The sequence below is a fragment of the Phyllobates terribilis genome, unplaced genomic scaffold, assembly GCF_046119375.1.
Source record: "Phyllobates terribilis strain yellow unplaced genomic scaffold, ASM4611937v1 Scaffold_686__1_contigs__length_820107, whole genome shotgun sequence".
In the NCBI taxonomy this organism is placed as follows: domain Eukaryota; kingdom Metazoa; phylum Chordata; class Amphibia; order Anura; family Dendrobatidae; genus Phyllobates; species Phyllobates terribilis.
This window is the reverse complement of record NW_027363446.1, coordinates 336,241-393,125: the sequence shown is the minus strand read 5'-3', so window position 1 is coordinate 393,125 and position 56,885 is coordinate 336,241. Positions and strand designations below refer to the sequence as shown.

At 46.9% G+C, this 56,885-nt stretch overlaps 1 protein-coding gene across 1 annotated transcript; it reads left to right on the top strand.

Moving 5' to 3' along the window:
* The first annotated feature begins 6,997 nt into the window (after positions 1-6,997).
* Positions 6,998-40,917, top strand: LOC141235831 (dynein axonemal heavy chain 12-like). The gene is made up of 13 exons (XM_073668181.1): positions 6,998-7,223; positions 9,849-9,968; positions 17,896-18,005; positions 18,105-18,285; positions 18,831-18,971; positions 19,484-19,567; positions 21,031-21,219; positions 21,310-21,429; positions 22,418-22,607; positions 22,970-23,121; positions 23,573-23,714; positions 24,256-24,421; positions 40,056-40,917. The coding sequence occupies exons 1-9, from the start codon at positions 7,110-7,112 to the stop codon at positions 22,577-22,579; spliced, it is 1,221 nt and encodes a 406-aa protein (XP_073524282.1). The 5' UTR covers positions 6,998-7,109; the 3' UTR covers positions 22,580-22,607; positions 22,970-23,121; positions 23,573-23,714; positions 24,256-24,421; positions 40,056-40,917.
* Positions 40,918-56,885: the final 15,968 nt, after the last annotated feature.

Sequence of the window (56,885 nt, the reverse complement as noted above, 5' to 3'; positions counted from 1 at the left end):
GATATACCATTGGTGCAACAGAGGTAAGGGGACCCACATTCACATCCAAAGATGCAAGCAGCTTATTTCACAGTACGTTATTAGACTGCAAAGAGCCCATGTAGTGTTCTTGCCCAGGGGTCTTCTCCTGGGGGTTGCAGTTGTACAGCGGCTCAATATCTTGAAGGTACCCAAAAGGCTCCATAGTATTGTTGGGATTTTGCATTGATTCATGCATCTTGTCTAGAGATGCGCAACTAAATTTGCAGGACCTTGGTCTAAGAGAGCAGGTTAGTAGTCTGTGGCTGTTGGATGGGAGCCTTGCTAACCGCCTCTTACATGCCGGCATCCCTGGCTCCTCTTTTGATTAGCCGGCCAGGCGTGATGTCATTTGTGCCTCACACCACAACTATGACATCGACATCAAAAGAGGAGCCGGAGATGCCGGTTCACGGGGCTCCGGTCCTGCGGCCGTGGAATACTGACCGGACTGTTGGACCAGAGTCCTGCAAATCCATTCACTCATCTCTACTCTCGTCATATCTACCAATAAGGGAAGACATTGTATGGGATTTCCCATAATACCAGCATAAAATGAATCCATCTGCATTGAGTTTTCCATGCTGTTTGTAGCAGGGTTTTATAGAGGTACATCTGGGTATTTGGAGCAATTTGCGAGGAGGCAAATTGTCCCAGCAGACTCGCAGCACATTGGGGGCTCTCGTCACCATAGAGGGGCACGCTCGTGACGTGGTCAGGGAAATGATCGAAACAGGTTTGTGCAAACATCATGGCTGGCAGCAAACTTTCCAATACCATGTTCTATTTATTATACACTACATGGAGAAAGGTATTGTGCCCCCTCCACATTACACCTACAGGGGCTTTTATGGCCTCCTATTCTAATCCATATCCAGGATGTTAATATGGAGTCCGTCCCTCTACAGATATCACAGCTCAGTATGCCGAGCACCTTCATACATTTCACCATATTCCTATGTTCTTTCCATATCTATGTTATGTTCCCCCCTCTTTTCTTTGAGTTTTCATAGGACACAATTGATCTTGTCACAGTAAAGCAATCTTGGGGTGTACTTACAATGACGTCTATGGGGCAGTAGTCATTTCTGCATATTGAGATGGTGGTCCCTATATAGGAATGTTTTGGCATCTGTAGGTGTCGGCATCCCCTGTATATGACTCATTGCCACAATTGATCTTCTTTATAGTCAGTGGTTTGGATGGCCTAGGTGCGGTTTGTAATATTTTCTATCAATGGTGTGTGCGCCCTCCTCTGTGCAGTGTCGTTCTATAACCATGGATGGACTAATAAAGGGGTTTTATGTCAATTCCTTTAATGACCTTTTGTTCGGTTTCTTTGTAGGTATTATGTCATTCTCCGAGTGGTCAGCCATTCTAAGCCTGAGCAGACATATGGCAATGTAATTGATGTGTGCCTGACATTGTTCTTCCCTATGTGGCGGTGACATATTTATGCTGCCATTCTCCAGTATTTGTTCTAATTAATCATCCTAAAGGTGTTTAGTGGGGTTGAGGTTGAGAACGTGTGGGAAACAGTTCTGCTCTTCTATTCCCTTAGGGTTGGAAGCTACAATTGTTTAAAATGTGTAACATACCTGGCGGCGTCCTTGCATAGTGGTCCATCTCCCACTGTGCAAGAGCGCGCACTTGATCTCCTGTCCAGAATGTCTCTCTGGCTTCCCTCCATGCTGTCTGTTTGTGTCTGTTTCTGCTGCTTAAGGGCGGCGCCCGATCACTTCCTGCTTTTTGTACCTGCTGTGGGTCACACCTCTTGTGCGTCCTCAGCCTATTGCTGTCTGTCACCTGGTATATAGCTCAGCTGCGCCCATCTATCCCTGCCTGAGCATAGTGTTTCTTTCAGTGTGTGCTTGCACTCTGAAGGTGCCAGGTCCCGTTCTGTGTTCTCTTGTCTGCCTATCCTGGAGGCTGTATTTCCAGGCCTGTCTGAACACGCTCCTAGCCTGTTCCTCCTGCCTTCTAGGGGCCGATTACCTAGACCTGTTCCTGTATCTTGTCTGACCTGTCTGAACACGCTCCTAGCCTGTTCCTCCTGCCTTCTAGGGGCCGATTACCTAGACCTGTTCCTGTATCTTGTCTGTCCTGTCTGAACACGCTCCTTGCCTGTTCGTCCTGCCTCTCTGGGGGCCGTATTCCCAGACCCGCTCCTGTATCCCGCTGCAGTGTCGGTCTCCTCCGTACACTCAGTTCCAGTCTGAACTCTCTCCTATCCTTTACTTGTTTTGCCTCTATGTCCGTTCCCTTCCTTTTTCTGCAGAGTCTGAACTCGTACCTAACTCCTGCTTGTTGTCTCTGTACTCCCGTTTGTGAGTTTGTGGTCCACTCGCTACTTCACTGCAAGTACCCTGTGGGTGTCTGGCTCTGCCTTTCCCTTCCTGTCTGTTCCGTGTGTACAGAGCCCTGTCCCCCCTACTCAGCCTAGCCTGCTCTGACTCCTTTGCTCACCGCTCTGGTGGTTCTAGCCTGCTCTGACTCCTTTGCTCACCGCTCCGGCGGTTCTAGCCTGCTCTGACTCCTTTGCTCACTGCTCCGGCGGTTCTAGCCTGCTCTGACTCCTTGCTCACCGCTCCGGCGGTTCTAGTCTGCTCTGACCCCTTTGCTTACCGCTCCGGCGGTTCTAGCCTGCTCTGCTTCTGCCCGCTGCTCCGGCAGTCCTGTCCTGCCCTGCTTCTGCCCGCTGCTCCGGCAGTCCTGTCCTGCCCTGCTTCTGCCCGCTGCTCCGGCAGTCCTGTCCTGCCCTGCTTCTGCCCGCTGCTCCGGCAGTCCTGTCCTGCCCTGCTTGTGCCCGCTGCTCCGGCAGTCCTGTCCTGCCCTGCTTGTGCTCGCTCCTCCTGCAGCCCTGTCCTGCTCTGTTCTTGCCCACCGCTTCGGGCGTTCCCTCTCTGCTGTGGTTGTCTACCGCATCTGCGGTTCTGTGACCCAGTCTGTACTGGGTCTTAACCTTTCTGTGCTCCAGCCCGTTCTTTCGGCCAGTACCTCCCTGCCTGCATACTCGCCTGTATCCACCCATCTGCATACCTGCCGTGTTTGCTTATATCCACCAGTCTGTGCCAGCCTAACCTGCCTGTTCCTGAGTCCCAGTGTGTACTGGGTCCTATCCCGCCTGTGTTCCTACCTGCTAGTGCCTCCCTGTCTGCACTCTAGCTGTGCTTGCCTGTACCCCTCTACCTGTATTGTTCCTGAGTCCCAGTGTGTACTGGGTCCTATCCCGCCTGTGTTCCTACCTGCTAGTGCCTCCCTGTCTGCACTCTAGCTGCACTTGCCTTTACCCGCCTGCCTGCATACCAGTCGTGCCTGCCTATACCCTCCAGTCTGTGCGCCAGCCTAACCAGCCTGATCCAGTAATCCCTGTGTGGGTCAACCCCCGTGTCCGGAGTTTGACCTGGAGTAGCACCTGGTCCCTCTGCCCGGTTTCTCCCTGGTGCACTGGCGTCGTATGCCGTCGTGCCATCTTGGTCGGATCGGCCAGATACTTAGTCACGCCCCTCCAGGCACTCTCCGGTTCATGGTCCAGTGGAATCACTACAATCACACGCACACGCCGCTCAGCCCGGGCGTGTGCATAACAAAATGTCTTGTGCTGAAGCATTAAGATATCTTTTCACTGGAACTAAGGGGCCTAGACCACCCCCTAAAAACAAGGCCATACCTCCACCACCAAACTGCCCAGCGGGCACAATGCAGTTAATAGGGTAACGTTCTCCTGGCATTCACCAAATCCAGACTCGTCCATCAGATGCCAGATAGAGAAGTGTGATCCGTCACTGCACAGAACAGGTCTCCTCCAGAGTCCTGTGGTGGCGGCTTCACACCACTCCATCCGACGCTCGGCATCGTGCTTGGTGATGTAAGGCTGCATGCAGCTGCTCGGCCATAAAGCTCCAGGCGGGGGCGCAGTGTTTGTGGTGATGTTGTTACCAAAGTAGATCTGGACTCTGCAGTTATGGAGTCAGGAGAGCGTTCTGCCCTCTGCTCCTCAGCACTCAGTGACCCCGCTCTGTAATGTTCTGGGGTCTCCTGAGTTGCTGCAGTTCCTTCCACTCCTTAATAATATCACTCACATGTGATGGGGGAAGATTTAGGAGGGAAGAAATGTAATATCCAGACTTGTTACCCCGGTGGCTCCTATTACAGGACCGCGCTGGTATCAGAGGGCTCTGCACCACCAGCCATTCTGTCATATGTTAGTAACAGCACACCGCATGGGAGGGCGGATGTTATACACCGGGGGGCGTGGGGATTGATGTTATACACTGGTGGGGGGCGAGAGTCTTAATGTTATACAAGGCCGAGGGGCCAGATGTTATACCCTAGGGGTACGAGGGGCTAGATGTTATACAAGTCCGAGGGCTGGATGTTATACACTGAGGAGCAAGGGGACGGATATTATATACCGGGGGGGCGAGAGGCCGGATGTTATACACCAGGGGGAGGGAGCGAGGCGACAGATGTTATACACCGGGGCTGGGGGCCGGATGTTATACCCTGGGGGCCAGATGTTATGCAATGGAGCGCTTGGGGTTGGATGTTATACAGTGGGGTTGAGGGGATGGATTTTATACACTGGCGGGGGGGCGAGGGGACGGATGTTATACTAAACTAGGGGCGAGGGGTGGATGTTATACACCGGGGGAGGCGAGAGGCCAGATTTTATAAACTGGGGGCTGAGAGTCCGGATGTTATACACCGTGGGCAATGGGACTAAATGAAAAAAGCAGAATTCGGTGACTAGGAGTTTTGTCCTATAATGTATGTGCATTTGCCTTCCCTTTAGAAACTCTCCCTTGTGATTCTGCAGTGTCTTAGAGGTTGACTATCTTTTCCTACATTCCTCAGGAGTTTCTCATGAACAGACTTCCGGTGGCTTGCCCAACTCCGCTATTACTGGGAGAATGAGAATGCGAGAGTGCGAATCATCAACTGCAATGTGAAGTCCGCCTATGAGTACCTGGGCAGCTCCCCACGCCTGGTCATCACTCCGCTCACTGACCGATGCTAGCGGACTCTGCTATGATGTGATGGGTTATGCTCAGAAATGTTTTTGACTTTTGTATGATGCATGAAACTTATTAGCAATTATTATTGATATTTCATACCAGTTCTTTCATGTTTCATTGGTAGATCGGTGCTTTTTATCTAAATCTTGGTGGAGCTCCAGAAGGTCCGGCCGGCACAGGAAAAACTGAGACCACCAAAGATTTGGCCAAGGCGCTGGCCGTGCAGTGTGTGGTCTTTAACTGCTCTGATGGTTTGGACTACATAGCAATGTCAAAGGTACATACAATGTTAAGCTGCTCCATTGCAGATAATAAACTGACTCCATCCGATGTTCTGCTGACATCTTTTGATTATATAGTACAGACCAAAAGTTTGGACACACATTCTCATTTAAAGATTTTCCTGTATTTTCATGACTATGAAAATTGTACATTCACACTGAAAGCATCAAAACTATGAATTAACACATGTGGAATTATATACTTAACAAAAACGTGTGAAATAACAGAAAATATGTCTTATATTCTAGGTTCTTCAAAGTAGCCACCTTTTGCTTTGATGACTGCTTTGCACACTCTTGGCATTCTCTTGATGAGCTTCAAGAGGTAGTCACCGGAAATGGTTTTCACTTCACAGGTGTGCCCTGTCAAGTTTAATAAGTGGGATTTCTTGCCTTATAAATGGTGTTGGGACCATCAGTTGCGTTGTGCAGAAGTATGGTGGATACACAGCTGATAGTCCTATTGAATAGACTGTTAGAATTTGTATTATGGCAAGAAATAAGCAGCTAAGTAAAGAAAAACGAGTGGCCATCATTACTTTAAGAAATGAAGGTCAGTCAGTGCGAAAAATTGGGAAAACTTTGAAAGTGTCCCCAAGTGCAGTTGCAAAAACCATCAAGCGCTACTAAGAAACTGGCTCACATGAGGACAGCCCCAAGAAAGGAAGACCAAGAGTCACCTCTGCTTCTGAGGATAAGTTTATCCGAGTCACCAGCCTCAGAAATCGCAGGTTAACAGCAGCTCAGATTAGAGACCAGGTCAATGCCACACAGAGTTCTAGCAGCAGACACATCTCTTAAACGACTGTTAAGAGGCGACTTTGTGCAGCAGGCCTTCATGGTAAAATAGCTGCTAGGAAACAAGCAGAAGAGAGTTGTTTGGGCTAAAGAACACAAGGAATGGACATTAGACCAGTGGAAAATTGTGCTTTGGTCTGATGAGTCCAAATTTGAGATCTTTGGTTCCAGCCACCGTGTCTTTGTGCGACGCAGAAAAAGTGAACGGATGGACTCTACATGCCTGGTTCCCACCGTGAAGCATGGAGGAGGAGGTGTGATGGTGTGGGGGTGCTTTGCTGGTGACACTGTTTGGGATTTATTCAAAATTGAAGGCATACTGAACCAGCATGGCTACCACAGCATCTTGCAGCAGCATGCTATTTATTTTTCAACGGGACAATGACCCCAAACACACCTCCAGGCTGTGTAAGGGCTATTTGACCAAGAGGGAGAGTGATGGGGGGCTACGCCAGATGACCTGCACTGCAGTCACCAGACCTGAACCCAATAGAGATGGTTTGGGTTGAGCTGAACCGCAGAGTGAAGGCAAAAGGGCCAACAAGTGCTAAGCATCTCTGGGAACTCCTTCAAGATTGTTGGAAGACCATTTCCGGTGACTACCTCTTGAAGCTCATCAAGAGAATGCCAAGAGTGTGCAAAGCAGTCATCAAAGCAAAAGGTGGCTACTTTGAAGAACCTAGAATATAAGACATATTTTCAGTTGTTTCACACTTTTTTGTTAAGTATATAATTCCACATGTGTTAATTAATAATTTGATGCCTTCAGTGTGAATGTACAATTTTCATAGTCATGTAAATGCAGAAAATCTTTAAATGAGAAGGTGTGTCCAAACTTTTGGTCTGTACTGTATATACTTTTTTTTAGTTTTTCAAAGGGCTGGCATCATCGGGAACATGGGTGTGTTTTGATGAGTTTAACCATATTGAGCTGGAGGTGTTGTCCGTGGTGGCCCAACAGATTCTCCGCATCCAGAGAGCCATCCAGACGAAGATGGACATGTTCAACTTCGAAGGAACAGAGCTGAAGCTTAACCCAAATTGCTTCTTAGCCATTACCATGAATCCTGGCTACGCGGGACGTTCTGAGCTGCCGGATAACCTCAAGGTAAAGAGTCCCAGTGCCTTGCATCGGGTCCTTCCACAACATTTCTATAGGATTCAGCTCAGGACTATGACTCGGCCATTCCAAAGCTTTATGTTTATTCAACCATTCTTTTGTAGAGCGACTTGTGTCTTTGGGCCATTGTCTTGCTGCATGACCCACGTTTTCTTGAGATTCAGTACATGAACTGATATCCTGATATTTTCCTTTAGCATTTGCTGATAGATTTTAGAATTCATTGTTCCATCAATGATGGCAGCCGTCCTTGGCCAAGTGCAGCAAAACAGGCCCAAAGCAGGTTACGATTACCATCTTTGTGTTTCATAGATGATAGGAGGTTCTTATGCTGTAATGCAGTATTTTCTTTCTGCAAACATATAGCTTCTCACTTAAAATCTCTATCTTGGCCTCATCCTTCCACAAAGCATTATTCCAGTTAGCTATTGATGTGCCCAGGTGAGTTTTAGCAGTGACATTTTAAATCGCATTGCCTTTCTCCTTGCAATCCTGCCATGCTCGCCATTGTTGTTCATTGTCTTTCTGATGGTGGACTCATGAACAATTACATTAGCTAATGTGAGGAGAGGCCTTTAGTTGCTTAGCGGTTACCTTGAGTTACTTTGTGACCTCACAGACTGATGTAGCTTTAAGTCAAATTTATGCAGTAATACAGAAATTTTTGAGGGGTTCACAAACTTTCAAGTAAATGCTAGGTTTACAAAAGAAACATAAGATTTCATCAAAGGGATTATTCTCCCCCAAACCTATATGAGATTGCACATTTCCTATGTATAATCACCACACCTGATGCCCTCATTTCTGCAAGCTCCTTAATATTGATGTCCCATTCTCCTATTTTCCAAAATGGACACAGTAGAGGTGTGGAGAGAGATTTGGAAAGTGTTAAAGGAGTATTCCCATCTCCAAGATTCTATCCCAATATGTAATAGGTGTAATAATAATATTAATAGCAAATACCTCCAATTGGAAATGTAGTATAGTTCTTCTGATTAGCTATGTCGCTTACCCCATGTGCAGGACATAGCAGTAGCTTAGGTATCCATGGTTACGACCACTAGCAAGTAACTAACTGTTACTATGAGTGGTCGTAACCATGGAAACCTAAGCTACTGCAATGTCCTGCACATGGGGGTAAGCAACATAGCTAATCAGAAGAACTATACTACATTTCTAATTGGAGATATTTGCAAACATTATTATTATTACCCCTATTACATATTGGGACTGGATCTTGGAGATGGGAATACCCCTTTAACCACACTTTGACTGACTTTCCTCTGATGTGGAATAGACACATCACTTTTAGGTCTGGGGTGGAGGATAGTGTAAATGGACATAATGGGTTCCCCGGCTCTCTGCCTAGTTTACAGTAATTTAGTTTCATTTGTTGACTGACCCATCTGGTTTGCGCATTTCTGGTTCTTTTCCGGACTGTAGCAATGATGGTCCCCAACTATGCTCTGATTGCGGAGATCGGCCTTTATTCTTACGCTTTTCTGCACGCTAAACCTCTTTCGGTGAAGATGGTAATGACTTCCCGGCTGTGCTCGGAGCCGCTCTCGTCCCAGTTCCATTATGATTATGGGATGCGTGCAGTAAAGGCTGTGCTGACCGCTGCTGGCAATCTGAAGCTGAAATTCCCCCATGAAAATGAAGATATTCTTGTAAGTTCTGAACTGTTGGTCGCTTTACATCTCGTATAGGATAGCATTACCATCTTACCGAGAAGCATTTGGATCACAAAAATTACAGCTGTCTGATTTTATAATAGCAGACAGAGACTTGCAAATAATGTCTGCACATTACTGTTCCTGGCTTGTTAGATCTCATCTGTGCAAAAGTGTCAAAACTATAGTTGTTAAACACGTAGCTTGTTCATCTTATGGGACAGTTTGATTTTTAACTTAAACGCATGTATTTTAGGCTAAAAATCATCTTAACAATTGTTTTTTATTAAAAATTTTGCATCGCTTGGCTTTCACCGGCTTTTTGATTCCCTGCACATTCAATTTTGATAAGGTCTGTGGTCATAAATAAACTGAGAGGAGCTCAGAAAAAGACAGATAAAACATTTACAAACTCCCCGTCAGCCAGCAAAAACGAGTTCACTGACAGTATCTCACTTAACTCATTCTGCAGCCGGCAATTAACAGTGCAACACAGAGGCCACATCTATTCCCTATGGAGAAACAATTCTGCAGCATAATTTACTGCAACTCAGCAGCGTTCCGTTCCTCTTTTATCATTCCTGGAAATGTAGGAATTAATTGAAATCTGTCAATAACGAGTCCCCTACACAGTCTGACAATGTCACCACTGTTTGGGCACAGTCAGATTGTATAGGGTTGTCCCCTATATAGATTATATATACATTATATGTCATTTACACATACATTTCCAGGAGGTATAACAGAGGGACGATACAATGTAGAGTTTTAGGAAAAGAGGTTTCATACTTATTTTTTGGAGAATACTATTCTTTACTAATACAGACATACCACAAGAGCTGACTGCTCCTTTGTAATGGGGTTCTTCACTTTTAATATTGTTTCATGTCATATTGTATATGAATTATTTTATCATTTAATCCTTTTTCATTCTATTTAGCTCTTGCCGTCAATTAAGGATGTAAACGAACCCAAATTTTTGTCTCATGATATTCCTCTGTTCAATGGGATTACCAGTGACCTGTTCCCTGGCATTCAACTTCCGGAAGCCGACTATAAGGTATTAAAATATAATAGTGTCTTAAAGGGGTTTTCCAAGACTTAAAGAGGACTTGTCCCTCGCCATAAATATGTAAATGCCGCTGTTCTCCTGACTCCGGCATTGTTTTTCTTTTCTTCCTGCTCCTCTCCGTTCCTGACATCTGTCACTCTCCTCTAGCCCTTTAAGCCAACTGGGCAAGGCCTTCCTGAAGACTCCCACAGAGAGGACTTGATGACCACGCCCACTTGGCTATTAAAAATTATGAACTAGATTTCTATAAAGAGGCTATATCTCAGGAATGGAGAGGCGCAGGAGCAAAAGAAAAACCGCACCGGATTCAGGAGAACAGCGGCATTTACACCAGGTAATAAAATTGCATATTAATGGCAAGTGATAGCTCCTATATAGCTGGCCAGCTATCATTTGGATGATAGTTATCTTTCAGCAGCAGAAGGGAAGGAAGGGAGACACAGATCCATTACTAGTGGGTTGGCGGAGCCCCACAGGGATAGATCACCTCAGATTTATAAAAAGTGACGACCGGCCCCTCCAACTTAAGCTCCTCCTACTCCCATGTTCTCCAGTCTGAAATTTGAGGTCGCAGAGGATAGTCGCTGCCTTTGCAGCTCCTCAGAAGATTTTTTATTTTTACCAAAGGAGACCTGGACCCCCCGTGGTCTAGAGGTCTCAGGGGGTCTCGGCGCTGCCGGGACCCCTGCCCTCCCCTGGCAGACCTGCGTACCCCTTAAGGAGGTCCCCGCAGTAACCTGCCGGCCCCGGGGTACATAGGGCGCTTCCTGGCAGAGACGCACACCGCCTGTGGGGTCACAGCACCACACATCCCTGGGGGTCCCTGTGGCGCACAGCGGGGTAAGTGCTCTGTGTATGAGTGCGGCCGCCGCCGTTATTTCATGTGGTGATTTTCTGCTTTTCTGTATTTGCAGACGGTGTATGAGGATCACCGCTGCATTCTCTGACCCTGGGGGCTGGGGAGCAGGGACGGAGGAGCACGGCTCCGTTGGAACAGGGGGCGTGGCTTTATTATCTTGGCTTCCTGCCGTCACTTTTAGGCAGGAAGCCTTCAGGAGAGCGCGCGCTTTCTCTCTGAGCGCGGGCTCTGTGAGTGAGCTCGGGGGGCCGGGCTTCGCGTCGTTCGGCTTCCTGTCATTGTAGTTCTGACAGGAAGCTCCTGGCTTAGCGCGCGCTGAGCTCTCCGCCCCTCTCCCTCCTTCCGGCTTCCCTCCACGTGCACCTCCGGCTCTCTGCTCCCCGTTCACCGCCCTCACAGCTCAGAAGGAGCAGTCACCACGGCACTGGTGAGTCGTTTCTGCCTGTAGGCAGAGGCTCCCTTTTTGTTCTTTCCATTGCAGAGCACCTTGGCTGACCTGCTAAGGCAGGCAAGGTGCTATTTGCCGCTACCGCTTTTCTGGACACTCTCACTTCTCTGACCTCTTAAGGCAGTGAGGTATTTAGCGTGTCAGCAGCATTAACCCCTTCTGAAGGGGTCTGCTCAACAGGGCTGTTAACTCTTTCTGGGGGTGCACACTTCTGTTTCAGAGGGCGCTTCTCCCCAGTTTGTTAGGTTAACTTTTGCTCTGCAGGGCTGGGGTAACTCTCTCTAGAGGAGAGTTTTAACCCTTCAGTGCCTTAAAAGTTAAAAAAAAAAAAAAAGGGGGGAATTTTTTTTTTGTGGAAGCAGGCTGTGTTAGCTATTTTCGCACACCCTAGGTTACCATACTCATTCTAACATGCTGGCATCTGATGTGGGAGGCATGACGGATCAGGGACCAGGGGGCGCGGACCTCTCTCCCGATCCGTTTCAGGATCGGTCTCGCATTTCTGATACACCCAGGTCTTCGACGGCGTCAAGTTCGACCCTTAGTGATGTTAAAGTGGAGGCTCTCACCCGCTCCATTGACAGTCTTTCTAACCTCCTGGGTCATTGGGTGTCAGCTAAGTCGCAACCGACACCACGAGGCAAGAAGCGCCAGAGGGTGGCGCTGTCTCCTCCGTGCGGTGCATCGGAGGCTCCAGATTCACCAACAAGCTCGGTTGGTGAAATCTCCGATTCTGAGGATGAGGATCGGCAGAGTCGTCCTGCTTCGCTTTCGGGCCGCGTGGATGCTCTTATTGGAGCCATGCGGGAAGCGTTACAGCTGTCTGAAGAGCTGACAAAGCCTGGCAAGTCGGCCCGGCTGTATCAGGAGTCGCGTCGGGCTCGTTCAACATTACCGGCGCATGATGAACTTAACGAGGCAGTGGAGAAAGAACGCCGGTGTCCGGATAAATGCTTCCAGGGGATGCGTTTTTTTTATGCCTTGTATCCCTGCGCCACGGAGACGATCGCTAATTGGGTTCCCTCCCCTGAAGTGGACCTTCCTCTGTCTCAGCTTAGCAAATCTTCCTTGCTTCCTGTTAAAGGGAAGGCCAGTCTTCAGGAGCCTCTGGACAGAAGAACGAAGTTAGCGGCGAAGTCCATCTACGAGGCCGCGGGTCATGGATTCCGTGTAGTCTTGGGGGCCATGTGGGCCGGTGAGGCTTCTCTGCGGTGGTTGGACCAGCTGCGGACGGCATGGCAGGATGGAACTCCGCTGTCGGAAGTGGAAAGGCTTTTCCAGCTGTTGGAAGAGGCGACACATTATGGCAGGGACGCAGTACTGGATACTACTTCCATTCTGTCCAGGTCTCAATCTTCGGCCGTCACAGTCAGGAGAGCACTGTGGCATAAACAGTGGACTGGAGACGCAGTATCCAAACAAGGTTTGCTTAGTCTAGCGTACAAAGGCGGTCATCTTTTTGGTTCGGACCTCACGGAGCTGATTGCTAAGGCCAAGGCTAAGGATGCTGCCTTGCCTCAGCGGAAGGCGGCGGCTTCCACGTCTGGCAGGTCAAGTGCCAGTGGTGGTCGTCGGTCCTTTCGGACCAGGGGGCGGTTCGGTCAGCCTTCTTGGGGATCGGGTCGTCCCTCGGCTTCCGGTAAGAAGTCCACCCAGAAATCCCGTATTTCCTGGAAGCAACATTTCCGTCAGGACAAACGGGAGGTTGACAAGAAGCCCGCTAAGGCGGACTGACGCCAGGATTCCGCTCGAGGGCTCTCGGGTGGTAGGTCGTCTGCTACAATTCGGGTCGATTTGGGCGTCCCACATTTCGGACGCCTGGGTGACGCGAGTTATGTTGGCAGGCTATTTCATAGAGTTTCACTCTCGTCCCCCGGACAGGTTTCGTCAGTCACGCACCCCGTCCGAGCCCAAGCTGGCTGCAGCACTGCTGCGGGAGGTAGACACTCTTCTGCAGCAGGGTGTGGTGGTCCCGGTTCCGCCAGAGGACCGGGGAAGGGGGTTTTACTCCAACCTTTTTGTGGTCACCAAAAAGGAGGACAAGTTTCGCCCCATTCTGGATCTCAAAGATTTGAATCTGCATGTCCGGACCCGGAAATTCCGCATGGAGTCTCTCCGCTCTGTCGTAGCGGCCCTGTCGCAGTACGATTTCTTGGTGTCGATCGACATCCGCGACACCTATTTGCATGTCCCTATCGGCAGAGCTCACCAGCGTTTCCTGCGTTTCGCCATAGGTCAGGCCCATTACCAGTTTGTGGCCCTACCATTCGGGTTGGCCTCGGCACCCAGGGTTTTTACAAAGATTCTGGCGCCACTCATGGCGCTTCTTCGAAAACAAGGAGTTATGATTCTACCCAACCTGGACGACCTGTTGATTGTGTCGCCCACAGCGGAGGAGGCGATGACTGCTCGCGATCTCTCCCTCCAGCACCTGGAGGACTTCGGGTGGCTGGTCAATTGGAAGAAGTCGTCATTAAAACCGACGCAGTCAATCCTGTTCTTGGGGATGCATTTCGACACAGTACGGGCAGTGGTGTCCCTGCCTCCGGACAAACAAACGAACCTTCGTCGCCATGTCCAGGCTATGAGGTCGGCGATGGCAATGTCCCTTCGGGAATGCATGCGCCTTCTGGGTCTGATGGTGGCGACAATGGAAGCCGTACCGTTTGCACAATTTCATTCCCGGGATCTCCAAAATCTTATTCTGACCAGTTGGGATCGATCGCCGACTTCACTGGATCGCTCGGTCTTTATCTCCCGCAGGGTGCGAGAGTCTCTTGGATGGTGGTTACGTCCGGAAACTCTATCCCTGGGGAAATCCTTTCTTCTCCCAAGGTGGTCGGTGATTTCCACCGATGCCAGCCTGACTGGCTGGGGGGGGGTTTGGAACGACCTCTGGGTTCAGGGGGTCTGGTCGTCAGAGGAGTCGTCTCTACCGATCAACATGAGTTGAGAGCAATTTTTCTCTGCCTCCGACATTGGACGGTCCTTTTGAGCGGTCTGCCGGTCCGGATTCAGTCGGACAATGCGACGGCTGTCGCGTATATCAACCATCAGGGCGGGACGAGGAGTTCCAGACTCATGATGGAGGTCTCTCGGATCCTGGTTTGGGCCGAGTCCAGGGTTCCAGCCATCTCCGCGATTCATATCCCAGGTGTGCTGAATATCTCGGCGGACTTCCTCAGTCGCAAGCAGGTGGATCCCGGAGAATGGAGTCTTCATCCGGAAGTGTTTGCACTGCTGTGCTCCCGGTGGGGGACTCCTCAGGTGGATTTGATGGCATCCAGGCTGAACGCCAGGGTTCCGACATTCATGTCCAGGTACAGGGACCCGGAGGCTGTGGCGGTAGATGCTCTAGTGGCCCCGTGGGACCAGTTCGAGCTGATCTATGTGTTTCCGCCAGTATCCTTACTTCCTTTGGTGATTTGGCGGATCAAACTGGAAAGAGTATCAGCAATTTTGGTAGCGCCGGATTGGCCACGGAGGACGTGGTGTTCGACGCTGGTGTCGCCTCCGTTTCCACTGCCTCTTCGCCCGGACCTGTTAATCCAAGAGCCCATTCGTCATCCGGACCTGAAGTCACTTTGTTTGACGGCGTGGCACTTGAGACCGAGATCTTGAACCGTCGTGGTTTTTCGTCCGAGGTTATTTCTGCCAGAGGTCCAGCCACGACTAGGATTTATCACAGAACTTGGGAGTCTTTTTATTCTTGGTGTTCTGGATCGTCAAGGAACCCGAGGGTTTTTTCCATCCCCAACTTCTTGGCTTTTCTGCAATATGGTTTGGCCAAGGGTCTAGCAGTTGGTACCTTACGAGGTCAGGTATCTGCACTATCCGCGCTTTTTCGAAGGGCTATTGCTTCACGTAGGGACGTGCGTTCTTTTTTTCATGGGGTTGCTCGTCAGTTTCCGCCTCGGGAGGCGGTTGTGGCTCCTTGGCGGCTTAATCTATTCCTGGAAGCTCTTCAGCATGAGCCTTTTGAGCGTATGGATTCAGCTACGCTTTACTTGCTTTCTTGGAAGGTGGCCTTCCTGGTAGCGGTCACCTCTTTGAGAAGGGTTTCGGAGTTGGCGGCACTGTCTTGCTCGCCACCTTTTCTGGAATTTCTTCCGGATCGTGTGGTGCTTCGTACCCGTGGAGATTTTTTACCTAAAGTGGTGTCGCATTTCCACGTCAATCAGGACATCGTGTTACCTTCTCTCTGTCTGAAGCCGAAGAGTCCAAAGGAGTGGGCCTTGCACTCGTTGGATTTGGTGCGGGCATTGAAGTTCTATCTTACAATCATGCAAGGTTTTCGGAAATTGGACTCTCTTTTTGTGATTCCTGCTGGTCGTCGACGTGGTCAGCGTGCTTCCAAGGACACTATAGCTCGGTGGATACGTTCGGCTATCCTGGAAGCGTACCGGCTCAAGGGCGAGCCTTGTCCGGTTAAAGTTCGAGCTCATTCCACGAGGGCTGTTGGTTCGTCATGGGCTTTTCGTCAGGGGACCTCGGCAGCGCAGCTCTGCCGGGCGGCTACCTGGCGCTCCGTTCACACCTTTACTAAATTTTATAAAGTGGACGTGAGTGCTTCCGCCGATGCGGCCTTGGGACGCAGGGTCCTGCAGGCGGCGGTGGTTTAAGTTACCTCTTTATTTTATTTTATTTTTTATTCGGCGCTGGTTGCGCACTTACCTAAGTTGTTGGGGTGTTGGAGATTCTGCCACTATTTCCCACCCTAGAATTTTGGACTGCTTTGGGACGTCCCACTAGTAATGGATCTGTGTCTCCCTTCCTTCCCTTCTGCTGCTGAAAGACGGATTTTGGTAAGAACTTACCTGTAAAATCCTTTTCAGCGAAGGAAGGAAGGGAGACACAGCACCCTCCCATGGCAGAAGTATTTTTTTGTTTCTAGATGCGGCGCGACCCTTTCCTGATGGCGGTCATCTGGTCTGGGGTTGGCGCACTAGGGCTCTTTTCCAGCATCGCCAGCTCATCGCAGTTGTCAGGTCCAGTGAGTTGTACCTAGGACTGTGTGTTTTTTTGCTGTTATTTGCATAACCTGTTTTCTCACATTTCTGAATTTTTCAGAATGGGTTGTACTGTTCTGCTGGTGTTGTCTGCTCTTCCTTAGCTTGTGTACGGACTGGAGAACATGGGAGTAGGAGGAGCTTAAGTTGGAGGGGCCGGTCGTCACTTTTTTATAAATCTGAGGTGAACTATCCCTGTGGGGCTCCGCCAACCCATTAGTAATGGATCTGTGTCTCCCTTCCTTCCTTCCTTCCGTCTTTCCCGGCTCCCCCATATTCAGGAATGCTCGCTCCTGTTTTCTCTATGACAGAGTCGCTGCCAGAATCTTATGGCAGCTGCTAATTTCACGGTCAGAAAGTAAGGATCGGGTGATTAAATTCCAACCGGCCGATTTTTATGTCCCCCAACATAATCTGTCATGAGGCCCCCATACACAGTAGATGGTAGACCAATCCCATTGAAATCACCCGATCCTGATCCACTGCTTTGGAATTGGGTTACATGACCTTGTCACTCATCGTCCGGTCCCATTAGTGCAACCTGGGCAGCTGCACAGGGGCACCAGCGGTAAGGGGGCTCACTTATACCTCCAATGCAAGATGATCTGATGTAGAAAAAAAATGGTTGAAACATCTGTGAGTGATTTATCGCTAGTTTAGTTGTAGATTATGGAGACATTTTTTTTTAGATGAATGAATCAATTTGCAGGAGACTGATCCAATGGCCAGGTGTCATGGGTGCGTCAGATGTGACAGTCGCCCTGCAGTTGGTTGCAGGAGATCCCTTCGTTTGGCATTACAGACATCTTCTTAGCGGTCTCACTGTAGGACCCAGCGGCTACCTCCCTCCTGCTCTAATTGACAATCAGGCCTGGGTGTTTAAATACTTCCTGGTTGCTACACAGAGGTGCCAGTGATATTCACATGACCCCTTGTGAAGGCTTGGAGCAAGTACAGTTCTTACTTCCTCTCTGGTGCTAAGAGGATGTGTGTGCCATCTCTCTGAAGTCGACTCAAGCTAAGCTACTTCCCCCGTGTCTGTCTCCCCTTGCTGTCTTTAGTTGTCAGTGGGGATCGACTAGTGCTCACCCCCCCCCCTTCCCTATCCAGGGCCAAACGCTAAGGAAATACAGGGATAGGTTCCTGTACGGCAATTGGTGAGGAACCAATATAGAGTCGGTAGGGGAGACAGGGTGATTGCAGATCAGCCTAGGAGGTCTCCATTTCCCCCTTTCCCTAGTGTCGGTGCTCCCTTCCCCTCATCCCTTTGTGTCGCACTTTGTCTTTCCTACACTGTGTGTGACATCAGGTCAGTAGTGGGCACTGAATGAGACCCCTGAGAGCCACCTTATTTCTTCCTGCCCCCCGGCTCTTCTTCAGATTAGCCGGCCTGGCATGAAGTTATGGTTGCAGCATGATGTACACCAGGCCATATAATCAGAAGAGGAGCCGGGGATGCCGGCAGCTAAGAGGCGGCTCTCAGGGGTCCCGTCCAGCGGCCACAGAATACTGATCTGGGTCCTGAAAATGTATTCTCCCACCTCTAATTGGATCCACTGTAAACAGACTGATGGAATATTTTACCTTCCTTTTGCTCAGGATTTCCTTGAATGCGCACAGGAGAGCTGTGCTGGACACAACATCCAGCCCGAGAAGGTCTTCCTGGAGGACATGATCCAGACGTATGAGATGATGATTGTCAGACACGGGTAAGCTGGAACTACAGAAGTCCATGGGACGGGGGATTTATTCTTCGCGGTTTCCATTTTATACAATGGACCATGCTGCGTTTTGTTTATCCCGTGCAGTTTTATGTTGGTTGGAGAGCCGTTCTCTGGAAAAACGAAGGTCCTCCACGTCCTCGCTGATACGCTGTCTCTTATGAATGAGCGAGGGTGCGAAGAAGAAAAAGTGATTTACCGGACAGTGAACCCTAAAGCCATCACCATGGGGCAGCTGTTCGGGCAGTTTGATCCAGTGTCACATGAGGTTCGTCTATGATTGGAATTATTGTTTATAATACTAATATCTTTGCTGAAAATGGGAAAATCTCCCCTTTTATGGCTTATGGACATGGTAGATGGGGTTCCTTCAGAGACATAGATCCCAGCCATACATTGCCGGGCAATCATTTTATTATTGCTTACCCCCTGTTTGCACAAAAATTGGAAACTGTTTTATTTTCCCCATCAGACATGGAAGCAACAAATTGTATTATTTATGCCAGAAATTAGCATAAATTTGCATACTTCCAGCCACATTCTGAATAGACTGTGTCTAGCCTCACTCAATACACTTGCTTTGAGTGAGGTCATGCACTTCTAGTTGGCATGTGACCGCGTATATGCAAATCACTTACTTGCGGTCTCTCCCGGTGCCGCCACGTTCACTTCAATAGGGGCCACGTGTAGTCAATACATGTGCATCATCAATATCATAATCCCAGGCATTCCCTTTAATAATCCTTTCAATTGTGGGATTGTATTGGATTTTATGGGAAGAGCAATTTTATTGATGCCTCTCTTCATTTGCAGTGGACCGATGGGATAGTCGCTAATACTTTCCGGGAGTTTGCGTTATCTGAGACCCCGGAAAGAAAATGGGTTATCTTTGATGGACCTATTGATACGCTAGGGATAGAAAGTATGAACACCGTCCTAGATGATAATAAAAAGGTAACTCTCTATTTTACTTTGTGAAAACTTTTTTTTTTTTATTTATATCCTTTTCTGTTTTCATCACCATGTAGCATAACAAAAAGTGATACAAAAAGTTATCCTCCATGTATATCTACAGCCATGATGGAGAATAGAAAACATTAGATTTTATGGCATCTTTATATATCTTTAATTAGCAGTAAATTGCAAAAACTGTTTGTATTTCCTAACACTATCCGACAATATCCATTCATGAAGATGGAAATAAGCCTTTAGTAGAGGACTTATGTATTGTATGTGGAGAGAGACGCTTTAAAAGATATTCATTGCAGGATCATCTTCCAATTATAAATCAGCTACTAGATTTTTGCACTTTTTTCAGATATTAATTTGTGCACATAATGATTGTACTTTCTCCACTAAAGCTTACAATGATCCTTTATGAGGTTACTGATCAGACTCCGTGGATTAAGTTATTATTCATTTGTTCAACATTTAATATTGTTTTAAATATGTCCTGTTATTTTTAGCGTTGCTTGATGAGTGGGGAGATCATTCAGATGTCACCTCAGATGAGTCTGATTTTTGAAACAATGGACCTTTCCCAGGCGTCGGTAGGTTTTCACTCATCCTATAAGAGAGGAGTTCCCATATACTTGTACATCGGGGGATCTAATGCTAACTAATCAGATTTAGTTATAGGGTTGACTTTTAGAGGTATTCTCATCTTTTAAAGCATATCCACAAAATGGCCATAATTGTCTGATAGATGAGGGTCTCTCCTCTGGCACCCACCCTAACTTTTCTCGAATATGAGGCCCCATCTTGTGCCGCTGTGAAAGGAGAGTTTGGCAGCACGAGCAACTCTTCCATTCACCGATTTGGAAGTCCTACATACACAGTCATCAGGGGTGTAATGATCGCGGTTGCAGAGGTCGCGACTGGGCCTGTGCAGGTGAGGGGCCCGCCGACATCAGCGCAAACTTCAACTGCATGTGCACCCCCGAACGCACATTCAGACGAAGTGTATTGAGGCGCAGAGACCTGTTGGGTCTGTGCACGACAATGCACGCTGCCGGCTAATCAGAAGCCAGCAGCTGATGTCGGCGTGCACGTGACTGAGGGTGCATGACAGTGACATCATATGCTCCCGAAGCTTGCACTCTGAAGTCAGATGCTGGCTTCAGAAGAGGATGGCGCACAGCGGGGGAGCGGAGGAAAAGAGAGCAGAATCATTTATTTTTTTCCTATGCATTAAAGTACAACGGCAGAATGGGGGACATATACCAGGATGGGGGATATATATACTAGGATGGGGATATATATATATACCAGGATGGGGAATATATATACTAGGATGGGGGATATATATACCAGGATGGGGGATATATATACTAGGATGGGGGATATATATACCAGAATGGGGGAAAAATATACCAGGATGGGGGATATATGTATCAAGGTGGGGCCCAGGATAAGGGACATATATACCAGGATGGGGGATATATATATCAAGGTGGGGCCCAGGATAAGGGACATGTACACTAGGATGGGGGATATATATACCAGGATGGGGCCAGAACAGGGGACATATATACCAGGAAGGAGCCCATTATGGGGGATATTACTACATAATGGGGTAGGAGGTGCAACACGTATGTCCTTATAGGATTTAGAACACTATAAGGGCCCATACATCTGACCAACATGCAGGGGGTCCAAATGTTGCAATGGGGGCCCATCGGACTCTAGTTACGCTACTGACAGTCATCTCTACATTCACTTTAGTCGCTATAATTAAAGGGATTGTCAGTCCCTTTCATTCTGGTGCTACTACAACAATCATCTAAATGGTGAGGATCCAGTTCCTGACACCAGCACTGAATGTAGGGAAAATGTAATGTTACATAGCTTCTACTCAAATAAATGGATGTCTATGTAATCTATGGATGATGGAAACGTCAGGACACTTGGAAACGACTTTGTAGACTGTTTTTCATCCACCCAGCGAGATAATTAGATAACTGGATGGGCTTGTGTCTTAGGGCAACCCTACTTAGTATATCTCTCTCTCCAGCCCGCCACTGTTAGCCGCTGCGGTATGATTTATCTGGAACCCCAACAACTGGGCTGGGCGCCCCTGGTGAGGTCCTGGCTCAGCACCCTTCCCGATGCACTGAAGACTAAGGACCACCTCGCTCTTCTAGAGGAACTCTTTAAGTGGCTCGTCCAACCTTCCCTTCGATTCCTCCGAAAGCAGTGCAAGGTGGGCGCCATGTGTCCTCTCAATTGTAGGAGCATTGCGCAAGTTTGTAGTCTAGATTTACCCTCAGTGTCCTAATGTCTTTCCTCATAGGATCTGGTGACAACCAGCAATGGCAATGTGGTAATATCACTCACACCATTATTGGAGATGCTGATTTTTGATGTGGTGAGAGAGGATCCGAATAATAAGAACATTCGTATCTGGATCCTGGTAAGTGGAAGATCTGCCGATCCCATACACAGTGTGGCTGATCCATCTGCAGGTATAGACAGTGCTTTCCTATGCTCCTGGAAAACGGGGAAATAATTCCAAGTGGAGAGAAATTGTGAAAATATCACAATTCTGACATTATTTTTTGGGAATTGTTTTTACGGTGTACATTGTGTGGTAAAATTACTTAGCAATATGATTCACTCCTCAGTACGATTACACCGATACCAAACATGTCCAGTTTTTTTATTAGATTGGTAGTGAAAAAAAAAAATTAGAGGTTTGGGAAAAAACATTTTTTTGGGTTGTGTCACCATTTTCCGAGACCCGTGACGTTTTCATTTTTTAGTCGATGGAGCTGTTTGAGAGCTTATTTTTTGTGGTACGAGACAATGTTTTTGTTGATACCATATTGCGATAGATATTACATTTTTATCGCTTCTTACAGCATTTTTTGTGATACTGCATCAACCAGAAAAACATAATTTTGTCGTTCTTGATTTTTTTTCTCGTTACGCCGTTTACTGATCGGGTTAATTATTTTTATATTTTGATAGATTGGACTTTTCTGAATGCGGCGATACCACATATGTGTATTTTTTGTAAAACGTATTTTCTCTGTTTTTACTGGGGGAAAAAACCCATTTCAAGTTTTATGGGTTTTTTTTTTGTTTTTTTTCATACTTTTTAAAACATTTTTTGTAACTTTTCTCTGTATTTATTAGCCCCCTTAGGGAACTTAAAGCTGCGATCGTCTGATCGCTTGTGCTATATACAGCAATGCTACACCATTGCTGCATATAGCAAAAATCACGGTCTCCTTTGAAGCTCGACCACGTCATCCGCGATTGTTAGAGGCAGGTTCCTGACGTCTGCTGAGAATTGCATGTCAATAGCACCTTTAGAAATATATTTACTTAGAAAATTGGTGACGTGTTCAATACTTATTTCGCCCGCTGTATATTGTATCCCTTTTCTTCTCTTTTAGGCCAGTTTTGCTTTCTCCCTGGTTTGGTCCATTGGCGGCTGTTGTGACACCGACAGCCGAGTGAAGTTTGATGTTTTTTTTCAAAGAAATTGTCACAGGAAAGATCGATCAGAGCCCTTTCCTGTCCTCCGTGGGGAAATGGGAATGTCCTTTGGACGATAAAGGCCTGGTCTATGACTACATGTACGAGGTAAAGGGATTTCTTCATGGAAATCAAGCCTAATGCTCAGCAACTTATAACTTTGGCCTTTGGGTTATTATCTTAGGTCTCTTAGGACATGTTCACACTGTGTTTATGCCGTATATCTATGACTCTGCCAGAGGTTCTGATTGAATCCCCGAAAAACTGAATTCAGAAGGAGACATGGAGTCCAATGACCTAAGTGGATTCCGTCAGATCCTCTGGCAAAGTAATAGACATGCTGCATAAACGCAGTGTGAACAGGACCTAAATGTCAAACTTATGTAATGTGTCAGTGCTCTCTTATCCTTACATCAAATGTGTCCGAATATGGTTTATCAAAGTTGTAACTACTTTTTTTTTATTTGAAGTTAAAAGGCCGAGGGCGCTGGGTTCACTGGAATGAGTTTATTAAAGGCACAGCCACGTGGGACAAAAGCACCAAAATCCAAGATATCATTGTGCCAACTATGGATACTGTCAGATACACCTTCCTCATGGATATGTGCATCAAAAACACCAAGTAAGAGTAACAAAATGACTCTTATTAGGAAACCTTGTTGACAATTATCCATTTTGCCATCACAATTACTTATTGTATGGGAAAACCATTCGGATAGTGGAGTCGAATTAGGAAACCCTATTGGTCTATACACAGAAAACTGGCCGCCATTCACACCTGTCTGTTTTATGTCTGTACTAAATACAGTTTGTATAAATGAAAATAGTTTGCTAGTTACTTAAGGACGGGAAACACATATCACGATGGACGGACGGGCCGCGGGACCCCTGACCTGAAATTGACAGCCTCATAGACATCCATGAGGCTGGCGAGTTTGGGTCCGGAGATCTTGGTCCGTACATGGATGGTGTTTATCGGACGTCTGAATTCGGGCCTAAATTAGTAGTTTTATTCTCAACACTGTAAAATGTTTGATTTTATGGTTGTCCTACAAACTACTTTCCTTTTTTAGCAGACCACTCTTATTTGTGGGACTGACGGGGACAGAGAAATCTATTTACGTCAAAGACAAACTGATGAACAATCTGGACAAAAAAAAATTCTTTCCCTTCTTCATCAACTTTTCTGCTCGCACCAGTGCCAATCAGATTCAGGTTTGTCTTCTTTTTATCACCCTGCCTTCTGACAAATGAAAGAGGTTGCTTCATTACGATATATAGATGTCATTGGGGGGGATACGCCACTTAGGACCCTCTGCTATTAGCCAGAGAGGAGACCCACAAACAACAGAGGTCTCTCTCGCAGACCCTGAAGATCTGTGTATTAGATGGTCAGACATACATTTAAATGGGTTGATGGACCCATGTGTGTCTTAAAACAAAAAAAATACCCTGTCGCTTCTCCACGCTGCCGCCTGTGTCCCCATCGGTCTCTTCACTTCCTTTTCGACCAGGAGATGTCAATGAAGCCAACCAGTGTCAGATGATCGCCTGCAGTGGTGACTTTCTTTCTGAGCCAGAAAAGAGAGCTAGAAGACTAGTTCTTCTAGGTCGAATGAAACATCAATTCTGAAGCCAATCAATAGCCGCTGATTTGGCTGCAGCGGTCATGTGATGTTTTCTACCTGAAAATGAGACACCGCAGTAGTGGTCAACCTATTGAATCTTCCGACACATAGTTTGCATCTTATTCTAGAATATCATCATGGACAGACTGGACAAAAGACGGAAAGGCGTGTACGACCTCAGATGGGGAAGAAATGCGTCATATTTGTGGATGATATGAACATGCCGGCATTAGAAAAATATGGAGCACAGCCACCTATCGAGCTCCTGCAGCAGTTATTAGACCACGGGAATTGGTAATATTCGCAAAAAAAATTAGTTTTTTATTTGTAAGTTTTCTTTTATCTTTTCCACTATACGTATATATGCAGCGTGTGTATGTATGTATATATATATACAGTACAGACCAAAAGTTTGGACACCCCTTCTCATTTAAAGATTTTTCTGTATTTTCATGACTATGAAAATTGTACATTCACACTGAAGGCATCAAAACTATGAATTAACACATGTGGAATTATATACTTATCAAAAAAGTGTGAAACAACTGAAAATATGTCTTATATTCTAGGTTCTTCAAAGTAGCCACCTTTTGCTTTGATGACTGCTTTGCACACTCTTGGCATTCTCTTGATGAGCTTCAAGAGGTAGTCACCGGAAATGGTTTTCACTTCACAGGTGTGCCCTGTCAGGTTTAATAAGTGGGATTTCTTGCCTTATAAAAGGGGTTGGGACCATCAGTTGTGTTGTGCAGAAGTCTGGTGGATACACAGCTGATAGTCCTACTGAATAGACTGTTAGAATTTGTATTATGGCAAGAAAAAAGCAGCTAAGTAAAGAAAAACGAGTGGCCATCATTACTTTAAGAAATGAAGGTCAGTCAGTGCGAAAGATTGGGCAAACTTTGAAAGTGTCCCCAAGTGCAGTTGCAAAAACCATCAAGCGCTACAAAGAAACTGGCTCACGAGGACTGCCCCAGGAAAGGAAGACCAAGAGTCAACTCTGCTTCTGAGGATAAGTTTATCCGAGTCACCAGCCTCAGAAATCGCAGGTTAACAGCAGCTCAGATTAGAGACCAGGTCAATGCCACACTGTCACGCTGTCAGAGCGTACAGGGGGGTCAGGGGCCTGAGCTGACCCTAGACGGGGGCCCTGACTAATCCCTCAACCTGGAGGTAGTGTTAATGGTACAGAGGTCCAGGCCGCCAGCGTAACCATAAACTTCTGAATATCCCTGAACCTAAGTAATCTAGTCCTGAGAAGGACCCCGATCACAACAATGGGAAACAGGATAGAAAATGCCCAAAACACAGTACTAGACAAACGAGACAGTACAAGGGGAAAACCAAAAACCACCTTGCATACAAAAACTAACACCACAATTACAGAGGGAACAACAACAGGTTAGGAGATAAATGATAAAGGGAGGAAGGGAACAAACCACACCGCATACTCCTCTGAACTCCACCAAACAACGATCCACTCTGAAGGTCTGCAAGAAATGCTTTCACCGACAACTTCCCTAACAGACCAGCAGGTATTTGAAGGAATCCCAATACTGCAGCATTAACTGCAGCTGGGCGAGGCTGAGCCTCGTCAAGCACAGAGAGAGAGAATTAACTCCCTCACAACAACAAAAAACAAAGCACCAAAAACTCAGCTGCGAGAAGTCAGGCTGTGTAGTCGCGACGATCTTCGTGGCGACACACCCATGACACACACAGAGTTCTAGCAGCAGACACATCTCTACAACAACTGTTAAGAGGAGACTTTGTGCAGCAGGCCTTCATGGTAAAATAGCTGCTAGGAAACCACTGCTAAGGACAGGCAATAAGCAGAAGAGACTTGTTTGGGCTAAAGAACACAAGGAATGGACATTAGACCAGTTGAAATCTGTGCTTTGGTCTGATGAGTCCAAATTTGAGATCTTTGGTTCCAACCACCGTGTCTTTGTGTGACCCAGAAAAGGTGAACGGATGGACTCTACATGCCTGGTTCCCACTGTGAAGCATGGAGGAGGAGGTGTGATGGTGTGGGGGTGCTTTGCTGGTGACACAGTTGGGGATTTATTCAAAATTGAAGGCATACTGATCCAGCATGGCTACCACAGCATCTTGCAGCGGCATGCTATTCCATCCGGTTTGCGTTTAGTTGGACCATCATTTATTTTTCAACAGGACAATGACCCCAAACACACCTCCAGGCTGTGTAAGGGCTATTGGACTAAGAGGAAGAGTCATGGGGTGCTATGCCAGATGACCTGGCCTCCACAGTCACCAGACCTGAACCCAATCGAGATGGTTTGGGGTGAGCTGGACCGCAGAGTGAAGGTAAAAGGGCCAACAAGTGCTAAGCATCTCTGGGAACTCCTTCAAGATTGTTGGAAGACCATTTCCGGTGACTACCTCTTGAAGCTCATCAAGAGAATGCCAAGAGTGTGCAAAGCAGTCATCAAACCAAAAGGTGGCTACTCTGAAGAACCTAGAATATAAGACATATTTTCAGTTGTTTCACACTTTTTTTGTTAAGTATATAATTCCACATGTGTTAATTCATAGTTTTGATGCTTTCAGTGTGAATGTACAATTTTCAAAGTCATGAAAATCCAGAAAAATCTTTAAATGAGAAGGTGTGTCCAAACTTTTTTCTGTACTGTATATACACACACATATATATACTGTATATATACACACACATATATATATATATATATATATATACACACACACATATATATATATATATATATATATTGTATATATACACAACACATATATATATTGTGTATATATACACACACACACATATATATATATACTGTATATAGACACACACACATATATACTGTATATAGACACACACACATATATACTGTATATACACACACACATATACAGTATATACTGTATATAGACACACACACATATATATATTGTATATAGACACACACATATATATATATATATATATATATATATATATATATATACTGTATATACACACACATATATATATACTGTATATATACACACACACAAATATATAGCAACAGGGCCCCGCTGCGTCCTCTGTGTCTCTGTACAGATATAAGTGTAACACGTACTGGATCCAGCACAGGTGACAGTCTGCCATAGAGCTGACGTGCAGTACATACACTGTGTTATGGGGGCGCTCACCTGTGCGGACCCCGCTCTCCGGCCGCTACTTCTTTGCTCATATAAGGTCTCATTCTGCCATTAAACAATTCGGTTGTCATGGCAGCGGGGGTGGGGCGTTGGTAGGGGGCGTGTCTGGTATAGGGCAGATTGGGGCGGGGCTGTCATGCAGTGCTTGTCTCATCCCTGTAATTTCCTGCTGATGCCACCTGGTGGACAGCATTGGTCAGTACACGCTGAGAATGCTACATTTGCATTGTACTGTGGGAGCTGCTGGTACTACTGGTGCTTCCTGACTGCTGTCCCTATGAGGTATGCAGTATGTCACATGGTGGGGGAGGAACATTTTATATATGTATATGCACTGCTCAAAAAATAAAGGGAACTGTGCGGCCCTCCAAACAAATGCCACCCCACACCATTACTGACCCACTACCAAACCGGTCATGCTGAGGGATGTTGCAGGCAGCAGATCGCTCTCCACGGCGTCTCCAGACTCTGTCACGTCTGTTACATGTGCTCAGTGTGAACCTGCTTTCATCTGTGAAGAGCACAGGGCGCCAGTGGCGACTTTGCCAATCCTGGTGTTCTGTGGCATTTCTTTGGATGGCCGCACAGCCCTCCTTGTGCTCGGCAGAGGTAGCCTGACTGCCATTAGGTACCGAGATGAGATCCTCAGACTGGCGACTTTGCCAATCCTGGTGTTCTGTGGCATTTCTTTGGATGGCCGCACAGCCCTCCTTGTGCTCGGCAGAGGTAGCCTGACTGCCATTAGGTACCGAGATGAGATCCTCAGACCCCTTGTGAGACCATATGCTGGTGCAGTTGGCCCTAGGTTCCTCCTAATGCCGGACAATGCCAGACCTCATGTGGCTGGAGTGTGTCAGCAGTTTCTGCAAGATGAAGGCATTGAAGCTATGGACTGGCCCGCCCGTTCCCCAGACCTGAATCCGGGACACATCTGGGACATCATGTCTCGCTCCATCCATAAAACGGACAAACAACACAAATATTGGTTCTATCTTTTACACATTTGGGGTAGCCCTTAAGAGGGCCATTGGGTCAAAGAGAGAGAGAGAAGAGAGAGGGGAGGGAGAGAAGAGAGAGGGAAGGGAGAGATACCGGGAGATACCAAGAGAGGGAAAAAAGAGAGACCCAACCAGTGCAAGGCTAAGCCGGGCAGGCGGCAGCGGCTATTTATACCCACTGCTGATCTCTGATTGGTGGAAAATCTGGGTATGGCTGCTCTGATTGGTGGAAAAACTGGGTGTGGCTGCTCTGTGATTGGTCAGCATTATGACCTCACAGTGGCGATGACTCATACCTCCTGGGTGGTTGTTTTTAATGTATTTTTTGTTGTAACATTTTGTATGGCTGTTTGGTGCAGGGGGTGGGGTCGGGAGTATTTTAACCCCTGCACACCCCCATGACCATATGCCTCGACCCGTAGAAGCGTGATAGACACGCGAAACGGCCGTCGTCCGCAAAAGGCGCCGCTTCCCTGTATTTTTAATGGAAATGGAATAAAAGAAGATTTTATTAAATCGGTGTGCCACCTCGCTTTCTTCATGTATGAGTAGTATAATAATGATGATTTATCCTGGGGATGGGTTATCAATATCAGATCGGTGGGGCTCCGACACGCGGCACCGGCTCTACCCATCAGCTGATTGCAGCGCTCAAGTGTAAATAGTGTGAAGATTGAACATCACAGCTCCATTCACTGTACTGTGGGTCCTGCAGATCAGCTAATATTCATGTAATAGGAGCTGATCTGCAGCACCAGGGAGCGGCCACTACAGAGTGAACAGATCAGTGATTTTTCAGCTCCTCAACACTGTTTACATCTGACCTCGGCCGAAGCTGCAAACAGCTGATTAGTGGAGGTGCCGTGTGCCGGACCACCACAAATCTGATATTAATGAGCTAACCAGGGGATAAGCCATCAAAATGTTTGTCCTGGAAAATCCCTTTAAGGCCCACCTGCACATAATAAATATATATATATATATATATATATATATATATATATATATATATATAGCAAAGAGTGGGAAGGGGTTAATCACAGGCTCATAAAACGGACAAACAACACAAATATTGGTTCTATCTTTTACACATTTGGGGTAGCCCTTAAGAGGGCCGTTGGGTCAAAGAGAGAGAGAGAGGGGAGGGATAGATACCGGGAGATACCAAGAGAGAGAAAAAGAGAGAGACCCAACCAGTGCAAGGCTAAGCCGGGCAGGCGGCAGCAGCTATTTATACCCACTGCTGATCTCTGATTGGTGGAAAATCTGGGTGTGGCTGCTATTTATACCCACTGCTTATCTCTGATTGGTGGAAAATCTGGGGGTGCCTGCTCTGTGATTGGTGGAAAATCTGGGCATGGCTGCTCTGTGATTGGTCAGCATTATGACCTCACAGTGGCGATGACTCATACCTCCTGGGTGGTTCTTCTGGGCAATTCTGTTTTCTGATTGGTGGAAATTCTAATCAGCATTATGACCTCACAGTGGCCGTGACTCATGTTTCATGGACTGTTCTATCTGGGTGACCTGAAACATGCTGATCTCTGATTGGTTGAAATTCAAGTCATCTTCATGACATCACAATCGAGAAGAATGAATATCCAATTTACTTAATATAAATGACCAGCAATGCTGTTCTCTTAATGGTGGAAATTCAAGTCATCTTCATGACATCACAATCAGCATGTTATTACTGCCGATATGTCCAATTTTTTTCCTAAATTTCCTACGTTTGTCCTAATTTATTAGCACATATATACCACTCATTCCTACAATCAAAGGATCAGGAAACCCCTCTGAAATCAATATCCTACAATTTACCCCAACAGCAAAAAAACAACTATACACAAAATACCAAAAGGTATATCAGATTATTAATGAGCAAATAAAAGACACATAAAAATAATTTTTAGAAATGTGTAGAAAAAATGCTGTAAAGTAAGAACGCTTCAAAAATAGAAATGTTAATGATCTATTTAATCAATTAACAAAATACAAGTGAATGAACAAACGAAAAATCTAGATCCAATCAATATTTGGTGTGACCAACTTTTCACTTTAAAACAGCGTCAATTCTTCTAGGTACACCTGCGCAAAGTCAGGGATTTTGTAATAATGCAGTCAGGTGTCTGGTCATACACCATGGCAAGACTGAGCAAGAATACACAAGGAAGTTATACTACATCAGCAAGGTCTCTAAGGCACAAATTTCAAAGCAGATTGAGGCTTCAAGATGTGTCATTCAAGCACTAGTGAAGAAGCACAAGAAAATGTGCAAGGTTGAGGTCAATAGATGCAGTGGTCGGCCAAGGAAACTTAGTGCAGCAGATGTATGACACATTATGGTTACTTTCCTTCAAAAGCGGAAGATGTCCAGCAGTGCCATCAGCTCAGAACTGGCAGCAACCAGTGGGACTCAGCTTCACTCATCTACTGTTCAGAGAAGACTGGCCAGAAGTGGTCTTCATAGCAGAATTATGGTGAAAAAGCCATATCTTCCACATCAAAACAAGGCCAAGTGACGCTGAGTCACTGCATTAAAACAGAGAAAACGGGGAAGGAGGGGGGGGGGATTGGCAAGTTGTGCGCGGTTGAGCCAAAATATGAAAAATGTGGTTGTTACTGTAGGGAGTTTGTTCACTGAAGGGCTGGAGAGCAGAACAATAATGAGTGTCTGTGGTCAATAGTGATGCATAACCACGGTGAAGGGTCCTGTAAGTTTGGGGCTGCATTTCAGCAAATGGAGTTGGGAATTGGGTCAGACCTCATGCTATAACATTTTCCCCCATCATGGGCTCCTCTCTGGCATATTGTCCCTATTCTGGCATAATTTCCCTCATTCTGGTTTAAGACATCGCTGTTTCCTCCGCTGCACCTCCTGCATTCTTCAATATCCAGATCCATATTCCAGTTTGTCTTCTCTTCTGCACTACGTGAGTCCACAATCAACTGAGGAATACCTACGTCTGCTTACTATCCTTATTTCTGTTTGCATATTACTGTACCTAAGTAAACTTGGACTATCGTTAACGTTTACATACCCTAATAGTAATGAAGGCCGTGCCTTACAGATTAGGTTCTAAGAAGTGTTGTTTGGAATGAACTTACCTTCATAAACTGTTTGCTGTGATCTTTTGCACTTGAGTTTAAAATAGACTTTCACACTACTCTTGTCTCAGTCTCTGCTTTTTTCGCCATTGGACTTCAGGGTATCTACTAACATCGTAACAGGCAGTTCCTTTGAGCTCATGATTCTCATTTGGTCTGACATGCACTGTGAGCTGTGAGGTCTTATATAGACAGGTGTGTGCCTTTCCAAATCAAGTCCTATCAGTTTAATTAAACACAGCTGGACTCCAATGAAAGAGTAGAACCATCTCAAGGAGGATCACAAGGAAATGGACAGCATGTGACTTAAATATGAGCAAAGGGTCTGAATATTTATGACCATGTGATATTTCAGTTTTCCTTTTTTAATAAATTTGCAAAAATTTCTACATTTCTGTTTTTTTTCAGTCAAGATGGGGTGCACAGTGTACTTTAGTGAGAAAAAAAAATGAACTTTTTAGAATTTACCAAATGGCTGCAATGAAACAAGGAGTGAAAAATGTAAAGGGGTCTGAATACTTTCCGTACCCACTGTATATAGTACTCAATGGGTGTGGCCTGCCTCTGATTGAGAAGTGCCTCTTCCGGCAGTCTGAATAAGGGTCTATCATTAGGGGTGTGACTAATTTGTTTTCACTTAGGGTGATATATGTCCCGCTTTTAATGAGATTTAATAACATTTGTATTTTAGGGTTTCTATTATAATTCTGGGATTTCCTAATTTGTTTATAGAATTTTTGAATTGCATAACACATAGGATGAGGATAATAGGTTTAGTATATGAGATAGGAAATAGTTATTGATAGAACTAGTGCAGTGGATGGGCACTAGTGTTAATAAAAAGAGGGGCATTTCCTGATAGTGTGCGCCATGTCCCATGATTTGGGAATCTTACAGACCATATTGCACTATCATTAAGTTGCTGTTTTGTTGCTATGCAGTTAGGTTTTCCTTTCTTATAAGTTTGTCCTTTGTCTCTCCCTGTCTCTCTCAGATGTAGCTGTGATGTCAGTAACCCCTCCCTTCTTCTCCATTCTTCTTCCTCATTCACCATTTTCAGCCATGTTAGAAGCTTATGTGCTTCCAGCCCGTTTCTAAAAAAGTCTTTTTACCTGCTGTACATTTGCACATCATCGAGTATTCTGCTAGAAAATAAATCTTCTTCTGAATCTTCAACAATGTGCTTCTTGCAGTCGAGTTAAACTATCTGAAGACATCACTATGTGTGAGTACGGTAAAGAGACAGCCTAGAAACGGTGTCTCACAGCGCCCTATGCTTGCAGCTTAGTCATGGAGTCAGAATAGTGTGAGTTCAGTGAGAGTTAGTGAAGTGCATAGTGAAGGTGAAGTTCAGGTGCGGTGGGCTGCTAGGGGCAGCATGTGTCACTTGTTCCAGGCAGTGGGAGGCATTACTGGGATCCAGAGCAATCGCTCCAGTCACGTCCAGAGCCTAAGGTCTGGTATAGGAGCTGCCGGACACTTTGTGTACTCTGAAGTACAAAGGAAGATGGACAGGGACCTGCATAGATGGAAGTTGAAGGCCAGTCCCGGGTGCACTGCAGAGGTGGACGAGAAATACAGGATGAGCTAGCAACAGGGCTGAAGAGGAGTTATGCTAAGAAGGAGGATAATGTGAATTGCTGTGCCTTATCCTGTCTGTACCCACCTGATGAACTAGAACTGTCAAGTATATGTTTGACTGTTACAAAGAACTTTGTGTCCCCTAAATTGTGTGCGGCGGCTTCTGAGGAAAGAAGCCTGAAGGCAGTGGAGGCCTGCGGCCTACAAGAGAATGTGCTGCACCCCACACCCTAGACCACACTGGGACTGGGACACCCATTGTCTGTAAAGTGCCAGAGCGAAATCAGACAGACGTTCAGTCACGACTACCGCTCTGTGCCACTTTACAAGATGAGTGATAAGGGAACTTCTCGATCAGAAGAGAAGAGGAAATAATGGTCGCTGCCCAAACTGTGACAAGAACAGGACCACAATGTGTGTCACCCTGGCCTGGATGCCACAAATGTATAATAAAGCTGTGTCTGAGAGCAAAGGGGAGGTCCTCTAGTCAAGGGCCATTAGCATGCAATACCTCCTGTCACAGGCCAGTAGGGGGAGCAGGCTGCCCCTATAAAAGCTGGAACTGGGGGCAGGGTTAGAGAGAACTGGACAACCTGTCTCTGGATTGAGAGGTGTCCCAGAGCCGGGACAGACAGTTGTGTTGCAGCCTAAGAGGACGTGTGGCAGTAGGAGAGCCACGAGCCAGCGACAAAAGGCGAAGTGAGTCTGTCCTGGCAGATAAAGAAACTAATCTTCCAGACTTTGGTGTCTGAGGCTGTGAGGATTCCACATCCTACAGCAGATAACCAGTCCGCAGGGGACTGTATGTTCCTTGGCCTAAGAAGCCCGGAGGCTCCGCCATAGCAGAAGGGACCAACAGAGCCGTACCAGGCCGGGAGTAGCAAGGGACCCAAGTTGCAAGCCATACGGGCGAGAGGACACGGTGAGCTCAGGAACGTGGGCTGTTACATTACCAGAAGGGAAATAGCCAGAAGGAGCACAGAGAGCACGGTAGGCCGACACCCTCATCTTGACCAGGGCCAGCTTCCCACTTGCTCTCAGACATCCAGGCCCCCTCCTAGCCGGGCCTGTTTCTGGGTCGTTTTACCTGTTCTAATAAAGACCCTGAACTGTTTAAGAGGCCTCCGTTTCCTGGCTAACGCGGTTGGAATCATCCCCTCCATCATCCATCATACACTGCCCTGGGGCCCTACTCTTCCCGTGGGGAGTTGTACTATTCGGAGCTGCACATTTACATCTGCCCCAGAGGTCTGCACTGCAGCGGCGGTTAGCACTGACCGCAATCCACGGGTGGCGTAGTCGGACATTACTTAAAACTTATAAAGGACTGCCACTGGCCTGACCACCCTAAGCCACGGACCGGGTTGCCACCACTACCCCCATCGTCTCCCTATTGCCCGGCTCCGAGTGTCCCACGGCCCAGGGGGTGAGTCAGCTTTGGCGTAGTCGGCAGGATTGTAACCAACCCGCCACAAACGGGTATTGCGTGCCTGAAAAAGACTGTACACGTACCTGAAGAAGAGTTTTTCCACCACCCGGAGCCGTTTCCCGCCATTTTCAACCGTCTCCCGCCATCTTCCGTCGGTTCCCGCCATCTTCAGCCGTTTTCCCGCCAACGGATGCCATCTTCAGGACGCTGCGCGGGAAGAGGAGGGGCGTGGACGTCCAAACCGCGCGAGACCCGAATCTCCGCCCCACGCACCGACGCTGCGTAAGGTCCTGGAAGGGAGAGAGAGCGACGCTGACGTCATCAGGACGCGACGCAGGTCCTTGTCCGGAGCAGCACCAGCGGAGTCGCGGCCTACAGAAGAGGATCGTCAGAAGGTAGACCACGCTTAACTAGGGGGGAGGAAGATGTCGGACACTGAGGCGCCCACTACCACCAGCACAGCTGCAGCAGCGGTGATGCCATTTTCCCTGCCCTACGTCAATGGAGGGCCTGGTTGCCTAAGTATTCAGGGGAGCCCCATGCCCTAACTGACTTTAAGGAAAGGCTGTACAGTTTGTTCCAAGTTTACCCCCTGACAGAGGAACAGAAGATTAGCATACTGACAGGGCAGTTAACTGGCACAGCCCAGCGGGAGGTAAAGTAATGGCCCGCTGAGGAGAAAAGGACCGTAAAGGACATTCTGGCCCGGCTGCGGGGTACCTTTGATACACGTACCTCCGCTGAAATTAAAATGCGGTTCTACGGATGTAAGCAGCGGGCACAGGACAGCATCAGAGACTATGCCCTAAATTTGCAGGAAGCCTTGAGAGCGATCAAACAAGCTGACCCTGGCAGCGTGCAGGATACGGATAAGCTACTAACAGAACAGTTCATAGAAGGTCTGCTGTCTAGCGCCCACAGGACCCAGCTGCGCCTCATGTTCTTTCAGAACCCTGATCTGACCTTTGCCCAATTCAAGGACAGGGCCATAAGGGTGCTCCGTGAACCCGCAACAAGTGGCGCTATAAACCCCAGGCGCCCTGCTCTCACCTACCACCAGAAGGCGGCGCCCTCCTCTGTGGACTCTGTGGGGGACGATGCACAGGCCCTGAACCAAGCCCCGTCGAAAGATCTGCATCACCAAGTCCAGGAGCTGACCAGGAGCGTTGCGGCATTGACCAGGACCGTCCAGGCGTTACAAGTGGACCCGTCAAGACCCATCGAGTTGGCTTCAAGTCCGGAGGATGTCCCGTGGCGTCGACAGAGGAGGACCCCGTCGTTCCGAGGGAGGCCCACAGATCGCTACGCAGAGGATGGACAGCCCATTTGCCGTCGATGCAACCAGCCCGGACACATTTCCAGGTACTGTAATTTAAACGGGTCCAACCTGGGGCAGAGAGCCAACCCCCAGGCATAAGATCACCAGGCCCTTATAATTGGCGTGATAAGTACGTAGGGGGGGGCGCCCGGTTTTACCCGTGGTGCTGAACGGTATCCCCATGAGCGCCTTGCTGGATACCGGGTCGCAAGTAACTACTATCCCTTATGTACTTTTTAAGCAGTATTGGACTGATGCTGATATAACACGGTACCCAGACAGTGACTTGAGCATCATCGCCAGTAATGGCTTGCCCGTGCCGCAGATGGGGTTCAAGGAAATGACCATTAAAATTGGTAAAGTTGAACTACCGGCACAGGGAGTGATTATTGTGGACATTGACCGTCGTGAAAGTCACCCTAAAATAACTGTGGGTACTAACGTGATTGAAAATTGTCTTTCAGAGGTAATTGTAATTCTACAACAGGTGGCAGTGAATGCTAGTTCCAGCCAACAGAGAGTCCTCAACAAGGAGATAAAAGCCCTGATGAGACGGCAGCAGGTAGAACTGTCTGGTGGTGAGATCGGTAGCGTAAGACTGAGTGACCCATTCCCCATTTCCATGCCTCCCAAAAGTGAAATGATGATCTGGTGTCGGACTGCAATCGGGTTGAGAGGTAGAGACTACCAAGCCATGGTAGAACCCGTGTACTCAGACAGCAGGCCCACCATTTTGACAGCCTGGGGGGTGGTTGATGTCCGTCATGGGAGGGTGCCCGTTCACATTCTCAACATTGGGGAGAGGGAGGTACACTTACCCAGGTACGCTACACTTGCCAAACTGTTTGCTGTTGAGCACAAAGCTATCAGGGCCGTGGAACCTTTGCCTCCCTCTCCACAGGCGGAGAGTAATGGCTCCCAGAAACAAAAGGAGGACTGGTGCCAGAAACTCCATGTGGGTGCTGACTCCACTCCCCTGCACCAAAAACAAGGAGTCTACCGGGTGGTACAGGAGTACGAGAGAGTCTTTAGTAAGCACCCGCTAGACTTCGGCAGAGTAAAAGGGATAGAACACCACATCCCCACAGGGAGCCACCCACCAATAAAAGAGAGACACAGGCCTGTACCCCCTGCACATTATCAGAACGCCAAAGGTATGCTGCGGGAAATGAAAGAAGCTGGGGGCATTAGAGATAGCTGTAGCCCCTGGGCAGCCCCCCTGGTTCTGGTAAAAAAGAAAGACGGCACCATGAGAATGTGCGTGGACTATAGACAAATCAACCGTATCACCCACAAAGACGCATATCCGCTGCCTAGAATAGAAGAGTCTTTAGCCGCACTAAAATCAGCTAACTTCTTTTCTACTTTGGACCTTACTAGCGGGTACTGGCAGGTTCCTGTGGCAGAGGCTGACAAGGAGAAGACCGCCTTCACCACCCCGATGGGACTGAGCGAGTTCAACTGTATGCCCTTCGGGCTCTGGAACGCACCAGGGACCTTCCAGAGGCTGATGGAATGCTGTCTAGGGCACCGAAACTTCGAGACTGTCCTCCTTTACCTGGACGACGTGATCGTCTATTCGAAGACTTACGAGCACCATCTAAAGCACCTGGCCGAGGTGTTCGAAGCCCTGGCAGGCTATGGCCTGAAGGTGAAACCATCAAAGTGTCACCTGTTGAAACCGAAGGTCCAGTACCTAGGGCACGTGGTAAGTGCGGAAGGAGTAGCCCTCGACCCTGAGAAGGTCACGGCAATCAAGAGCTGGCCAAGCCCTTCGAACATCAAGGAAGTGAGGCAATTCCTCTGGTTGGTAGGCTACTACCGAAGGTTCATCCCCGGGTTCACTAAGATGGCAGCTCCTATGCAGGACTTCCTGATAGGACAGTCTAAGTCCAGAAGCCAAAAGCCACCCTTCAAGTGGGATAAACCGGAAGAGGAGTCCTTCCGTCAGTTGAAGATGGCCCTCACAGGGGATGAGATCCTGGCCTACCCTGATTATGGCCAGCCTTTTATTCTCCACACAGACGCCAGTAATGTGGGACTGGGAGCCGTACTGTCACAAAACCAACAGGGCAGAGAAAGAGTGATCGCGTACGCCAGTCGGAAGCTGAGGCCCACCGAGAGGAACCCGGAGAATTACAGCTCCTTCAAGCTAGAATTCTTGGCGGTGGTGTGGGCCCTAACGGAACGCTTCAAGCATTACCTGACCTCCGCAAAGTTCACTGTGTACACGGACAACAACCCGTTAACACACCTAGACAGTGCAAGACTTGGTGCCCTGGAACAGCGGTGGATGGCCCGTCTCTCCAATTATGACTTCGTGATCAAGTACCGGGCAGGCAAAACCCATGCCAACGCTGATGCCCTATCGAGAATGCCTCACTTACCTGAAGGTGACGAAGACCCAGAAGAGCTGGAGGAGGTAGAACTCCCCGCGTTTCACCGGTATGGGGCCGCTCAATACTCCCACCGCGTGAAGGAGGAAGATTTAACAACCGTTATGATCAATCCCCTACCTCACCACAGCTGGGCCGAGACCCAAGATAGTGACCCTGCAATCCGCCTGGTGAAAGATCTGCTGACCCAGGAAGATGCCCGCTTAGATCCGGATGCTCCAGAGGAAGCCAAGCAGCTATGGAAAGAGAAGAGCAAGCTGTTCCTCTATGAAGGCAAGCTGTACAGAAGACTTGTCAACCACCGGACACAAGAGCTGACCTGGCAAGTCGTGGTCCCAAGGCGGGATGCAGCTATGGTCCTGGGGGCTTACCATGACAGAGCGGGGCACTTCGGTTGGAAGAAACTGGAGTTCCTGCTAAGAGGACGGCTCTTTTGGGTCGGCATGAGAGGGGCTGTAGAGAAGTGGTGCAGGGACTGTGGCCCTTGTAACTTAAGGAGAAAAGACCGCACCAGCCAGAAGACACCCTTGAAGCCCATCGTCACCCAGCAGCCTCTTGAGCTGGTAGCTCTGGACCACGTCAAATTGGCTCCAAGCCGGTCAGGATACATCTACGCCCTGACAATCGTGGACCACTATTCCCGTTTTCTAGTGGTGGTCCCGGTAAAAGACTTGACAGCCCAAACGGCGGCCAGAGCCTTCCAGCAATACTTCTGCCGTCCACACGGGTATCCGGAACAGGTCCTGACGGACCAGGGTCCAGCGTTCGGAGCTGAAATCTTGCAAGAGTTCTGCAACCTCTATGGCTGTAAGAAGATTCGGACAACGCCTTACCGCCCACAAACCAATGGGATGTGTGATTAAATGAACAATATAGTCATTGATCTCCTGAAGACGTTGCCCCTGGAGGAATGCAGCCTGTGGCCAGAAAAACTGCCGGACCTGATAGACTTATACAACCATATCCCGGTGAACGCTACAAACTGCACCCCGGCTTACCTGATGCGAGCCAGACCAGGTAAGCTGCCCCTAGATCTGGAGATGGGAGTCCTAACACCTGAGGACACCTCCCTGGATGCGGACTGGGATTCGGAGAGGCGACTGCAGTACAAGAATGTACAGGAGAGTGTGGAGAAGAGCCTGGCCCAGGTGAGAGAAAGGCAAGAAAGACTCTTCAACCAACACGCCCCTGCTGGTCCCCTAGAACCTGGTGAGCAGGTCCTGAAGCGAAAGAGAAGGCTACATAAGATGGACGACCAGTGGGAAAGGGAACCCTACACCGTACTGCAGTCTGATCATGACAACTCGAAGGTGTGCGTGATCACCAAGGATGGAGGAGAAACCACTAGTACCGTCTCCAGAGACCACCTAAAAAGGTGCCCCGAACAACTCCGTAGTGCAGAAGAGGATCAAAGTGACCTTGAACCCGCAGAGGACAAGGAAGAAATGATCAGCACCGTTCTCTGAGAGTTCCCTCAGTCCTGGACTCGAATAAACGATGCCATAGTGGTACCCGTCCTGCATTTCCTGCAACCGGCTCAGCAACAACCTACACCAGAGCCGGAAGGTGAAGAAGAGCAAGCAGTTCCAGAGGCAGAAGAGCCTGTACCAGCAGCCCAGGAGAATCAACCCTCTGCTGACAGTGAGCCTGCCATGCCTGCGATGAGCCAAAGGACCCGTAGACAGCTGCCTGCCCTACCTGTACACCAAGCTGGTAGCTCTACCCCTAACGCTAGTGAAGAAAACCAGGTTGGTCCACCACCAGACAGTGGGTTACGCAGGTCAACCAGAAGCACAAAGGGGCAGATACCCGCTCGCTGGAGAATATAGGGTGCACTAAAACTGTAAATAACCCTGTTGCCAAGTGTTGAAATGTTTGCAAATTTACATGCATGATTAGTAATTGTGTATTTCAGTTTCTTACAGTTACCGTACGGACTCAAAGGTTATGGACTTTTAATAACCGGGACTTTGTATGGACTGCGTTCGGAGCCTGACCAAGGAATGAACTAAGACTGTAAAGGACTTGGGGCTAGGACAGACCCCCACCTGGTTAAGGCTCCCCGTTGTGTTGGTGAAAATGGACACCCGGTCACAGACCACACTGTGACCTTAAGAACTCAATCTGTGCGTCACTTGCCTGATAATGTTTTATGGTCATGCATATGATCTTTGTTTATTGTTTAGTCCCGGAGTACTAAATTTTACTAGGGGGGAATGTGTCACCCTGGCCTGGATAACACAAATGTATAATAAAGCTGTGTCTGAGAGCAAGGGGGAGGTCCTCTAGTCAAGGGCCATTAGCATGCAATACCTCCTGTCACAGGCCAGTAGGGGGAGCAGGCTGCCCCTATAAAAGCTGGAACTGGGGGCAGGGTTAGAGAGAACTGGACAACCTGTCTCTGGATTGAGAGGTGTCCCAGAGCAGGGACAGACAGTTGTGTTGCAGCCTAAGAGGACGTGTGGCAGTAGGAGAGCCATGAGCCAGCGACAAAAGGCGAAGTGAGTCTGTCCTGGCAGATAAAGAAACTAATCTTCCAGACTTTGGTGTCTGAGGCTGTGAGGATTCCACATCCTACAGCAGATAACCAGTCCGCAGGGGACTGTATGTTCCTTGGCCTAAGAAGCCCGGAGGCTCCGCCACAGCAGAAGGGACCAGCAGAGCCGTACCAGGCCGGGAGTAGCAAGGGACCCAAGTTGCAAGCCATAAGGGCGAGAGGACACGGTGAGCTCAGGAATGTGGGCTGTTACATTACCAGAAGGGAAATAGCCAGAAGGAGCACAGAGAGCACGGTAGGCCGACACCCTCACTCTGACCAGGGCCAGCTTCCCACTTGCTCTCAGACATCCAGGCCCCCTCCTAGCCGGGCCTGTTTCTGGGTCGTTTTACCTGTTCTAATAAAGACCCTGAACTGTTTAAGAGGCCTCCGTTTCCTGGCTAATGCGGTTGGAATCATCTCCTCCATCATCCATCATACACTACCCTGGGGCCCTACTCTTCCCGTGGGGAGTTGTACTATTCGGAGCTGCACATTTACATCTGCCCCAGAGGTCTGCACTGCAGCGGCGGTTAGCACTGACCGCAATCCACGGGTGGCGTAGTCGGACATTACTTAAAACTTATAAAGGACTGCCACTGGCCTGACCACCCTGAGCCACGGACCGGGTTGCCACCACTACCCCCATCTTCTCCCTATTGCCCGGCTCCGAGTGCCCGAGAGCAAATACATTAAATCACTAGCAGACAGTGCAGTTATCAAACAATAAAAAATAGACAGGATTCAAATGCAAGCAACATAATGTCAGAACTGATATACACATTAAGTGACTAGATTCCCTGGATAGCTAAATTCGCTGCTGAGGCCAGAACATGGGCTGCCCAGCACTATTTAAGTGCAACCCATGAAGATAGACACTCTAATTTACAAGGCCATAACATATAGGTGCATCTCACAAAATTAGAATATCATCAAAAAGTTAATTTATTTCAGTTCTTCAATGCAAAAAGTGAACCTCATATATTATATAGAGTCATTGCAAACACAGTGATCTATTTCAAGTGTTTATTTCTGTTAATGTCGATGATTATGGCTTACAGCCAATGAAAACACAAAAGTCATTAACTCAGTAAATTAAAATAATTAACAAAAAACACCTGCAAAGACTTCCTAAGCATTTAAAAAGGTCCCTTAGTCTGTTTCAGTAGGCTCCACAATCATGGTGAAGACTGCTGACTTGACAGATGTCCAGAAGGCAGTCATTGACACACTCCACAAGGTCCCAGAGTTCCAATTTTCATTTGAAATCAAGGTCCCAGAGTCTGGAAGAAGAGTGGAGAGGCCACGATCCAAGCTGCTTGAGGTCTAGTGTGAAGTTTCCACAATCAGTGATGGTTTGGGGAGCCATGTCATGTGCTGGTGTAGGTCCACTGTGTTTTTTCAACACCAAAGTCAGCGCAGCCGTCTACCAGGAAATTTTAGAGCATTTCATGCTTCCCTCCGCCACAGTATCATAGCTACCAGGGGGGCAAAGGGGCGGTGGCCCCGGGCCCCTCGCTCTTAGGGGGCCCATCCAGGGCTACGCCAGTGTAACTGTATCTGGCATGCCCCTGGTGCCAGCATCGGGCCCCACCGCCCGTCACCGCCGCAAGTTTACTGATGAGAGAGGGAGCGCGGATCTCTCTCCCATTAGTCCCTTCTGTGACTGACGTCTCTGGCATCATCACTTGGCGCCCGGCCCGCTGTGCTGAAGATGTGTGCGGGCTGGGTGCTCTGAGCAGCGAGGGAACCAGGAGGAGAGGTGAGTACCGTTTATTTATTTTTTGCCGGGTGGGGGGCGGCATTATATTACAGACTCTGCCTATGGGAAGGGGGAGGTGCATTATACTACAGACTCTGCCTATGGGGGGCATTATACTACAGACTCTGTTTATGAGCAGGGGAGGGCATTATACTACAGACTCTGCCTATGGGGGGGACATTGTACTACAGACTCTGCCTATAAGAGGGGGAGCATTATACTACAGACTCTGCCTATGGGGGGTGCATTTTACTACAGACTCTGCCTATAGGTGGGGCATTATACTACAGACGCTGCCTATGAGATGGGGGGGCATTATACCACAGACTCTGCCTATGAGATGGGGGGGCATTATACTACAGATTCTGCCTATGAGGAAGGGGGGGGCATTATACTACAGACTCTGCCTATGAGGAGGGGGGAGCATTATACTACAGACTCTGCCTATGGGGGGGGCATTATACTGCAGACTCTGCCTATGGGGGGGCATTATACCACAGACTCTGCCTATGATGATGGGTGGAGCATTATACTACAGACTCTGCCTATGGGGGGGAGCTTTATACTACAGACTCTGTCAATGGGGGGAGCATTTTACTACAGACTCTGCCTATAGGGGCGCATTATACTATACGAAGGACTATGGGGAGTGCATTATACTATATTGAGGACTATCTGGTGCATTATACTATGGGGGGCATTATACTACAGACTCTGCCTATGGGGGTGCATTATACTATATGAAGGACTATGGGGAGTGCATTATACTATATTGAGGACTATCTGGTGCATTATACTATATGTAGGCTATTTATACAGTGTGGGAGATAATGTGGGTTCTTTGAACAGTGTGGGGGCCATCATACAGTGTGGGAGATAATGTGGGATCTTTGTATGGTGTGGAGGCCATCATACAGTGTTGGAGCCATCAGCTTGGGGGCTACTAAGGGGTCAGTATACTGTGTGGGGGTACTATACAGTGAGGGGGAATTATATAGTGAATAGGAGAACATCATACTGGTTAGAGCGGAGCTCTACATGGGGGGAGACTCAGGACATTATTAAATCTTAGGTGGGCACTTATTGTTATAGGGGAACTCAGGTTATCGTGACTGTCGAAGGGGCACTATTACTTTGTAGGGTGCACAATGTGGGCACTGTTTTCTAGGACACTTGCACACGGCATTACTTTATTTTAGAGGTTTGTTTTACCATCTAGAGGGCACACAGTAGGTGCAGTAATAGGGACACATTTTGCAGCAGAGGCTCAGTATTGGGGTATCAGCAGGATGAGAAGTTTGTGCAGGTTGGGGATAGATGTGGTCAGTGCCTGAAATGTAAGGAGTCAAATGTGTCTTTGTTGTGATCTCTGCATACCTGAGACTCTGAGTCCTGGCTGGAGAAGTTGTCGTGTTGGTCTGGGCCAGATGGAAAAGACGGGGAAAGTGAACAATTTAATCAGAAAGAACGTCAGCTGTAAGGTACTATATATAACTGAGCTGTGATCTCTTATATGTTCTGCAGGACTGGCATCTATCAATATATGTCACCATATGGCGGTAATATCAGTGCTGGTCTTTGTATAGAGATTATTTTTAGTAACAGCGCGGTCATCTGCTGAGGTTTTCCTACATCCACTATCTGGGTGCGCCACTATAGTTGTAATCAGGGTTACCTGGTTAGAGGCCCACTCAGAAGTTTCGGCCCCCTGAACCAAAACCTTAGCTACGCCAAGCTTTTTGGAGATGGAAATGTCATTTTCCAGCAGGACTTGGCCCCTGTCCACACTGACAAAGGTACTAATACCTGGTTTACACACAACAGTATCACTGTGCTTGATTGGCAGCAAACTCGCCTGACCTTAACCCCATAGAGAATCTATGGGGTATTGTCAAGAGGAAAATGAGAGACACCAGACCCAACAATGCAGACGAGCTGAAGGCTTCTATCAAAGCCACCTGGGCTTCCATAACCCCTCAGCAGTGCCACAGGCTGATCCCTCCATGCCACATTGCCGCATTGATGCAGTAATTGATGTAAAAGGATTCCCGACCAAGTATTGAGGGCATTTATTGAACATACATTTCAGTAGGATAACATTTTGGATTTTGAAAACATTTTTCAAGCTGTTGTTATAAGGTATTCTAATTAATTGAAATAATGACTTTTGAGTTTTCATTGGCTGTAAGCCATAATCATCAACATTAACAGAAATAAACACGTGAAATAGATCCCTCTGTGTGTAATGGCTCTATATAATATATGAGTTTCACGTTTTGTATTGAAGAACTGAATTAAATTAACTTTTCTGGTGATATTCTAATTTTGTGAGATGCACCTGTAGATGGGCTTGGCTGCACCCTGAATAAAAATAGCATGTAAAAAATATATATGATATATATGAGGTATTGGTCGATATTTTGGCCAAAATATACAAGCTCGCAACCTGCTCAAGGGTCCTCATAGTTGCGAGTCCCTACACTAACATTAAAAGCAAAGTCACAAAAACAAGGAATTAAAGTTCCCACCAAAATTCAAGAATTAACACAGCAAATACAGCAACAATAATTACAAGGATGCAGCAAACCCATATAATGAAGAAGTCAGCAACACAGGTGCAAAATATTGATGAGACAACCACTCACAACCTACCAATTCATGGAGGGGGTGATTGCTTAGTATTAAAACTGCACACAAATAAGCCTTGTATAGGGCACTGGTCACACACAGGTAGTGCACAATGTCTGGCTTACAGCCTATTAGTGAAGCCCAAACTATTAGATTAGGCGGGCTGCCCAGCACTTTTTAAGTGCACCCCATGAAGACAGACACCCTAGTTTACAAGGCCAACATTGATGGGTCTGGCTGCACCCTGAATAAAAATAACGTGCAAAAAATATATATGATATATATGAGGTATTAGTAAATATTTTGGCCAAAATACACAAGCTCGCAACCCGCGTCAAGGGTCCTCATGCTTGCGAGTCCCTACACTAACATTAAAAGCAAAGACAAATTTAAATTCCCACCAAAATTCAAGAATTATCACAGCAAAAAAAGGGCAACAGTGTTTACCTGCCTAGGTCTCAGTACTAATCATACCATATAATAACGATGACAGCAATACAGGTGCAAAATACTGATGCGACAACCACTCACATATTACCAATTAATGGAGGGGGGTGATTACATAGTATTAAAACTTTACCCAAAAATTATATGGGATTGCTACATCCTAATAGTGCATTAGTTCTGAGATCTGGGCAGGTAAATGCTATATTAATAATTGATTTTTGGGGGAAAGTTAAATTCTCTTTTGTTGGCTTTACTTTTAATCTAACTGAAATAAACAAAAGCTTTTTTCCTAAACATTAGGATCTGTGTAGAGCCATCAGCTCAAAACGGCTTCCTCGGACAGACTTGGCATAAGCAGGTCAAAAGGAACCCTGACCTTTACCATTACACCCCTATACAGGAATGGAGACTTACCACATGCTCATGGTTGCATCTACAGAGTAGCTGCTTGCCAGAGGAGCGAGCTTGAGGCTATAACTCTAAGTAAAGCTTTTTTATTACTAAATGATGGGTTCTGTCTAAGGCCATTGGCTCAAAAAGGCTTCCTCGGACAGACTTGGCGCAAGCTACTCCATTCTGCAGATCCCAAGGGAACCCTGGCCTTTACCATTACACCCCTGTATAGGGATAGATACTTACCATAGGCCCAGGGCTGCATCTACAGAGTAGCTGCTGGCCGGAGGAGCGAGCTTGAGGCTATAGTGGTTGATTCAACTCTAACTAAAGCTCTTTTTTCCTTAAATACTGGGATCTGTTTAAGGCTGTTGGCTCAAACAGACTTCCTCGGACAGACTTGGCGCAAGCTACTCCATTCTGCAGATCCCAAGGGAACCCTGGTTTTTACCATTACACCCCTGTACAGGGATAGATACTTACCATAGGCCCAGGGTTGCATCTACAGAGTAGCTGCTGGCCGGAGGAGTGCGCTTGAGGCTTGAGTAGTTGAATCAATCCTAACTAAAGATAATCCTATCTAATGACACTTTGTTGTTAGGACCTGTCTGAGGCCTATGGCTCAAAAAAGCTTATTTGGAAAGACTTGGCAAAAGCCAGTCTATCCTACAGGTTCCAAAGGAACTCTGGCCTTCACTCTTACAGCCCTGTACAGCGATAAAGACTTATTACATGGCCTTGAATGCATCTACATAGTAGATGCTGACTGGAGGGGCAAACTTAAGGCTAGAATGGTTCAGCCACCCTAACTATTGCTACTTTCTTAAATGTTAAGATATTTCTGAGGCCGTTGGCTCAAACAGGTTTCCTTGGACAGACTGGGCGCAAAACACACCATTTCTGATGGTTCCAAATGAACCCTGGGCTTCACCCTTGAACCTCAATACATGGACAGTTTCATAGTTTTAAGGTTGAAAGACACAAGTCCATCAAGTTCAACCTAAAAGCTAATGTGTTGATCCAGAGGAAGGCAAAAACCCCATGAGGCAGATGCTAATTGCCCCATATTAGGGGAAAAATTCCTTCCCGACTCCACATATGGCAATCAGACTAGTTCCCTGGATCAACATCCCATAACAAAATCTAGTACGGATAACCTGCAATTTTATATTATTCAAGAAAGGCACACACATGCCCTCCTTGAATTTTGTTTTAGAAAATTAAGTATTTCAAGTTCATGTGGTAGACAGTTTCATAACCTCATTGCTCACACAATAAAAATTTGCCAACTAACTTCCTTTAGGCTGAGTTCACACGATGCATATTTAATGCGTTTCCGCGGCGTTTTTGCAGTTGCGTAAACGCCGCGGAAACGCATGAAAAACGCATGGTAGAAGGGCAGCAATGTTCCCCAATTGAAATCCGCATGTGCTGTGCCCATGATGCGGATTTTTCCGCAGCGTAAACGCTGCGCTCAAAAATCCGCAGCATGTCAATTAATTTTGCATAAACGCAGCGTTTTCGCCGCCATTGACTTGCATTAGAACGCGCCAATTCCGCAAGACAGCATCTGTACTTGCGTAATTGGCGCGTTCTAATGTGCGGATGGTACCCGAGTGTGGAGAAGAGGAGAGTCTCATCCACACCCAGGTACCATTAAAAAAGCTGTAAAACAAGAATAAAATAAAAAATATATATATACTTACCATCTGTCGGCCCGCGCAGCGCTCCTGCTTGGTTCCCGGCACTTGCAGTGAGTTGAAGGACCTCCGCTGACGTCAGAGTCATGTGACGGGTCACGTGACGCTGACATCGGCAGGTCTTTCAATTCAAAGTTGCCGGCAGCCGGGAGAACGGAGTGTAAAGCAGGACAGCGCGGGCCATCGGAGGTAAGTATATACACTCTCTCGGGTCACGCTATATAAATCCATGCTGTTTGCATGGATTTATATAGTGTGACCTAGTTGTCAAGCACTTTCCAGGTGATGCTAAAATCGCCTGGAAAGCGCTTGTCAATCTGCATGCGGAAATGCATGTGAATCCGCATGTGGATCCGCATGTATTCTGCAGGAAAAACGCATGCACAATCTGCATGCGTTTTTTCTGCCAGGGAGATGCAGAAATGATGCAGAAATTTTCTGCTTCATTTCTGCATCGTGTGCACATACCCTTAGACAAAGTGAATTAGAATCTTTATGCTAGAGTAATTGAATTAACTCTAACTGAAATAGATTAATGCTTTTTTCCTAAATGTTGAAATTTGTTTAAATCCATCAGCTCAAAAAGGCTTTCTCGGACAGACTTGGCGCAAGCTACTCCATTCTGCAGATCCCAAGGGAACCCTGGCCTTTACCATTACACCCCTGTATAGGGATAGATACTTACCATAGGCCCAGGGCTGCATCTAAAGAGTAGCTGCTGGCCGGAGGAGCGAGCTTGAGGCTATAGTGGTTGATTCAACTCTAACTAAAGCTTTTTTTTTCCTAAATACTGGGATCTGTTTAAGGCTGTTGGCTCAAACAGACTTCCTCGGACAGACTTGGCGCAAGCTACTGCATTCTGCAGATCCCAAGGGAACCCTGGTTTTTACCATTACACCCCTGTACAGGGATAGATACTTACCATAGGCCCAGGGTTGCATCTACAGAGTATCTGCTGGCCGGAGGAGTGCGCTTCAGGCTTGAGTAGTTGAATCAAGCCTAACTAAAGAAAAACCTATCTAATGACACTTTCTTGTTAGGACCTGTCTGAGGCCTATGGCTCAAAAAATCTTCTTTGGAAAGGCTTGGCAAAAGCCAGTCTATCCTACAGGTTCCAAAGGAACTCTGGCCTTCACTCTTACAGCCCTGTACAGCGATAAAGACTTATTACAGGGCCTTGATTGCATCTACATAGTAGATGCTGACTGGAGGGGCAAACTTAAGGCTAGAATGGTTCAGCCAACCCTAACTATGGCTACTTTCTTAAATGTTAAGATATTTCTGAGGCCGTTGGCTCAAACAGGCTTCCACGGACAGACTGGGCGCAAAACACACCATTTCTGATGGTTCCAAGTGAACCCCGGGCTTCACCCTTGAACCTCAATACAGGGACAGTTTCATAGTTTTAAGGTTGAAAAACACAATTCCATCAAGTTCAACCTAAAAGCTAATGTGTTGATCCAGAGGAAGGCAAAAATCCCATGAGGCAGATGCTAATTGCCCCATATTAGGGGAAAAATTCCTTCCCGACTCCACATATGGCAATCAGACTAGTTCCCTGGATCAATGTTCCATAACAAAATCTAGTACGAATAACCTGCAATTCTATATTATTCAAGAAAGGCACACACATGCCCTCCTTGAATTTTTTTTAGAAAATTAAGTATTTCAAGTTCATGTGGTAGAGAGTTCCATAACCTCATTGCTCACACAATAAAAATTTGCCAACTAACTTCCTGCAGACAAAGTGAATGAGGATCTTTATGCTACAGTAATTGAACTAACTCTAACTGAAATAAATGAATGCTTTTTTCCTAAATGTTGAAATTTGTTTAAATCCATCAGCTCAAAAAGGCTTTCTCGGACAGACTTGGCGCAAGCTACTCCATTCTGCAGATCCCAAGGGAACCCTGGCCTTTACCATTACACCCCTGTACAGGGATAGATACTTACCATAGGCCCAGGGCTGCATCTACAGAGTAGCTGCTGGCCGGAGGAGCGAGCTTGAGGCTATAGTGGTTGATTCAACTCTAACTAAAGCTTTTTTTTTCCTAAATACTGGGATCTGTTTAAGGCTGTTGGCTCAAACAGACTTCCTCGGACAGACTTGGCGCAAGCTACTCCATTCTGCAGATCCCAAGGGAACCCTGGTTTTTACCATTACACCCCTGTACAGGGATAGATACTTACCATAGGCCCAGGGTTGCATCTACAGAGTAGCTGCTGGCCAGAGGAGTGCGCTTGAGGCTTGAGTAGGTGAATCAAGCCTAACTAAAGAAAAACCTATCTAATAACACTTTCTTGTTAGGACCTGTCTGAGGCCTATGGCTCAAAAAAGCTTCTTTGGAAAGGCTTGGCAAAAGCCAGTCTATCCTACAGGTTCCAAAGGAACTCTGGCCTTCACTCTTACAGCCCTGTACAGCGATAAAGACTTATTACAGGGCCTTGATTGCATCTACATAGTAGATGCTGACTGGAGGGGCAAACTTAAGGCTAGAATAGTTCAGCCAACCCTAACTATTGCTACTTTCTTAAATGTTAGGATATTTCTGAGGCCGTTGGCTCAAACAGGCTTCCTCGGACAGACTGGGCGCAAAACACACCATTTCTGATGGTTCCAAATGAACCCTGGGCTTCACCCTTGAACCTCAATACAGGGACAGTTTCATAGTTTTAAGGTTGAAAGACACAAGTCCATCAAGTTCAACCTAAAAGCTAATGTGTTGATCCAGAGGAAGGAAAAAACCCATGAGGCAGATGCTAATTGCCCCATATTAGGGGAAAAATTCCTTCCCGACTTCACATATGGCAATCAGACTAGTTCCCTGGATCAATGTCCCATATCAAAATCTAGTACGAATAACCTGCAATTTTATATTATTCAAGAAAGGCACACACATGCCCTCCTTGAATTTTTTTTAGAAAATTAAGTATTTCAAGTTCATGTGGTAGACAGTTTCATAACCTCATTGTTCACACAATAAAAATTTGCCAACTAACTTCCTTTAGACAAAGTGAATTAAGATCTTTATGCCAGAGTAATTGAATTAACTCTAACTGAAATAGATTAATGCTTTTTTCCTAAATGTTGAAATTTGTTTAAATCCATCAGCTCAAAAAGGCTTTCTCGGACAGACTTGGCGCAAGCTACTCCATTCTGCAGATCCCAAGGGAACCCTGGCCTTTACCATTACACCCCTGTACAGGGATAGATACTTACCATAGGCCCAGGGCTGCATCTACAGAGTAGCTGCTGGCCGGAGGAGCGAGCTTGAGGCTATAGTGGTTGATTCAACTCTAACTAAAGCTTTTTTTTTTCCTAAATACTGGGATCTGTTTAAGGCTGTTGGCTCAAACAGACTTCCTCGGACTGACTTGGCGCAAGCTACTCCATTCTGCAGATCCCAAGGGAACCCTGGTTTTTACCATTACACCCCTGTACAGGGATAGATACTTACCATAGGCCAAGGGTTGCATCTACAGAGTAGCTGCTGGCCGGAGGAGTGCGCTTGAGGCTTGAGTAGTTGAATCAATCCTAACTAAAGAAAAACCTATGTAATGCCACTTTCTTGTTAGGACCTGTCTAAGACCTATGGCTCAAAAAAGCTTCTTTGGAAAGACTTGGCAAAAGCCAGTCTATCCTACAGGTTCCAAAGGAACTCTGGCCTTCACTCTTACAGCCCTGTACAGTGATAAAGACTTATTACAGGGCCTCGGATTGCATCTACATAGTAGATGCTGACTGGAGGGGCGAACTTAAGGCTAGAATGGATCACCCACCCTAACTATTGCTACTTTCTTAAATGTTAGGATATTTCTGAGGCCATTGGCTCAAACAGGCTTTCTTGGACAGACTGGGTGCAAAACACACCATTTCTGATGGTTCCAAATGAACCCTGGGCTTCACCCTTGAACCTCAATACAGGGACAGTTTCATAGTTTTAAGGTTGAAAGACACAAGTCCATCAAGTTCAACCTAAAAGCTAATGTGTTGATCCAGAGGAAGGCAAAAACCCCATGAGGCAGATGCTAATTGCCCCATATTAGGGGAAAAATTCCTTCCCGACTCCACATATGGCAATCAGACTAGTTCCCTGGATCAACGTAACATAACAAAATCTATTACCACTAACCTGAAATGTTATATTATTCAAGGAACATTTTTCATCAAGCAGTTTTCACCGGAAATGTGTTGCACAACTGTTTGAATCTCAGTAAATTCCTGCGCAACTTACATTTAAATACTCTGACCTTTTTACACCCACTCTTTTAACTTCTTAAATAGTGAACAGAGCTTATCTGGACCGCTTGTGGCTTAGCTTTACCTGAAAACTTATTACAAATTAGGCTGGAAAAGTGGTGTAAATTAGGACTGAAATTGACTCCATCTTTTGACTGGAGTACATTTCTTGAGGTGTAGTACGTCAGCTTTAAGGGGATATTTCAATAAATGAATGACCCTGGCTGCAGGTATAAAGAATCAAACTGTGCTGTCCTGACCCATTCCTGGGATTGTGTATGGCACTGACATCACCTCAATACTGCCGCAGCCAACAAATGTAATCAGACGGACTGCCCAGCTGAGCGCACTGAGCTGCTGCAGCTCTGAGATGGTGGAACCTCTTTTTTTTAATTAAATGACCTGCAGCTAGGGACATTCATTTATTGAAAGGGAACAACCCCTTTAAGGATGAGTCAAATTCATTAAGAGGTTTAGTCTTTTTAATGAATTTGGTGCACGTTCCTCCAATAGGCGCTTCATGAATGCTGGTATAGAAATCCACCAGCCTTGATGAATCGGCCACCATAGGTTTACATGGCATGAGCATATACAGAACAGTTGTGTAGTATACGTTACCAGGCCCTCATGATGCTCTTGGTCCTGGATGGCCTTCCACAGTCTGCTTTCTTGCTTCATCATCTTGAAGGGCTCCACTTTCTTTTCTTCTGGCTGGCATGGTGCGGCTCTATCATCCTGCTCCTTTAACACGAAGGGACGAATGACTGTAAAGCTGCCAGGAGCGTTTTTTTTATCCCCTTAGATCATTGTGACACCACAAAGTGATGACATAGACAAGTGGGTGAGGCGCCTTTATTCAGTCATCGGGTGTGGTCAGAAGAAATTAGCATATTCCGTGATGTTACTACAATGAGAACAGACATGAACATTCTATTCGGAACCCGACCGCCATTATCAGCGGAACCTTCACTGCTGTCAGATTGGCACTAAAAACAAAAAGAGACCGCGGTGAACCTGGACAGTAACAATCTACAGGGACAGTGACTGCTAAGCGGACTTCATGTCAGATGTTATGCAGTTTTGTCAGAAAAAAAACAATAAAATATATAAAAGACAGGCTCCAATAAACCTTAAACACTGGGCTGTAGTCACAGATTCTCCTTCCACCTGCAGCACATTGCTCCCCTGCCTAACCCTCCCCGTCCTGCAGCATATTTCTCACCGCTTAATTCTCCCACTCCTGCAGCACATTGCTCCCATCTAATCCTCCCCTCCTTGCAGCACATTGTGCCCTTTCTAAATCTCCCCCTTCCTGCACCACATCGCCCACTGCCAAATTCCCTCTTGCACCACATCGGCAACTGTCAAATCCTCCACCTCCTGCAGCATATCGCTCCCTGCCTAATCCTCCCTCTCCTGCGGCACATCGCTCACCTGCCTAATCCTCCCCCTCCTGCAGCACATCGCTCACTGCCTAATCCTCCACCTCCTGCAGCTCATCTCTCTCCTGCCTAAGCCTTCTCCTCATGCAGCACATCGCTCTCCTGTCTAATCCCCTCCAGCAACATTTCGCTGTCTGCCTATACAGCCACTGACTGCAGTATATCACTCCTCTCAGCACCGTGCTGCAGTACATCGCTCCACTCATCTATATACTGGTTATTTCTGCAGCACATCTCTAACTGCTTAATCCTCCTCCTGCATCACATTGCTACCCTGCCTAATCCTCTCTCTCCTGCATTTCATCAGTCCCCTGCCTACTCCTCCTTTTCTTGCAGCACATCGCTCCCCTGCCTAAGCCTCCCCCTCCTGCAGCACATTGCACCCCTGCCTAATCCCTTCCCCTTCCTGCAGCACATCGCACCCCTGCCTAATCCCCTCACCTTTCTGCAGCACATTGCACCCCTGCCTAATCCCCTCCCCTTCCTGCAGCACATCGCACCCCTGCCTAATCCCCTCCCCTTCCTGCAGCACACCACTCCCCTGGCTAATCTTCCCCCTCCTGCAGCACATCGCTCCCCTGACCCCCTATTACGTGACATCTTTTCTATCAGTTACATTTGTGAAGTAACTGCTGTCTCCTGTGAGCAGTGGAGAGCGAAGCTGAGAGCCAGGAGGCTCTGCCCCTCTGCCCCTTCTTGCCACATCATCATCCATCTACATCAGGGCTGTCAAACTCAAATATATAGAGGGCCAAAAGGAAGAGTTTAACTCAGAAAAATAAGTCAACACTTTATCAGATGTTTCTGTGAAAACTTGAGTACAACAAATAAGATTTTGTTATTTTCCCTCAGTTATAAAAAAAATAGTTATGAGAAAAGTGTGACAAAAAGGAGTCATAAAATGCACCAAAATGAAATATCACAATTTATGGCTCAAATTGAGGTGAAGCAAGGAAGAGGTTGAGCTTAGCTAATGAGATGCATCAAACATACAGGTGCTTCTCACAAAATTAGAATATCATCAAAAAGTTTATTTATTTCAGTTCTTCAATCCAAAAAGTGAAACTCATATATTATACAGAGTCATTACAGAGTGATCTATTTCAAGTGTTTATTTCTGTTAATGTTGATAATGATGGCTTACAGCCAATGAAAACACAAAAGTCATTATCTCAGTAAATTAGAATAATTAACAAAAAACACCTGCAAAGGCTTCTTACGCATTTAAAAAGGTCCCTTTGTCTGTTTCAGTAGGCTCCACAATCATGGGGAAGACTGCTGACTTGACAGATGTCCAGAAGGCAGTCATTGACACACTCCACAAGGAGTGTAAACCACAAAAGGTCATTGCTAAAGAAGCTGGCTGTTAACAGAGTGCTGTATCCAAGCATATTTATGGAAAGTTGAGTGGAAAGAAAAAGTGTGGTAGGAAGAGGTGCACAAGCAACCGGGATAACCGCAGCCTTGAAACGATTGTTAAGGAAAGGCCATTCAAACATTTGGGGAAGATTCACAAGGAGTGGACTGCTGCTGGAGTCATTGCTTCAAGAGCCACCACACACAGACGTATCCAGGACATGGGCTACAAGTGTCACATTCCTTGTGTCGAGCCACTCATCACCAATAGACAACGCCAGAAGCATCTTACCTGGGCCAAGGAGAAAAACACCTGGACTGTTGCTCAGTGGTCCAAGGTGTTGTTTTCCGATGAAAGTAAATTTTGCATTTAATTTGGAAATCAAGGTCCCAGAGTCTGGAGGAAGAGTGGAGAGGCCACAATCCAAGCTGCTTGAGGTCTCGTGTGAAGTTTCCACAATCGGTGATGGTTTGGGGAGCCATGTCATCTGCTGGTGTAGGTCCACTGTGTTTTATCAAGACCAAAGTCAGCGCACCCGTCTACCAGGACATTGTAGAGCCCTTCATGCTTCCCTCTGCCCACAAGCTTTTTGGAGATGGAAATGTCATTTTCCAGCAGGACTTGGCCCCTGTCCACACTGCCAAAAGTACCAATACCTGGTTTACACAACAGTATCACTGTGCTTGATTGGCAGCAAACTCACCTGACCTTAACCCCATAGAGAATCTATTATAGAGAATCTATGGGGTATTGTCAAGAGGAAGATGAGAGACACCAGACCCAACAATGCAGACGAGCTGAAGGCTTCTATCAAAGCCACCTGGGCTTCCATAACCCCTCAGCAGTGTCACAGGCTGATCGCCTCCATGCCACATTGCCGCATTGATGCAGTAATTGATGCAAAAGGAGCCTGGCCAAGTATTGAGGGCATTTACTGAACATACATTTCAGTAGGACAACATTTCAGATTTTAAAAACATTTTTCAAGCTGGTGTTATAAAGTATTCTAATTTACTGAGATAATAACAGTAACAGAAATAAACACTTGAAATAGATCACTCTGTCTGTAATGACTCTATATAATATGAGTTTTACTATTTGTATTGAAGAACTGAAATAAATTAACTTTTTGATGATATTCTAATTTTGTGAGAAGCACCTATAGTATGCTATATGCCCAATTTTAACAAATGTACTGCAATTTTTGCTGAATGTGTTCAGAAATGTACTGATGTGTAAGCAGACAAATGCAGAGACTTAGGCTATGTGCCCACGATGCAGAAATGCTCCGGATTTTTCCTGAGCGTTTCTGCATCTCGCTGGCAGAAAAAACGCATGCGGATTGTACATGCGGATTGTACATGCGGATTGTACACGCGGATTGTACACGCGGATTGTACACGCGGATTGTACATGCGGATTGTATATGCGGATTGTACACGCGGATTGTACATGCGGATTGTACATGCGGATTGTACACGCGGATTGTACATGCGGATTGTATATGCGGATTGTACACGCGGATTGTACACGCGGATTGTACATGCGGATTGTACATGCGGATTGTATATGCGGATTGTACACGCGGATTGTACATGCGGATTGTATATGCGGATTGTACATGCGTTTTTCCTGCCAGGGACAAGCGGATGTGAAGCGTTCTTCACATGCATTTCCGCATGCGGGTTGACAAGCGCTTTACAAGCGATTTTAGCATCACTTGGAAAGTGCTTGTCAACTTGGTCACACTATAGAAATCCATGAAAACGGCATGGATTTATATAGTGTGACCCCAACGACTGGTTAAAAATAAAAAAATAAATCTATACTTACCTTCCGATGGCCCCCGCAGTCTCGCTTCGCTCCGTCCTGGCTGCCGGCAGATCGCAGTACACTGAAGGACCTGCCGTCACATGACTATGACGTCAGCGCTGGTCCTTCAGTCCATCACGAGCTGCCGACATGGGAGGACGAGCGCAGCGGGGGCCGTCAGAAGGTAAATATAACATTTATTTTTTATTTTATTCTTTATTTTGACAGGTTCTATGGTACCCGGGTCCGGAGGAGAGTCTCCCATCCTCCACACCCGTGTACCATCCGCACATTGAACGCATGTATTCCGCATGTGCTTATCTAGTGAAGCCGAATCCATGCGTTCCAATGCAAGTCAATGGCCAGGAAAACGCTGCGCTTCCGCAAAATAATTGGTAGTGCTGCGTTTTTTTCCGCAATGATAATCC

Bases quoted from the DNA above. Each gene is read 5' to 3' on its own strand.
- LOC141235831 (XM_073668181.1), top strand. From the start codon at position 7,110: ATGGACATGTTCAACTTCGAAGGAACAGAGCTGAAGCTTAACCCAAAT. The intron at 7,224-9,848 runs GTAAAGAGTCCC...CATTCTATTTAG, and splicing joins AGCTGCCGGATAACCTCAAG to CTCTTGCCGTCAATTAAGGA. The intron at 18,286-18,830 runs GTTCGTCTATGA...CTTCATTTGCAG, and splicing joins TTGATCCAGTGTCACATGAG to TGGACCGATGGGATAGTCGC.